The sequence below is a fragment of the Carya illinoinensis genome, chromosome 2 (genome assembly GCF_018687715.1).
Source record: "Carya illinoinensis cultivar Pawnee chromosome 2, C.illinoinensisPawnee_v1, whole genome shotgun sequence".
Taxonomy (NCBI): domain Eukaryota; kingdom Viridiplantae; phylum Streptophyta; class Magnoliopsida; order Fagales; family Juglandaceae; genus Carya; species Carya illinoinensis.
Window position 1 is genome coordinate 31248431 of NC_056753.1, and position 71030 is coordinate 31319460.

Here is a 71030-nt window from a genome sequence, read left to right on the forward strand (position 1 = left end):
TTTCTGTTTTCTACACATCGACAATTTTGATCCCTCTTCTCACTCGAGCAAAATCTATAAGATTCGAATATCAAATTGCTCAAAGAATTTTAGAAATAAAAATACCAGATATGAAACGTCTTGGAAAGTTCTATTTAATGTAATTATTCTTGTGCATTGCATAAATTTGCACTACTAAGATGATTTAATTAATGTTACCCCAGGATCTATATATAGACGTTTACTACGTACGCCTCTCTTTTTTGCACATAAATGTATTTCACCACCTCAGTTCCAGTTCTGATATAGCAAAGAGTACAAGAAGGGGCTGTTAAAAAAACACACCTAAAAAAGAAAGAAAGAAAAGTGATATGAACGAAACATAGAAGAGCTTGATCTCGGGTTAAGCAGCTCCACACTGATAGATGATGTTGCCATACTCACAATTAAGAAATTTTCTTCTGGAAATTTACAACTGCGGAAAGAATTGGAAAGAAGCGTATAATAAAGGACTAAAATATACAGATATACCTCGTCCACGATACCGCACAAAAGTTATATACAGAGAGAACCTGCAACATCACCAATTTTTTTGAAGTATAGACAACGAACGTGCCCTGTATATCATTGTAGCAGTTGTAGTTACCTTTTTGTTCAGAACAAAAAAGTATCGCCACAACTCGGAACCAAACGAATACATGAAGCTTGGGAATACTTTTTAACATTCATCTATAGTGAAAATGCTATCTGAAAACAAGGCTTCCATTCTGCTGCATCCTTAAGTTTTCAATGAGTGATTGGTAAAATGATTTCAATGCCTTGATATCACTACCCTGCGCAAGGAGCATTTCACATGGCAGAGCAAAAGTTAAGAGCATTATGCCGGACATTCAATCTTGGGTCATTCCTGTAAACAATATATCTATGTAAAATATGTTTGAGTTGAGAAAGCTTTTTAGAGATGTTTTATTGAGGTTTGAAACATAGTGGTGGAACCCATGGAAAATATGAAGGGAAGACAACTTTTCTGAGAGGTTCTTCTTCGAGTTTTGCAAGAGTTTGTTTGGTTTTTGTTTTGTTTCAGAAGTCAAGGTAAGATGTTATGATGATGAAGATTTTTTGGTGTAAGGATGTTTGGAGTGAGAGTGGGAAAAAGTTTCTGTGTAAAGAAAAAACACATTATGAACATGCAGGTATATTAAAAGCATAAGCATGGTCGTACAAGCTTTGAGCTACTTTTAATACCTGCAACTTCTGGCAATATTGCGCCACCAAATCTTGAGGGCAACGTGCAGCTGGAAAACCTTTTGATACAAAATGAATAAGAAACTCATCTCCAAATTTTTCATACATGACCTTCTGAGCAAGCACAATTTCTCCGAACAAAACAAGCTGTCAAGTATATTCAAAATAACAATTTCTATCAGTACAAATCACCAAGACATCAAATACATTCTTTAACAAGCACAAATAGAATCTCTCTCAACATTAAAACAATACATGACAACAAAATTCAAAACAAACATATCAAAACAAGGATATGCCAAAAGAATAAATAATGCAAGTTAGATCATTGTTTAATAAAATACTAATTATATGATAAAGTGGAACTCAAGAAGTAACCAGGTCATTTTTTTCACCACATATTATAAGGTAATATAGTTCACTATCTTAATAAAAATGTTATACTTCAAACCCATGTTGTTGAATTGCCCCTTAACCTTTAAGGACTCATTCACTAGGAGTGGGATGATTACTTACAAGGGCAAACAAGATACATTTTTTTTTTTTTTAATAAGTAAAACACGATACATTTTCTTCTACGAGCTAATACAACCCTGGTCTTCTTGCAAACCAATAAAAAAAGAAAAATGTACATATAAGTTGCTCAAACTATAGTGAATTGATTTTTTAATTATACCAAACAGCACCCATTTTGGACCAGCATTTCTCTAAGATAGTGACTTCTTTTAAACCTCCAGGCAAGTATCAATCTAGAACTTCTCCATGATCACCTCTCCACTTTGCCAATCACACTGCAGGCCTTCCAGCAATATTCTTTAGATGAAGAGTAACTATGGGTTCCTCAGTATGGATTATTTTCTGTTAGATTAATTTGCTGCTAACTAACTTCATCAAAACTGATATGAAGACAAGGAATATGCTACAGTGGAAAACCAAAAGTTCTCTAGGAAAAAATGAGGGATGGAGAAGAAGGGCATAGTCTGAGAACAACTGATAAAATTTTAATATGCCCAAATTAACTATAATCAAAAGCCAATTTAGCCAGATTGTTTATGGAAAAATTAGAAGTTCTACAGATCTAACCAATCATAAGGCAAATTCCTCAGACAGGTGCCCACATATCTTATTCCTGGATGACTACTCATAAATGAGTCAAAATTTGAAAAGAAATATGGATACATTTAAGTGACTCCTGTTGGTTTTTCTAATTATAACTTAAATATGGAGTCATTAATGTAAAAGACCGAATAAGCAGGGAACATTTCCATAAAAATAATGAGAATAGCATGAATAATAAACTTACAGTATTTGCATCATGAAACTCGAAGGATTTATCAAGCAAGCTATACAAACAACAATTTGTTGCAAAGACCTCAATCATAAATTTTTGGAAACCAGGCACCTGAAAACAATTCGCCATTCAAAATCATAAGAGGTTTTTACGAGGATGAAAAAAATTACCTCGACAAAACAATAGTCTGGGGGAACCTGGTAATTACCTTTTCTTCACCATGAGGCCTGGTACACCAGTCATTAATTAATATAATAAATATCTGAACACATGCCTGGGTACCAGAAAATAAAAAATTAGATTCAGATTATGACTTTTAATATGTTAGAAGTTTTAATGTGCTGGGAATCTATCTTAAGAAAATCAAAATGCTTTAAAAGTAAAATCTGCAAGTATCACAGACCTTTCTTACAAGATTATCCCTATGATTACAAGATGTGTACAATAGCAACTGCATGATTGAATCCAAGTAGCCCCTACTTTTGGGGGAAAGAAAAATGGAAGAAAGATTATGTGTAGCTATCACATGAAGAAATGTATATAATGTTCGTTGAAGCTCCTGCAATTCACGGATTTCCTACAAGAGAAAATAAGGAGTCATGGCATGCACATAGAGCAATAGAAATCCCCAAAGTACAGAGAACTGGTACAGGATGTTGAAAATTACTACATAAAATGCTTTAAGTAGATTTTCACTTTCATATACATTGCAACCACTCTTTAAGACATAGATCTGGAGTAATTTTCAAGGCTAGCAATATATCAAGGACAGAAAATCAACGCGCTTCACCACCTAAATTAGAAAGAACTCAATATGCTACCTGATGCAGCTTATAAAACTGGAACTTACAATCCATATAATTGAATCATGTAATAGAAAGCCAATTTTAAAGGAAGAAAACAATCATTTTGTAACCTTTTCACTAGACAATACAAACATGAATATTAGATTTCCCAACTCTTTATAACTGAATAAAAAAAATTTGTAATTTGTTCTCTCAATTTAATTTTTTTATAGGAAATCAAGAGGGCAAAGCCCAGATACACGGAGTGTTCTCTCTATTTTTTTAGGGAAGTAAGCAATCATTGTTTAAGAAAACATCCATAAAGTAGCTGCATTTTTTTTTTTTTTTTATCAACAAACAGAGAATTTTTTCTTGCTAAAAAACAATCAGACAGTAAGGCTTTTTCTATGTAAAAGAAATATGTCAAGAGCGGTGGCCGCAGAAGCATTCCTTTAATGAACAAACATCAGGAAAAGTTTTGCTGAACGGCTCTTCCCATACCTCAGTATTGGTTCCAGGTCCTGAAGGAAATGCATCTCTTGGGACAACATTAAATATCATCCCAGCAATAGCAGGAAATACTTCTTCCAATATGTCATGGAACAGTGTGTTGAACTTGCATATAAGTTGATTGAGTAACAAAAGAAAACTGACCATCTCCTTTGGCTGAAATAAAGCACCATCTAGAATCAAAACCTTCATGGCACTAAAGCAATTAATAAACTAATGCAGAAACCTATAATCATTCTCAATCATAATTTGCAAACCATTACAAATCAATAAAACATTCCTTCACAGCTTAACTGGAAATGAAAACAGAAGTTATTTCTTCAAACTGAGAAAAGGAGATGGGAACAAAGATATATGTTTTGCTAAGTTGGGAAAGAAGATATATGTTGAAAAAATAAATAAAGTGAATCAAAGCATGATGCAAATCATTTCATTGACTATAGGAAGAAAATTATTCTAGATATATTATTGGATCAACCAATGTGCGTTTCTATTTGCTTTCTTTTCTCTCTTCTATCGTATATGAAAAAAAAAAGTTGCATCCAGTCATTCAGACACAACAGTTGATTGAATAACTAGAAATACTACTTATAAAAAGGTACTAGAACTACACTCAATAGAGAAAACTACTCCCCTGTCAATACTGTGACAGGATGGAGCAACATGAAGCTCTCTCACTAAGCATATAAGTTAATTAATCACATTAGGCATTTTATAAGCATATGTTTAATTAAAGTAATCCTCTGCTAAACCCATCACAAAGCTCTGGCTGCATGGGGCACGTGAAGCTCCCCTGTGGTTAATTTAGTCATCTAACGTCCCTGTACCACCCATAGACTCATAAATTATATTATCATCTTCACTATAAATGTGCCTAAAAATTTATTTCTCAAACCTACTCCAATTGTTAGGTAAAGGCAGAGCAGGTTAGCCCTTGTTTCCATCTTTTATGGAAAACAGTCACTCTTTCAATGTATTCCAAATCATTGGCTCTTCATTTCAGTGTTTTTACCTCAGTTTCTGCAAGCAATTGCTCCAATGCCTTAGGGAGGTATGGAAATACAGATGCTCCTAAAGTTTCCACCATGCGGTGTATAAATGACATGACCTGAATACCACACACAAGCATCAGGTAACAGGAGCAGCTGATAAAATATAAAAACACAGTACTTCCATGGACCCATATCTAACTCTTACCTTATTCCGCAAAGGTTCTATCTTTGGAAATACAACAAGAACTTGGAGGAGAATATCCAGTGTCTGGATCATATAAAATATGAAAAAAAATTAGTGCATCACAATGCCCCTACAATGATTTCAGCGGCAAAACTAATATCATCCATTAACTGATTATCAACAAACTACAAAGAGCAAGGTAGGCACCACAGAAAGTGTCCAACTGAGCAAAGTTTTACTTCAAATTTTCATATCTCATCGAAGCAAGAAACTATTTTTTACATAAGTGAAGCAAGAAACTGATGTAGTTCTCTCTTGCTGATAAAGGTAATGAACAGACTGATGCTAAAAATCCATGACAATGATTCTCAAAATCCTGGATAGAAAACTCAACACAATAAAGTTGCAGACCTGCTTGAACATGAGACCAATTGCCGGGCGACTGGCAGTTACAAGGCGCTCGCTGAAGCCCTGGATTGTATACAGACATATTGAGGACAATTAGCATACAAACCAAGTCAGAACTCCAATCCAAACACCAAGAAGTTGGAATTTTTTTTTTTAATTTTTTTTATTGGCACCAAGTGTCCAGGAACAGCGTCCCGACTAATCCCGAGGGTACACAAGCAAGAAGTTAGAAAATTATTGTCATTATTACAAACCAACTCATATACTTGCATTAGCATTTAGTAAAACGTGAAAGGTTTTATAAAACCATTGCACATAAGACAAAATGAAAAAATCAACCAGCCAGGATGAAAGAAGTACCAAGTAACAAATCAGAAGATCAAGGGATGGAAAAGAACCTTGCTGAGAGAGTTTATTGCCATAATTATTTGCTGGATAATAGCAATTTTTTCAGGAGCCTCTTCAGGAGACAATAATTTTGCATTCTTGAGCAATTCATCAACCTGCATTGCAGGATGATCTTATCAAAAGGATATATATCAAATTTTGGCTGGTTCAAATATTGTGAATAAATAAAGAATTTTTTAGGGCGGGACAGAAGCTCCTAAGAAATTAAATATTTCATTCATAGATATGAATTACAACCTGTTGACAAAGAGGAGTGAGCAATGTGGTGAGATAATCGGATTGCTTTTCCAATGGTACATCTTCCATTCCAATCAATAAGCCAATTGCCTGTTAAGGGAGCATGTACAAATTAAAAAAAAAATAAATAAATCATCCACACCCTCTGGAATGAACGTTACTTCACCTGCACACACAACAAACTACAGAGGAACCACAATGATAAATCAATACCTCAAAAATGTGACTACCATCTTCAGATCCCAAAAGATCTTTTGATGCATAATCCATACTTGTAAATCGAGCAACTGTATCTTGGAGGCTCTGAAAATACATGGAAAAAATCAGGGAGATAGCAGGAGAGAGGGAATGAGAAATGGTCAAATCAATCAAACCTAATGGTGAGAGAAAGAAATAGAGGGTGGGACTATTTGTGACGAATATTGGCATTCGATAATCAATAAAATAAAACAAAAAGGTAGAGCATATAAATGAAGATCCAATTACCTGCAAAATTGTCTCTATAAAAGGCACAAGCTTCATTTTCAGCAATTTTACAACCCTCATGAACAGATAACTTGCCCGTAGACTCACATCGATCTTTGGATGGTGTATACCTCTTTCATCAAGATAGGCAGCCAAAACGATAGGAATGTATTTGGCATTCTCCTGAACAAACTTCATATATCGCGTTACTGCCTCAAGATACACGAGTGCTACTAGCCTATTAGAATGGCAAGGAAACCTTGTTGATATAATTGTTGGCACCAACTCACTCAAAAGTCCACTTCCAGTTCGAATAGATTCGTCACTTATTGACTCTCCTAGAGCATAAAAAAGATATAATGCAGCTTCCACCTCTTCAACATTCCTGTCAGGTGGCGAGGCAACAGCACTAACTATTGAGTTTCTGATAAATATCTGGGTGACATCAGGAGCCACACGACTCACGCTTCGAAGCAGCACGAGTATATCCCTCCTAAACTCCGCCATCCTATCTTCCTCCTCCTTTCCAATTTTATCTAATACATCAAGATTATTGCGGTACGTAGGATCATAACGAATATGGGTATGGATCACTTCTAATATCCGACCAACATTATGCAGCTGCTTCTCGCTCAAAGGAGAGAGGCTTTTCATTGTGCCAACATAAGCTGAAAGAAATTGCACTATGCTAAATGGTGCATCAACCTCACAGTTCTGCATTACATAGAAAACTGAGGGCAGGACTTCATTCAAAAGCTCCATTGAAATACCTTTTTCTTCTGCAGAATTTAACCGTTTGAAGCATTCTAGAACTTCTGCTGCATACCCACTAAGCAATCCAGATATGCTCGAAATGAAGTCAGAATCACCATCGTCAGCAATCAACCCAAAAACGCGACTTATTTGAAGACTCTGCAACAGCAAAAATTTTGATTGTGGTTCCATCCGCTTAGAAACCACTGCCAACAAACACGCAGCCGCAGCACCACGGAGATGTTCTGACACTAAAATTAAGTCAAACAATAGTGGGATAAATGCATCATTCACAATCAAACCAATATCGATCCAAGAAATATACCTCCTCATCGACTCTAATACACTAGTGCAGAGTTCCTGATCAGAATTCCTATACAATGACACAATGTCATACCACACTCTCACTATCTGTGGCACACACTGCTGCCTCATTGCATCCTTAATCCGCCCTGCAGCCACCATCTCTTCAGAACTTCGTGTATAGTCCAAACTAATCAATTCATCATCCAAAACATTCAAAATCCGACAAAACATATCGATTACCACAGCCCCTTTGCTCAGATGAGATAAAAAATCAAAAAACACGGAGGACCAAATTAACGGGTACTCAAAATAAATCAAAGTAACCAAAACCTGAGCAAACTTGTTCTTTATATATGCAGGACTCTCTAATAGCCTGGCAACATTCTTATCATCGATAGGCTCCGAACATGCTATAGAAAATACTGATTTCCTGATGAAAAACTTCTCATCTTGACTCACTGATGCATAGCGGATCCTAATAACGTCTTGAAGAGTCTGTAAACACCAAAATTGGACCTCAAGTAGGCTCGAAAAGCATAATTTTTTAATACAAATACTACAAATCGAAGGTTTTTCCTTGATGTCGTCACAATAATCCTTGGCCTTCTTTTTTAATTCATCATCAAGACTACCCGATACATCAAACAATATAAGTATAGCCTTCTCTAAATCATCCATGCTCGTTTAAAAAATAAAAAATCCAAAAAAGAGACTTTCCTCTACTTCCCAGCACTTTATCGGAGGAACAAAATTTTCCCAGAAAATCCACAACTTTCTGCTTCTGGGCTTTCTAGAAGATGTTTCCGGGGTTTAAAGATTTGGATGAAGTGATGAACAGCGAACAACCCCAAATGGATTTGAGAGAATCAGAGCTTCAGAGGTATGCGAGAGCTTACCTCAATTTGTGATCAGGTCAATTGGAAGACCATTAAAAAACTATAGTCCATATTGTGAATTGTGTAGTTAAAGCTAGGGTTTTTTCCTTCTTTTATTGTGCGTCGTTAATTTCTTGTGTGTCTGAGTGCATAGCCTAGGGTTTGGGATTGGTTGAGTTGGGATCTATATTTATAGTTTAGTTTTTCTCGAGGGATATTAAGAATACAGTAATAAAAAGACAACATAAGAGAAAAGCATAAAAATAAATTACTTAAAATTGAAAAGCTATGTATGTATCTTGGTTTGGCGGTGTAGGATGGACTTCGTCTGGCGAAAGCGAAAGTAAATAGAAGAGGTGCTCATTGGCTAGGATTTCTCGAACAACAGTAATGATGGGGACCGCATTTGCTGGGTTGGAAGCCAGTCAAACGAAGCAACGTCTTGAATTCATGAGCATTTGCTCTCGAAATGATTATGCACTTTTAAGGAATTCAAGTTCTCTTTACTCGAACTGGCAATTTTGAGATTTATATAAAAAAATTATTTTTTAAATAGTAGATTCTGCATTTATTTTTAAACGTATGATATTTATTTAATGTGAAACTCTATTTAATATTACTCTTATTCTAAATTATATTTGTCAAAATACATGTGATTAAAGAACTGAGCATTAAGTAAATTTTATAAACTATAAGATATATTTATATGTGTTAATTGTTAAGTTATTTAAGATAAAATTAAAGATTTGAAAGATTTGTAAAAAAAAAAAAATATTCGTGTATGTGTTCTCTAATATGAGAATTGTGAGAATCACCTGATATTTAAAAAAAATATATTAAGAAGATGATATTTTTATTAATTTTAAGAAAAGTTTTTAGAGAGCGATGCACGGGATTAAGATTTACTCTGCAAGAGTGGATCTAAATGATTTTGCCTTTGAGAGATTCTTGACATAAACAAAAAATTATATATATCATTTTTCAAGGGATGGGAATTGATCATATTTTATATTTATATTGTAGATATTTATATAGGCCCACACTCAAACAAATCAAAGAATTGTCTTAGTATAAGGAATCATTCTTTTCTCAATATTCGCGTTGTGGTAATTATTGAATAATGATATTTATAAATATTTATAAACTCATTGTATGATTAACCAATGTGACATTGTTACTTCATTATAAATATTATTTATTTAATTTAAATTTTAAAAGATGGTTGCTAGAGACACAAATCTTACAAATTGATATAGCACAATATTTGTGTCATTGCTAGTGTTTTTTTTTTTCCATTTTCTCCTCTCTAGTATCTACTGCGCCCCTCCCCTCTTCCCCCCTTCCCCACTTCCTTTCCCAAACTCTCCAAACCCTCATTCGTGTAGCTCAGCCATCTTCCTCTCTCTCCTCGCAAATGTCGTTACCCCTTGTCGATAGGTACGGGTCTCTCTCATATGAGTCATCTCTCTCTATGGGTTATGGGAATATGTGGCGGGAGGTAAACAGGGGCTGGAACTTGTACTGTTTGGCCACAAAGAATTTTTATTTTAAACACAAAATTTTTATCTTATTATTATAATTTTTTTAAATTCTCATATAAAATATAATAAACAATTTAACTTTTTTTCTACTTTTATAAATTCTAAAATAATAATAATATTAAAATATAATATTTTAATATTTAATCTTAAAATTCAAAATTTTCATTTGATAAATCTTAAGGACCAAGCAGAAGGGGAAAAAAAAAAAAAAAAAACACATTTGTAAGATGCCTTGTGTCTCTAGTATTTTTTATTTTAAAAATTTTACATGACCACCTTTAATTTAAAACGAGTGTTTTATATATAAATAAATTAAAATTATATTACATATTGTATTAAATTACATTAATTTATAATTTTTTTTTTTTTATAATTAGTTTTTTCGACCAAACATTCCTCAAAGCAAAGTGAGCGAGCAGGTAGTTATCGTTTAATTTGTTTCTGCAGTCGGATTCCTCCGTTTGGTTACCAAATCCTCTTTAACTCATTTCATTTCATCATTATATCTTTTTCAAATTTTCATATATTTTTTTAAATTTATATATAAAATATAATAAAAATTTAACTTTTTCAAATCCCCATACACCTTTTTCAAATTTCTATATAAAATATAATAAAAAATTTAACTTGTTCAAATCCCAACACACTCATAATATTTAAAAAAAAATCATAACAATATTTTATTCAACTCAACTCAACTTAATCCAACATCCAAATCCAACCGATCGAAATCTTTTAGACCGAGTCTGTGTCCGGAGTATACTTTATTATTATTATAATAATTTTGTGAATTTTTTAAAAAAATAAAAAAATAAATGAAAAAAAATATATATCATATTCGGTGACCTCTCGGGCTACGTCTCCTGCAGTGCTCAAAAATTTGATTTTCTATAAAATTAATAAAAAAAAAAATCATTCTAACGATGCGGAGAAAGCCGGGGCACATTGCCACGTCTTCTGCAAAACCATCTATTTTAAATTTGAAAAAGATTTTTACTATATATAAACACAGTCGCGTATTAATTTATGTATAAATATTAATTTATTCATACTTAAAATTTAAATTAATATTATTTTCAATAAAATTTACTTTTTGACTAATCACATCACATTGGTGCACAGATTAGTGTATAATTGTACTTGCAATTATATTTTTCCTTTGAAAAAATCTAGTTATAAGTATAATTACGTACTAATATGTGTATTAATATAATATAATTAGTCAAAAAGTAAATTTTATTAAAAGTAATATTAATTTAAATTTTGAATATGAATAAATCAATATTAGTACGTAGATTAGTACGCAATTTTATTTATACGTAGCAAAACTTAAATATAAAATACTTTTTAATTTTAGATTTTGAACTTTTTCATTTAACAATTTTACTTATTCATTATTCAAAAAAAAATCAATACAATTTTTACTAAATTCAAAACAAAAATAATATTAAAAAATTATATTCAAACATTTTTTTTACATTATCTATCTACTTTCACAAACTCTAATATAATACTTATTTTAAAATATATTTTTATTCAATTTTTTCTCATTCTTTTTCTAAAACCTAATAAAACATCTTTATTCGAAATATTTTATTACCATTCAAAATTTCCATAGCAATTAGCAACTTTTTGATTTGCTAAATGGCAATGCATGTTTAGACAGTTTTGTGTAGTAGTAGTACCTTGATTTATCCAACAACAATGGACAAAAGCTAGCTATTACCTGGGATCTGGTATGAAGTATGAACACGAACAAAAAGAAAGAGATATATACCTTACTTCCTAAGCCTTCCAATCTCAATTGCCCCCCTTTAATTACCATCTTTCTCGCCTTTCCACAGATTATGTTCATAGTTTAATTCCTTTTACCTTTTTTCTTTTTCACTTTTTGGACGGCTGTCCATCACTTTTGCCATCCGACAACAAGCTTTCCAACTGGATTCCTTCACCATTTCCATCTTCTTCCCTTTATATATCCAAGAATCCAGGTCAAGTTTATTTATCAAAGTTGGTTCTTCTCCAAGATCAGGAAGAACCAGCATTGTTTTTGTTTTCAGTAATATTGGCTAACTATGGCTCCTACGCATATTTACACAAGCCAATATTACTCATCCCAAAGGTCGGTAGCCATGGCGCTGGCTCTGGTTTCTGCAATAGTGCTATCCCCGCTGTACTTGAGGCCGAAAAACGACACGCGCCATTACGAAACAAAGTGGAGCTCAGGCTTTGTTCTACCAATGGTTCTTGCAGGGCTTATTATTGCAATCAGAACAACTTCATCGGCTTCTGCGCAGGGAGGAGCTAGAGCTTCAATAATTCCTTCTCCGGACCCTTCTTGGGTGTTTAGAATTGGAAGCTCGTCTTGGGGGCTTGCCGGCATTTTGGTGATGCTGATGCTTGTGCTTTCATGGCAAGCATCCGTCCAGGAATTTTTCTGGAGATAGATAGATATATGTATCGATTGAGAGAGATCAATTCCTACAGCTTCTTTCCTGACTCCTAATTCTACTGTATTTCGTTCTCTTTGTAGTAGTTTTATATGAAAATTGTGTAAGCTTGCTATAAATTGAATCTCTCTTTTTTTCTGCTTTATGAAACAAATTTCCGGAATACAAATGGGAATGCATGCCAAACGAAGCCTCGAGACGATATGATTAGTTCGCCATAAAACGTTTTACACGACTCACATTTCAAGCTAACAGAGATGACAATATTTGTCAGTTGGTTTGGATTGAGAAGTAATCTAAACTTATTTCATGATCGTTATAATTTTTTTAAATTCATAAATAAAATATAATAAATAATTTAACTTTTTCAAATATCTATTCAATTTTTTAAAATTTTAAAATAATAATAATAATATTTTAATTATTTTTTATTTTTTATTTTAAATCATCTAATCTCTCTGAATCCAAATAAGTTCTGGACTCAATTCTCCTTGTGCATACTCAATGAAATATATAATTTACTTTACATCACCTTCCAATTCCATTTAATCCTAGCGTCCTTTGCTTCTACATTAGGTTGATCAGAACAATTACGGTCGGTCCTTACATTATGACGAAGTTCTTTGTATTCCCGTTACAATTCAAGCACTCGAAATTATTTCAAAATAGAAAATGATACAATTGGAACAATTTTTATAATTTTTATATAATTATGTGTTAAATGAGGGATATTTTTATAAAATAATTTATAAAAATAATATTAATTTACATAAATACTCACAAGTAATTATATAAAGATTATAGAAAAATAGTTATAAACCTATCATTATTTTTTCATTCAAAATTACCTATAATTATCATATCTGTGATAATAAAAAAAAAAATAACTATCTTTCTTTTAAAAAAATAATTTTTTCATTGGGCTTTGGATAGAAACGAGAAGGAAGCGAAGCATGGCCCAAGACTTGTCCTGCACGGTTCTCTCCCTTCATTCTTCGTTTGTTTTTCAACGTTTCTTGTCCTTCATCGGTCTTTCCCTCCACTCTTCCCACCTAAACCCAACACCACGGTCCACACCTCCACCGCCTCTGGCCGACACCGGACCAACTCCCTTCAGCAAACCATTCCCTTCATACTCGGTAAATTTCGCAAATTCTCTCCATCTCAAGGTTGGATATAGTTGAATCAAAGGTATTCCTCCAAGTTTTTTTCTTTCTTGTTTAAAGTCCTGTAATTTGTAGAAACCCCATAAGCTCATAAAGTGTGAAATGCCCATTGAAAAAGCTGGAAGGTCCTGATTTATAGGGCAATTTGTTGGGTCCGAAATCCCGAACCCCAATTAGGGGATTGAGGATCTTGGTTCTTTTGAATTTTTATGCCCCCAGCTTCCCTTTGAAACATCATTTTGAGCATTGCTTTTTATTTAATTCCTTTGCTAGTGTCAGAGAGAGTGCTAGTATTGAAACCCGTTGTCAAAGTTAACAAGTTGATAAAAAGGTAAATTTGCATGTTTTCGTAGTTCTGAATCTCTGATCGCAATTTTTTCAATCCGAGTTGAACGTACTTATTTTGTTACTTTGATATTTTATCTTCTACGCTCAAGAACGAAGCATCTTCACTTAAACCTAAAGGTGTCGGCTCCAGTGACTATGCATTGACATATGGAAGCATGTAAACAGAACAGATTTGGTTATGTTTGCAATAGCGTGCTACATGTGCATAATGTCGCTAGTCTACCCAGGGGTTTAGGTTCCATGGGTGAGTCCTAAGGGCTCCGCCGTGGGTGGTTCCCAGTCATAGATAAAAAAAAAAAAAAAAAAAAAAAAAAAAAAAAAAAAAAAAAAAAAATAGCATGTGAATAATGTCTTAGCTGAAATATGTTCCTGCCTAATAACTGTTGTTCTACTCTGGAAGTTTATTCTCCCCTCTTTCTTAAGTTTTATTATGAGGTCTTTCAATGTCGGTATTACTTACTGGGCAATCACAACTCCCGTCTATTTCATAACTTAGATTGAGTTGTAATGAATTATGGATACTTCAAAAGTTGGTTGAAGAATGTGTTTTGCTAGTGAAGGTGATATCTATTCTTTGAAGCTTCTAGGAGGACCCTAATCTTTTTCCTGATATAGGTGAAAAAAGTAAAGGAAATGGCTGAGGGAGATGAGGATTTGCCAAGGGATGCAAAGATTGTGAAGTCACTGCTGAAATCAATGGGTGTCGAGGCCTATGAACCCCGTGTTATACACCGATTTTTAGAACTGTGGTATCGATATGTTGTCGATGTTTTAACTGATGCACAGGTGTACTCAGAGCATGCTGGTAAGGCTGCCATAGACACTGGTGATGTCAAGCTTGCTATACAGTCAAAAGTCAATTTTAGCTTCTCTCAACCACCACCAAGAGAGGTAACTTTGGCTTACAATCTGCGATTGTGTTCATAACCATTTAGGTTTTTGGTCTTAAACTAAATTTTGGACTCCATTGGATTTGCAATTCACTTTGCTTTAAGGTATTAAGAATATTCTCTGATGGTGCACTGTGGAATGGTGCTGTGAGGGTTCTTGAGGTCAATTGATGACAGTATCTTATGATTAAGTTTTCATTAACTTTAGCTCTTGGGGGCACAATTTTTTTGTTTTGTTTGATAAGTTGCAAGTCAAGAGTTGTTAGCTATACATAAGCACAATTTTGAAACAGATAAACAGATAAACAGATTAGTGAGGACTAAGGTTAGAAGTCCTTAAGCATACATGGCCGGTTAGGTCAATCGCTTCTGCCTACAATTGATGTGTTTTGCTTAAAAATGTTAGAACAATCAGATGTATTTATATTCAAATGACCACTTTTACTTTATGCTGAAAGATACCTGATATTTATATTCAATTAATAATCCATCAGGTCTTACTAGAGCTGGCTCGAAATCGGAACAAAATACCATTGCCGGGGACAATAGCTGGGGCTGGTATTCCTCTCCCACCTGAGCAGGATACGCTGATCAGCCCCAACTACCAACTTGCAATCCCAAAGAAGCAACCTTCCCCAACAGTTGAAGAAACCGAGGAGGATGAAGAGCTTGTTGATCCCAATCCCTCGCAAGAACAGAGGACAGATATGCCACAGCATACTCCTCAAAGGGTCTCCTTTCCCCTCATGAACCGCCCAAAATGAAAACTTTATGAACTATGTAGGTGCAATTAGATCGTCTGAAGATATTGGAACCAAAAAAAAAAACTATGCATCTTCTTTAATGCTGATTTGTCCGGGAGTGACTTCTCATTAGTGAGAAGGCTGGTAAACTGCAATCTTACAAGAGGTGGGAAACATTCAAATTGAGCAGATAACTGTATTCAAGCGCTGCGGAAAGAACCCATTTGTAAATGGATGCCTAAGACTTGTTTGCCAAGGGGCTATGAATGAATTACTTGCTTCCTTTTATAAATTATGTCAAGAGATGTATAAAAATGCGTACCCATGAATCGGAGGTAGTATGGAAAAGAAGAACGTGAGTTTCATTGAGTTTATTTTGTGTATACTTAATAAAGCTGATGACTTTCCTCATGGCAGATGACCCTTCAACGAAAATAACGAGGGAAAATGAAATTGCAACAAGTAGATGGTGGCCGACTCCAATAATGCTATGGAGCAGGTGTTGAGAGCTTGGAATTGTTGAAATGAGGAGTCACTTTCATACGATCATTCTAATTATTCATATTCATATGAGATGATCACACTCCAATAATAAAGTAATTAAGAAAGTCTTTTACTTCCATGTTCCCGAAGTGTTCAGAGTTCAGACTACGTAACGTTTCGCATATAAAAGTCTCACTTTCTCGGTGCTTGTCCGTACTTTGATCCGGGATAGTAAATCCTTGTAACTTTTTATTAATTGGAAATGGGCGTGCGTGACATCCTATTTCATCTATTCCCCTCTGTTTGGCCCAAGACAAGTTAATTCTAATAATCAACCACCACCAAAAAGAAGATATTTCATGGATCTTTCTTCCTTTAAAAAAAAAAATATTTTTCCCAACAACAAACAGAAGTGGAATGGGCCCGACTCTCTCTGTCTCTCTCTGTCTCTCTCTTAATGACCTTAGGTGTATAATATATGCGTGAGCCACATCCCAATACATGCCTATAGTTGGCTTGCACGTTTTGGGATCTGTCCTACACGCGAATCCAACTCGTTGTACTCGCTCATGGTCGGTCGAGCGCGAGCATAAACATTCATGAATGTTGGTATGTCGCCGCTACTGCCTATCTGCACTCTCGGCCAAACAGAAGATTCCCCCTCTCCACAATTTCATGCGTGTTGGACGTTTGAATTATTCTTTACTATCATCGGTGACGTGACATCTATTAATGTTCTCAAAAACCCTTATTGATTCTTCAGCCCTCGTATTTGGAAAAATTGTTGTAGGACGAATCTTAACGAATCTATGTATCCAGTGAAATGTCTACTGAAAGCAAAGTATCTTGACTCGATTATTGACTTTTTGTGCTTTTTGACCTCCGAGAGCCCATGCCTACCGTCCGATTCATAGAAAAAAGGCCTCGACATTCAGGAGCTAATTGGGCGGAGCTATGACCGAGTTGGCATCAAGACAACACGTGCGAAGACGAGGACATCCCGAGTATGACCGTGTCCGAATGAATGCTCACTTAATAGCTGCCAATGCGGACCACGTGTCTGCCGCTTTTTCTGACCGCGTGGCGGAGGTAGCTGCTGGTGGCTCGCCACTCTAGTACCAAAAGCGAAGAATCTAACAGAAAAATTCGTCACTCTTTTGTTTTTTTCCTTTTGTTTTTATTTGGAGAAACAAAGGTGGTCCTTATCATGGACTTCCCATGTCTTGTTCTAGAGCTTCCCCCGTGGAATTACCATTCACTGCGCAATCGAATTGTCCACTTTGCCCTTTCATTCACTCCCAACTTTTTTATGGCACCATTTTAAAGTTTAAAATAATTCTCATCCTCTAATCATTTTCCTCTCTTTCTATCTCTATCTTTTCCTCCTCCACTTTCCAGAGAAACAAACAATAATTTTCTGTCTCTGTCTTACCCAATTACATGTCCACAGTTGGATAGATTATTTCAGATAAAAACGTAAGGGCTTTTGTGAGATTCAATGGATTAATCAACCCCGCGTCACAAGGAATCTTGTAATGGGGGAATATAAGTATAGGGAGGTGGGGACAGATGTTTGTTTAATGATAGACAAGTGAGTTCCATCGTTATTATGATGAGTCCAATACAATGGAGTATGATATATAAAGTGTTAAGTTGATAAGTAGGGGTGTAAATTTTAATCAGTACTAGAAAACCGAACCAAATCAATGAGATGGGTCTAGTTTTGAACTAGTCTGGTCTGTAATCGATTTTTAAAATACTAAAATAGGTCGAAACAGGGCCAATTTCGATTCCAGTTCCATGATTTTTAGGATCAGACCGAACCGGTTTACTATAATATATATTTAAATTAATTTTTTTAAATATTATATATAATTTTTATATATAATAATATAAATTATAATTTTATATTATTATATATAAGAAAATGTTATTATAATTTATAACATAAAATTTTAATTTTTAACATGAAAATTTATTTGATCATATATAGTTTTTTTATAGCAAAATCTTTTTTATATAACAGATTTTTTTTTATAAAGTAGGTTTTTTATAGCAGAATTTTTTTACATTTTTTTTATATTATCATTATAACGAATGGTGAAACTAGGAATTTGTTTTAGGGAGGCCAATCAAAGCTAAAACTATAATGAAAAAATTTTTGTTCTATTTCTATACAATTTTTTTTGCGGTATAAAACAATTTGATAATAAGATCTAAAATAAAAATAAAATACATTTAGTATAACCTATATATTAAAAAAATATATGATATGTCAAGAACAATATATAATTGAAATATCATAAAAATACTCGTACAAATATATCAAATAAAAGAAACACAAAATGTCTAAAATTATAACTTGTGTTCTTTTAAAAAAATAAAATTATCAAGTATTGAATTTAAATAAAAAAAATCTTAATTAAGATTTTTCTTTTGAAGAATGAGTCGATAGTTTATAATTTAGAATTCATAATTCATAAACCTAAATTTAAAATAAAATTAAAACATATATAATAAAATTAGATATATATAATTTCAATTACTCATGAAATACTGTGTCAATAGATTCAATACAATTATATAGATAAAAGAAAAAGAAAATCCAAAAAAATGGAACAAAAAAAATAGAGAAAAGTCAAACCGTGTATGCAGTGGCGGAACTATGTAGGTAGGCAGCTAGGCTATTACAATGTTACTGTTACCGTAGCTTGTAGAAGACTGCACCAAAAATTTGCTTCAAGACAACACGTAATTCTGCCATTGATCAAAAGCTTCCATTTTTGGGCGTTTGGCAGATGGTAAAGACGAGAGAATTTTCTTTTAAGCTTTAGCAGTAGAAAGTTATAAACTACAGAATTGGAGGCGGCAACATGTAGAGGAGAAGAAAACCATCCGACTTCCCTTTTTTTATTTTTATTGATAGTAAATACGTGTCATCATTTTATTTGATCATTTTATTTTATGTGAGATGTATTTTATTTATTTTATTTTTAAATAAGATTAATTTTATTTTTTAAATTAGACTTATAAATAATTAATCTATAAGATTAAAATAATTTTATAGAAGGGAGCCAAGATGATTTTTTAGAGGGAGCCAACATAAGTTGAGATTAATATTATCATATTAAATAAAAAAGTTAATATATATTACATAGGCTTATTGCATTGTTTGTTAATAACATCTCAAGAAGAGTAGGATGAATTTTCAGACCTTTTTTTTTTAACTTTCAGTTATTGTAATATATAAATACAAAATATTTATATGTAAGTGTAAATATGTTTATGGAAGTTTTATGTTGTAATTATGAATATTTTACAGAAAATACGTATAATATTTATTGTGAACAAAAAAAATGTTAAAATATAGATAAAATTCTAACCGTTTATAGTTAAAGTTGAAAATTTTAAAAATTCTAGAATGTAAAAAAAATATTAACTAGACACACGTGCATCGCATGTGCTACTTTTACTAATGTATATATATAGGAAAATGATAAAAGAGAGAGAATTAGTAAGACTTCCTCGTCCCTCATTTACACCCTGTAAGAGAGGGCTAGACAAACCCACCTTTTATTAGGTTGAAAAGAGCTAAATTTAGATTTTTATTCACGAGAAAAAGTCCTTTATCCATCCCAAGGCCAATTGCGTAATTTCCTATTTCCTTTCCATGGCTTGCTTCAAATTAAAACAACATAAAACATAAAGAAAAGCTGGATTCTCACGAAAGAACGTGAAGAAATCTTCCTCTACCCCTCTCTTTCTGTCTCTTTCTGTTTGACTCTTTTTCCTTGAAAATTATAGGGTTAGGTCTTTTCGTAAATCCCTCCTCAATTTTATGGCTTTTCTATTTGCTTCAACTCCGATTGGCATTCGATTTCTATAAATTTGACATACTGTAGCTAACTTACTTTCCTCTTAAACAACTCCAAAATCGCTCATATCTTACGTAATTTTAATTAATTTACTCTTAAAAAAAACTACTTTTTGATTCCAGAACATTTGTGGGCTACTCGGAGAATTATCGCGTGGCAAACTATTGGGTTCTTGCGAGAAAAAACAACACTGATTTTCTATTGGGGAAATGTCGATTTGCATTTTTCTTGGGTTTGAATGTAAATCAATTGGGTTTCTCGAAAAAATTTACTTTTTGTTTGAGAAAATCCAATTTGTATAGTACTGTTTCTTGATCTGAGCCCCTGCTGAGGCAGTTTGATCCGAGACCAGTTTTACGGAAGCCAAAGCGAAAAAAAAAAGGCCATGGCGGTACCAACCATAGCTCTATACGCAAGCCCACCGAGCACCGTGTGCTCAGCACCGCACCCATGCCAGATCAACGCCCACGCGTCGTGCGATTTCGAATTGAGCTCTCGGCCTTCCTCTTCGGCATCATCTTCACCGTCCACTCCGCAAAAGCCCGGAATCGGCGGCCTCTCGTGCCTCTTTTCCTCGCCCTCGGTGCGACCTTCGTCGAGTTTTTCGGTTGGTGGCTGCGGTGAAGAATTTAGCTCTTTGTGGCACGACAGAGGCGAAGAATTGAAGGAACTGAGCAGCTCTTATTACCATTTGCCGAGTAAGTTCGTTGGGTCTTGTCTAAAGAAGGATTTGAGCCCAGTTTCGGTGTTTCAGGGCCCGGTTTCATGTAGTAGTAACGTCGCTGGATCCGTTAGAAGCCCCACGATGAGTTTCCAAAGTGGGTTGTTCAATGGCTTCGAGAGGAATGCTTTGGGTTCGTGCGTAGATTACGATTCACCCAGTCTCGAGCTTTGTAGCGATGGATATAACGTGGGTCTTGCGGAAGAATTGACTTTCAATATAGAGGTGGAGGGGAATTCTGAGCCGTATGTAAAGGAATTGTTATTGGGTGCCCAATCAAGGCACAAGATCTTTTATGAGAATTTTGTGATCAAGGCTTTCTACGAAGCTGAGAAAGCACACAGGGGTCAGGTGCAAAATATTGCTTTTTTTTTTTTTTTTTTTTTTCCGTTCACATTACAATTCTGATTGTAAACTTACGTTGTTTGTATGGGGAGTACTTTTGGTGGTTTGGGTTGATAGGTTTACGTGTTGATTTGTTGTAGATGCGTGCCAGCGGTGATCCGTACTTGCAGCATTGCGTAGAGACGGCGGTGCTGCTCGCGCTGATTGGCGCTAATTCAACGGTGGTTGCTGCAGGGCTTTTGCATGACACACTTGATGACTCTTTTATGAGCTATGACTATATTTTTGGGATGTTTGGAGCTGGGGTCGCAGATTTGGTCCGAGGGGTAAGAGACTGAATTTTCGTAACTTCCATCTGGCATTGAATTGAGTAGCAAAACAGAAACGCGCTGTTTAATGCTTGAGAAAGACTTATATTTGCATATGCAAGAGGAGTTGTGGTTTCTTCCTTGAATTATTCAAAATTGGCATGTAGGGTGAACTCTTTTATTTATTTTTCATATAATACAAATTTAAGAGGCTAACTTGGAAATCTGCGAGCCATGATTTTGTAGATTGCTTATAGTTTTTCAAAATCTACCTCAGACCATGCGCTGGAAGTGTCATGGTTGCCGTATTCAGTAGCAGATATAATTTGCATTAGTTCAAGAAGAATAATTGATGTGACGCTTTGGCTTAGTTTCTCTTGCAAGAGAACATGTATGTGCATAAATGGCATGTTATGGTTTTTATTGTTTGTTATTGAATTGTATGTAAGTGAAACATAATTGTTGAAGTCGGCTGATCAGTTTTATGGATGATGAATATCAGAGATTCCATAATCATCTGTGATAGCAGCAAGTAAAAGATAGGCTTTTAGGATTGATAATCTCAAACTTTGTTGGTCTGAAGAAGAGTGATGGAACTGTGACATTGAAGCCTGCAGGAATAGTTTTTAATGGGGTTTTGATATATTGAGTATATCTGTTCTTTTCTTTGGGTTATCACAAATGTTGGAGATCTGGTATATCTTTTCCCTCATAATTCCTTTTTATTTTTTGAAAATGCAGTGCATTTCACATTGGTTTGGTTGTGATTCCTATCTTATTTTTTCTTCAAAATTTAGAGGTGCCTTGGCCTATAGTTGGAACTTGAGTGACTAAGATTTCTTTATGTAAATTATGAGGAGCTTAGTTTTTCCCACAGCATCTGTATGGTTGGTTAAATTTGAAATTTGAATTTCATTCAATTTTTTTGAACTAAAATTTATGTGGTAAGAATTCTTGTTTATTAGTTGACTTAGATGCAGTCTATTGGGATTTTGATCTTACAACCGCCCCCCCCCCCCCCCCCCCCCCCCCCTCTCTTCTTTTCTCTTCTCTCTCTTTCTCTGTTGTTTAATCTAACACACTTATGATATACTTCTTTATGACATATGTTTAGGTCTCCAAGCTAAGTCACTTGAGTAAGCTTGCGCGTGACAACAATACAGCAAGTAAAACAGTTGAGGCCGATCGCTTGCATACCATGTTCCTTGCCATGGCTGATGCCAGGGCTGTCCTCATTAAATTAGCAGATCGGTTGCATAATATGGTGACACTAGATGCATTGCCTCTAGCCAAACAACAGAGATTCGCAAAGGAGACGTTGGAGATTTTTGCACCCTTGGCAAACCGTTTAGGAATCTCTACATGGAAGGAGCGTTTAGAAAACCTATGTTTTAAACACCTTAACCCTGACCAACATCAAGAACTATCTTCTAAGCTTGTCGACACGTTTGATGAGGCCATGGTCACTTCTGCTATCGAGAAATTAAAACGAGCTCTTAGGGGTAAAGCTATTTCTTACCATGATGTATCTGGACGGCATAAGAGCTTGTATAGCATTTACCGCAAAATGTTGAAGTATGATCTGTCTCTCTCTCTCTCTCTCTCTCTCTCTCTCTCTCTCTCACACACACACACACACACACACACACACTTATATACAAACACCCACAGATAGAGATATACCCGGATAATCTACTTTTAATTCTGGACAAGGCTTTCCTAGCATTTTTGCAGGACATCTTGATTGAGTGAGGATAATTAATAGAATAGGGCATCATGAGGTGTTAGCTTTATTTATTCCAATACCTAACTAAAACTTCATCAGTCGTTTATAGATCAGCATGCAAACAGACTGGCATGGACTCATATTCAATTGCTTCTGCTGCAATGATCCCTATAAATGTCAAATTTTCATGATATGAGAACTTCTAAAGCAGTTTGAATTACAGCAATTTGTAGTTGTGTCCATTGGGTGAAGCTGGGGCTTCATTTCTTTTAGATATTTTCATGATAACTGAAGGGAATCGCAGGCTTTGTATTACTTAAAATATTACCTAGTCTAACTGTGTTGTGGAATGTGCTTGAGAAAATTATTAGTCATATGGTCATTCCACTAGTTATACATTTTTTTAATTATTTAAAAGTCAGCTTCACATTACTTATATTAGGCTCTTTACTTTGCAGAAAGAAGCTAGTCATGGATGAGATTCATGACATTCATGGGTTACGGTTGATTGTTGACAATGTGGAAGACTGCTATAAAGCATTGAGAGTTGTTCACCAGTTATGGACTGAAGTACCTGGAAAGTTTAAGGACTACATAAATCATCCCAAGATTAATGGGTATGTAATAGTTTAGAGGCGTTTGAGTGCTCTAGAGGTGGTTTTCGTGCTCTAGTTTACCTCAATTGTTTCTTAAGTTTGCTTTCATAACTTATAGGTATCAGTCTCTGCACACGGTGGTGATGGGTGAAGGCCTGGTTCCACTTGAAGTTCAGATTCGGACGATGGAGATGCATTTGCAGGCTGAATTTGGCTTTGCGGCTCATTGGAGATACAAGGAAGGTGACTGCAAATATTCTTCATTTGTGCTTCAGATGGTTGAGTGGGCTCGATGGGTTGTCACTTGGCAGTGTGAGACAATGAGTAAAGACCGGTCATCCATTGCCTATGCTGAATCAATAAGGCTGCCCTGCACATTCCCTTCTCATTCTGATGATTGCCCGTATTCATACAAGCCACACTGTGGCCAGAATGGGCCTGTGTTTGTGATCATGATTGAGAATGATAAGGTGTGTGTGTTTGTCTGAATTTTCACTTCTCAGCACCCGCACGCTGGTTTTCCTTTTCTGCTTTTATACATGGTATGAACCTAGGATAACCAAAATAATAATAATCAAAATCAAAATAATTGTATGACTAGTTAGGTCTTTATATGAACGGGCAAATGTTTAAATGGGGTTTTGGCCCTATTCATAGTCTTATTCAACTTTGCCCAAATTGGATCTAGTGGCTTGTTAGCCTTGATTTTTTTTTTTTTTTTTTTTCAGGTCTCTCTGTATACATATTGATCCTTCTGCTATTGGTGCTTATTAACTGCTTTATCCGACCTTTGTAATGTTTGTCTTGTAAACAAAGAAACAACTAGAAGAGCATCATGCGCGGGTTGATGTCGCCGTGACATGCTTTTGTTTGAATATTGCAGATGTCCGTACATGAGTTTCCTGCAAACTCGACGATAATGGATTTGCTGGAAAGAGCTGGACGAGGAGGCTTGAGATGGACACCGTATGGTTTCCCCCAGAAGGAAGAATTGAGGCCAAGGCTGAACAATGAGTCAGTGAGTGATCCGACATGCAAGTTGGAGATGGGGGATATGGTGGAGTTAGCTCCAGCCATCCCCAACAAGTCTTTGACAGAGTACAGGGAAGAGATTCAGCGAATGTATGATGGTCGGCTGACTGTGTCCAGCACTGGGCTTGCTCCTAGCAGTAGGGTTGGATCGAGAAGTTGACCAACTTGACCCCCATTTTGTTCTCCCTTTTTATATTTATACCATATACGATTCTAGTGACAACTATTCTTGTATATATATATATATACTAGTAGAACGTAAACGTCGAAGGGACGTTTGCCTAGTGGAGGCAAAATTTATATAGTAATTGTACACACACACACTAAGGGCAATATGTGCTTAAAGATACAGTGAAAAGTTTATATAAATTTAAAAGTGAAGAAATAAACATCAACTTTATATACTAGTCGTGTCCTATTTAAAGATATAATAATAAAAATGAAAAGTTAAGCAAAAAGAGATTTAGAGTGTTTATGATGTATCTTAATTTATAGATTTGGCGAAGAGCACGTTAAGCTTATCTTGGCATAATTGTCCATTTAATTTATTTTTGCGTGCAAGTGTGTAATTTATTATTATTAAATTGAAATTTTTTTATAAACATTATTATTAAATTTGCAATAATTATTATTGTATAAATTAAAACAAATAAAATTTTACAACATTTTAAATTTAATTTTTTTATATTTTAAATTCTTAATACAATTTTATATGTAATTTTTCATTTCATTCATTTCTACGCGCAAGTGTATAATTCATTATTATTAAATTGAAATTTTTTTATAAACATTATTATTAAATTTGTAATAATTATTAATGTATAAATTAAAACAAATAAAATTTTATAATATTTTAAATTTAATTTTTTTTATATTTTGAATTCTTAATACAATTTTATGTAAAATTCATATATTAAGTGAAAAAATTTAAACGACCTATATGCTAATAACTAAGTAAACAAACATATAATAATATGTTTTTTTCTCATTTGAAATTAAAAAAAAAAAAAAAAGGCCCAATTCATCTAGGCCCAAAGTCAGCCATCAAGCCCAATAACCCAAAAACCAAAACGCCACCGTTTTAGGTACAAACAAGCCTAGACCGCCCCCTCCCAAACTCAAAACGGCGTTGTTTTAATCACTAAAATCCCTAATCTACTGCTCCACTATAAAGCATCCTTAAAGCATTGGTATTGGTTTAGCCAAGTACCAGTGCCCTTTATATTTTAGAGAATCTTCACTAAATTAAATCTACATTGAATTAGTTAAATCGTTTTTATCTTAAATATTAGTTACAGTAAATTTATCATACATTCTATATATGAAAAGTACTATAGTTACTTCGTACCGGTATTTTATTATTTTCTGTCTCATTGTCGTTTTCCTTTTCCTTCCCGCTAGTCTATCTCACGCCTATTTTCCTTTTCCTTCATGCGGCCATCTCCTTCTTCGCACGACTCCTTCTCCTTCTTTCTTGCACATTCCTTTCCCTGCAGATATCCTTCTTCACACGGCCATCTTCTTCTTCTTATTCTTTTCCTTTTCTTTTCCTATTCCTTTTCCTTTTCCTGCACATATATTTTTTCACACAACCATCTCCTTAGCTCAGAGTTTCTCTCTAAATCACATACCAATAACATGGTAAGATCTGAAATACTAGCCTTGATTTTTCTCATTTATTTTGCTCAAGTTGTTTGGAATCAGCTAAATGGGACAAGAGGGAGGAAGGTTCTTACTCTATTTCCAACTGGGGATGATTGAGTTTTGGTAATTGTTAATGTCGTCTTTAACGTCGAAGTTATCATTTGATTCCATTTCTGGGTTTTGATTTTATGTTAGCTTTCAAATTTTTTTGTAAACTAGATCGATAAATTTTGGATGGAAAGGATGTAGAACGTTTGCTGTAAGCTAGATCGACAAACCCATTTGATGGTAGATTGAGATAATTAGACGAGTCTTGAAAAAATTTGCTATGAACCATTGGGATTTTTTCATTTTTCTCAAAATTCCTATACTGTTTTCAACGAGTCTTGAGAACCCTTGAGATAATTAGATGAGTCTTAATTTTTCATTTGTATAAGATTTTGGCAAAAATATTGCTAGTTTTTGTTTATTGTGATATTAGTTTTTTTTTTCCTTTTCTTGATTGGTTAATTGGCTGTCAAAATTTTGCTTTATTCTCCACTGAATCACGAGCCTATTTGTTTTAATCTTTATTTTATTTCATTGAGTTTCTGGTTTCTCCTTCCTTGCAAGAATCTTTTAGATTCTTAGTCTTTCGATCTTTTGATGAATATGTAATGGGGTTATCATGGATTTTGGTAATGAAAAAGATGTTATGCCTAAAGTAGCAATGAAAAAGATTGGATTTTGGTAGTGGTTTCTATTTGTTATGCTCTTTGCAGTATTGTTTATGTTACTACCGGCATATGGAATCTAACGGCCAGAAATGACAAGTTCAATCAAATGAGTTGGCTGGTTTACTTCGCTAAAGGACTGGTTTGGATATCTTTTATAGCATCTTTGCTTGTTCAATGGTCAAAATCCATTAGAGTTCTAAATTCTATTTGGTGGGTGCTATCCTTTGCATTGGTTTAAACTCTGAATATCGAAGTTCTGCTAAGATCATGTAGCTTTGAGGTTTTGGACATGGTGCATTGGCCTAATAACTTTTTGTTTTTCCTTCGAGCACTTAGAAATCTCTATCACTTTGTCACTTTACACTTAAAAAAATATGTACATAGGATTTTATGCATTTCTTAGAACAATTTATGTAGTTTGTGCACCTTTACTACTCTTTGCTTTTGTAAGTTAATCAAATCGCAATGAGAGGAATCTAGATGAAGGTCTATCTATTGTGGGATGTCTAATTCTTTTCACGGTGTTTGAGTCTTTGTCTCAAAGGCACTAATTCTTTGATTCGAGGAGGTCAGGAATGAGTGAATTATATTTCAATTGACGCCTATTGAATGGATGAATTTCCATGGTGGTTGCATTCAACATGGAGCCTTAGATTGCAGCTTTTCCTAGCTGTTGCTATTCTTTTTGGGGTTGTGGGACTTGGTGCTCTTCCTGGTTTAGTTCCTCTTATCATTTGTGGACTTATCTATATGCTTTAAGCATAAATTATGAAGTTTGGTGAAAAAATTATGAAGTTCCTCTTCTCTTGGTGCTCTTCTTGGTTTAGTTCCTTTTCTCATACAAGTTTGTTTATGCAAACATGAGGTTATAAAGAGCGTTGATATATTTTGTTGGAGGTTATTGGAAATTATAAAAATAAAAATAAATAAGTATTTAAAAAAATAAAAAATAAAAAAATAAATATAAATAATAAAAATAATAAAATTTTATTATTATAGAGAGTGTGATAGCTAGTCTAATGTAAATTTCAAGTTTTAAGTGATTAGTTAAAAGTAAAAAAGTTACATATTAGTCAAATTTTGAAGAATGAGATAGCTAATTCAATGCCAATACTCTTATGCCTTCTTCTTCCCATTTTGCCCCCTTCTTCATCTCTGTCTCTCTCTCTCTTTGTCTCTCTGTCTCTCTCTCATGCTTACGGCTTCATCTCCTCATTCTGGCTCCTTCCACATTCTCTCTTTGTGTGTGCGTTTTAATCTATTTATTATTGTGTTCATCAAAGTGCCGAAAGATCCATCTTAATAACATTCACAAGGTTTTGCTTGGTCACTGAACTTTCTTAGATGAGAATTTTGAATTTTAATATTAAATATTAAAATATTATATTTTAATATTATTATTATTTTAAAATTTGAAAAAGTAAGAAAAAATTTGAATTATTTATTATATTTTATGTAGGAATTTGAAAAAATTATAATGATGAGATAAGAATTTTATATTTAAAATGAGAATTTTTAATAGCCAAATAGTATCTTTTCCTAAAAAAGGGGAAATGGCAAAAGTACGTTAAAAGACGCATTTTCTTCCCGAGCAATGCTACATACAATCGTGGAATTGCAAACACCGCACAATCACTTTGAAAAAGAGTAGGGTCCACGATTAAAAAGTTAGTTTTTTTTTTTTTTTCATGTGGGTCCTATATTAATTATTTTTTTTTAAAACGACTGCACAACCACGATCACAAATATCATTTCTCTTTCTTCCCTAAACAGATGCAGGGGTTGGACAATAGTAGCAGCAGAGGACTAAGATGAATATAAGTGATTTTCAAACTCTCTCCCTCTTGGAAAATTATTAGATATTTTAGACTACGAACGAGCTTGAATTTCTCATTCCATTACAATATATTTTGCTCAGTCCTCAGTCGTCCTCATTCCCCAGTCGTCCTCATTCCTCCCTTCGGAAAGCCCGCCTTGGTTTAAGCCCGCCAAGGTTTTGTTCTCCCTTTAAGTATTTAGTATCCTGTCTTGAAAAAACAGAGAGAGAGAGAGAGAGAGAGAGAGCGAAACAAAAGATCTATTATATCTAACGATGTTGTTGGATTCAAAAGAATTTCCCTGTTTAAGAGATCTCAGTTTCTCTACATTAGCGGTGTAGCAAGTAAAACCGAAAGCAGTTCCATTTCTTGAATGCCGAGAAGCAACATCGACGGCGAGGGTAGCGTGGCAATGGGGTCTCTCAGCATCAGAGGAGGAGACGAGAGATGTTCCAGACGAAGGCAATCTGCATTCATTCCTTGGCCCACCTGGCGTGTTGCCAAAGCTGTGCCATCTCAGTTGAGCAGTAACAGTGATACACATCCTGTTAAGAATATCATTTCAGTTCCAACTCTCAACAATATCTCAACAGAAGAACATATTTCAAAGGATGACAGCTATCGATAGAGTTCTGTTACAGATTTAATAATGTTTGAATATTTGCATTTCTTTTGAATTCATAGCTATCTTATCTTATCTTTCTGTTGTAACTATCAATACTTATCATATTGTAAACATTCTATCTATAAATATCAAGCATACCAGGCAGGATTATTATCCTTGCCAATTCAACCATTTAGACTTTCTTTCTTGGTAATCAGAGCCTCTCGGTTTACACCATTTTCATGGCTTCCTCCAATCCCACTTCCACTCCATTTTCACTACCAAATATGTCTCATCCTATTTATACCAAACTTGATGACACAAATTACCTTACATGGGTGTGTCAATTTACTCCCATCTTGAGGACAAATGGGCTTCTGGGCATTGTTGATGGCTTAGAACCTGCTCCTCCTAAAATTATTGCTGATCCGAGTCAACCAGACAAAATGAATCCCAATCCTGCTTATGAGATTTGGGAGAAGAAAGACCAATTTATTTTAAGTTGGTTCATAGCTGCATTGTCAGACAAAATTGTTCCAACAGTGTATGGTTTAAACACCTCTAGGCAGCTGTGGACAGCATTATCAACTAGGTATGCTTCACCCTCGAGATCCCGAGTCAATCATTTAAGGAGGCAGCTTCAAACCACCAGGCAGGACTCACGTACCTGTAGTGATTTCATTCACTACTCTAAGAGTATATCTGATCAACTTGCCCTTGTAGGCAAACCAGTAAGTGATGAAGAACTAATCTCTTATATTGTGGGTGGTCTCAACCCTCAATATAATCCTTTTGTCACTTCTTATTCCTTTGCTACAAAGGATACTACTATGACATTTGAGGAGTTTCAATCTGAGCTACTCAGTTATGAACAATTGCTGGCAGCACAAGCACCAACTACCGAGTCAAATGCTTTTGCTCTATATTCTACCAAAGGACCTGGACAAAACATGAAACCCAATTATGGGTCCTCTTCTAAGCCCAAGTTTGGAAAAAATCTTGCACACAAGAGATCATTTCCTTCAGCCAGCAATGCATCTCAAGGTAAACCATCATTCACTCAGTTTGCTACTAATAAGCCTCCTTGTCAGATCTGTGGCAAGACCAACCACCAAGCCTTGGATTGTTTCCATAGGATGGACTATGCATACCAAGGAAGACACCCACCTAAAGAACTTGCAAAAATGGTGGCTCAGTCCAATCTTCTTCATGAGGATGAAACATGGTTGGCAGACAGTGGGGCTACAAATCATATCACAGCAGACTTGGAAAACCTAACATTGCAGCAACCATATCAGGGTACAGAGACTGTGGCTGTAGGGAATGGTAATGGTTTAAACATTGCACATACTGGTTCCACTACCTATCATCTTCCTAACTTTGATTTACATCTAAATGATATTTTGCATTGTCCCAATATTTCTACTAATCTGTTGTCTATCCAAAAATTCTGTCAAGACAACAACTGCTACTTCAAACTAACTGATTCCTATTTCTTGGTGAAGGACAACTTGACAGGGGCAATCCTCCTATAGGGACCCAGTGAAGGTAGCTTATATCCTGTGCATCTCAATAAGTTTGTCACAAATAAAAGGGCATCTATAGCACTGAATGTGATCAAGGCATCAACATATTTATGGCACAAAAGATTAGGTCACCCTAATTCTCAAATTCTACATCGAGTTCTTAAAGACTACCAGCTGCCTTTGTCATCCAATAAATCTCACTCAGATTTATGTATGCCCTGTTAATTAGGAAAGAGCAAACAACTACCTTTTAATAAATCTGACCGTGTGTCTTTTACGCCTTTAGAATTGACTCACAGTGATGTATGGACCTCACCAGTTTTATCAATAAATGGATTCAAGTATTATATTCTTTTTATTGATGATTTTTCAAGATATTCTTGGTTATTTCCTCTAAAGTTCAAATATGATCTGTTTGATTGTTTTGTAAAGTTTAAATGCATTATTGAGAACCAACTCTCTTGCAAAATTAAACAATTCCAAACAGATGGTGGAGGTGAATATACTTCAAATTTATTTACTAAATTTTTGAATGATAGTGGGATTTATCATCGATTTACCTGTCCTCATACATCCCAACAAAATGGGATTGTTGAGAGGAAACACAGGCATGTATGTGAACCTGGTCTAACTCTTTTAGCACAATCTCATCTTCCATCCAAATATTGGGTAGAAGCATTTCATACAGCAGTTTATTCAATTAATAGACTTCCTTCATCTGTGCTGCAGTATGAGATACCTCTTACCAAGTTATTTAACAAAGAACCATATTTCTCCCTTCTAAAAACTTTTGGTTGTGCATGCTATCCTCATCTCAGACCATACACCAAACACAAACTGGAATTTAGAAGCAAAAAATGTGTCTTCTTAGGTTATGGTTCCAACCAAAAAGGCTATAAATGTCTAGATCTGCAAACCAATAAAATTTACATGTCAAGACATGTAGTCTTTGATGAGAACTTATTCCCTGCACAGGGGAAAGGCTCCACTCACTACCCTGCTCGAGGACAATCCTCTCCATCAGGTACTGTTCTTCTACCATTTCACTTTTATTCATTGAATTCTCCTATTATTCCTATACACTCATCTCAGAATATGCTCACAAGTAATCACATTCCCTCAGATCAATTCAGAGTTGAGACTAATTCTATCACCAATTCCATCCCAAATACTGAAACCACATGAGCATTCAATCCAGTTGACTCTAAGGCAGCCCCTACATCTTCTCAAACCTTAGATCTTTTACCTGCCTTTTCTCCTGCACAGATTCTTACTCATGACTCAGAGATAGCCTCCACTCCCACTCCAACCTCTACTTCTTTACCTTCCTTCCCTCCTACGCAGATCATCACTAGATCCATGACAGGAAATTCCAAACCCAAACAATTTCCTGATTATCATATATATCTTTCCAACAAATCCACTAATCATCCTATTAAAGCTTTACATACCAGTTTCTTGCCATGTGAACCCAAATCATTTTCTAAAGCTGTGTCTAATTCTGATTGGTTTGCTGCAATGCAAAGTGAATACCAAGCTTTGCTGGATAACCAGACATGGAGCCTTTGCCCAAGACCCAAAGACAGAAATGTTATCTATAATAAATGAGTGTACAAGTTAAAGCAAAAACCAGATGGTACCATTGATAGATATAAGGCTAGATTAGTTGCCAAAGGGTTCGAACAGAGAGATGGCATTTACTATACAGAAACATTTAGTCCAGTAATAAAACCAGCCACAATTCGATTACTTTTGGCTATTGCACTACATTTTGACTGGCCTATCAAACAACTGGATGTATCCAATGCTTTTCTTCATGGCTTTCTCAATGAGGAAGTTTTTATGGAACAACCTCAAGGTTTTGTGGATAGAACATTTCCTAATCATGTATGCAGGTTGCATAAGGCTATTATGGCCTTAAGCAAGCTCCAAGGGCATGGTATACTCGACTTACTCAAGCCTTACAAGGTCTTGGCTTTATAGGTTCTCTATTGGACACTTCTCTCTTTATGCATCACAATGGTTCAGTACATATTTATGTACTTATATATGTTGATGATATACTAGTAACTGGTTCTCACAGCTCTAGTATTATGGGGCTAATTCAAAGTTTGCAAAAAGTATTCAAGATGAAGGATTTGGGTGACTTGAGTTACTTTCTTGGCATTCATGTACACAGAATCTCTACAGGGTTGCATCTCAATCAAGCTAAATATATCTATAATCTGCTAGATCGTACCAATATGCTTGGTGCCAAGCCTTATTCAGCTCCTTGTGTTTCTGGACAGAAATTAAGCAAACTTGAGGGTGATCCTTTACCTGATCCCACCATTTACAGGCATATTGTTGGTGCCCTACAATACTACACCCTTACAAGGCCTGATATCTCATACTCTGTCAATCAACTATGTCAGTTTTTACATTGTCCTACAACTATTCATTTTACAGCAGCAAAAAGGGTACTAAGATATCTAAAAGGCACAATTGATCATGGCTTATTTTTCCAGCCAAGACCACTGCAATTGGCAGCATATTGTGATAGTGATTGGGCTGGAGATCCTCTAGATAGAAGATCAACTAGTGGCTATGGAGTGTTTCTAGGCAACTGTTTGATCTCATGGCAAGCAAAGAAACAACCAGTTGTATCTAAATCCAGCATAGAAGCAGAGTATAGAGCTATGGCTTTTGCAACAGTTGAGTTATATTGGTTAAGAATGCTTTTCAAAGACTTGCAGTGTTCAATTAAGTCTACTCCACAGTTGTGGTGTGATAATATGGGAGCATTAGCACTAGCTTCCAATCCTATTTTTCATGCTAGAACTAAACATGTGGAGGTGGATTATCATTTTATTAGAGAAAAAGTGCTTAACAAAGATATCATACCTCGATACATATCCACTGCAGATCAGATAGCAGATGTCTTTACAAAGGGACTCACTTCTTCAATATTCTTGTTGCTCAAAGACAAACTAATGGTCATTGAATCTCCCATTAGTTTGACACGGGATGTTAAGAATATCATTTCAGTTCCAACTCTCAACAATATCTCAACAGAAGAACATATTTCAAAGGATGACAGCTATCGATAGAGTTCTGTTATAGATTTAATAATGTTTGAATATTTGCATTTCTTTTGAATTCATAGCTATCTTATCTTATCTTTCTGTTGTAACTATCAATACTTATCATATTGTAAACATTCTATCTATAAATATCAAGCATACCAGGCAGGATTATTATACTTGCCAATTCAACCATTTAGACTTTCTTTCTCATCCAAGTCTCCTTTCTTCCAAGTGACATGTTGATCTCACTACTTAAGGGGTACCAATTTTAAAGGAGGTATACTATGATTTTTGCCATTGACAACAAGCTTATAAGTTATAGGGGCATGAATCTCCAAAGTGATGCGTGTAAAGAAATAAGAATTCTGTAACAGATTGGGAGTTATAAATTTGATCACGTGTTGACAACTTGACTACAAACCTAAATAATATTGAAAGAGTTTTGGATCTAAAGAACATGGAATGGGTTTTGGATTCTTTTTGTGTGATTGGGTCACTGATTTGATTGAAGAAACAGCACTTTTGATGAAATCCTGCCCAACACATCAGTACAGCTAAAACGGTTGGTTATTCTCTTTCCTATATTCCATGTAAAACGTAAGAATAAGAGTAATGCTAACTGTTTTAACTGTCCTTAGTTTTCTTATCCAACTTCCACAAAGAACTAAAAGAAACAGGCTGTTCTTTCCACCATAATCCCACACAGCCATCTTTCTCTCCTCTCTCATCTCCCAATTACCATCACACTTACTCAACAGAGCTCGAGCCCCATTAATTACATCCTCTCCAAACGGCTTTCCTACGAACCCCACTCCTGTCATTCTCTCACACCACTTTTCTTTCCCTTCGTTCATCTCTCGCCTGTTAGTCAAAGCTTTCGCAGCCTCTCCTTCCATCAGTCTCTTCTCTTCACTATCCCGCCCCTTGAAAGCCGAGCTTGTTGAGTCCAAAAACTTCCACAGGTAATCCACTCGCCGAGAGAACTCAGTTGCGAAACTCTCACAATTTTTGCACCTACATTCCATGCTGTTTTCGCTTAAAATCACTCCCTTTGGTTCCATGCCTCTCAGTACTCTCAATAACTCAGTTCTTTCGTCCGGGGAGTTGTGATTCAGATGGTGAAGCCGGAATTGCGCGCGAACTATTAAGGTTTCGTCAGGAGAGTGTTAATGGCTTGCGCACTGACTTTGCTAGGGATGATTATTGAGCCGGTTGATCTGCAAATTAACGTTCATGGACTCGGCGAAACAGAGAAGCCGAGAGGAAAGGTTGTCTCCGGGAGGTCCAACGGAAAATGGGGTCTCTTTGTTTTGATCATTTTTAACGGTGTCGGCGATGACGGTGATGCGGACCAGTGAAGGCGGCCCTCCCGGTCTGCGAGTAAAGGCCTCAAGCAGCGTTGGCCATTGCACACCATGAGACACCCCAATATCTAGAATATGTAGATTTCGCAAGCTGCCAGGCTCTTCTGCAAGAATTTGAAGAATCGACGCGTTTACTATGTTGTTGGGGAAGGAAAACTAGGGACTAACCTCGTAGAGTTTGAGCGGTGATATTTGGAAGAATCGTAAATCCGTGGAAGCAAAGGTATACCCTGCTGAGGAGGAGGAGCAGATCGAGGTGGGGGATATGTGTTGTGCCAGTGCTCGGAGGCCGTGAAAGGCAGGATGGCGGTTGGAATCGCCCGTGTGGGAGGCGAGCTCTTGGAGGACGCAGAGAAGGTGTTGTAAGCGTGACATATTGCCCTCGGTGATGGCGGCCGCGCAAGGGTTGAGCAGCTGCTTGGCCCATCTTCCCTCCTTGTCTTTACCGTTATTACAGTTATGTCCTGTGGCTTTGCTAGTACTTTTCTTGTTTTCAACGGACTTCTTGACTGCCAAAACTTCCTCAACCTCTGCAAACCCAACGTCGGCGTTCGTGATCCGCTGACTCTGATTCTTCTGGGGACTGAGGTAGTTTAGGGATTGTTTGGAAAGGATGTTGTCTGAAGCTTTTCTTTTCTTGGATGAATTTGCCGGTGATGGGTGATTAAAAACGGTGGGGTTTGTAGGTACTGTGCAGGTGGCAGCCGCAATGGCACTATAGTCAAACAGATCTTGGCCAACATCTGGACTTTCATCCCACCATTGATAGCAGTTGATATCACCGGAGTTGTATGGATCATCCAGGAAAGAAGGAAAGAACGAAGCTGAATCTTCGGTCCGGTCCAGGATGTGATCTGAGGTGGGGTTCGGTTCTGGTTCTTCCATGGTCATTTTAATCGACAGAGAGGGTGTTCAAGAGGATGAGACTAGGAGATGGTTCTATTTTTCCTCCCGGGGGTTGGGGAAGAAGGGATACGGCTTGATCATTGACCAAACAAGGGGGTAGACTTTAAGGTTTCGGACTTTCTTAAAGTATATAGAGTAATGCAGGTTTTTTTTCCTTTTAGAGCATTAGAATAATGCAGTTGGCAGTGACGCTTTTAGAAGGGGACAATAAAGGGCATTTCTTGAATTGTTGGCGTGCTGTTCGCTTGGAAGATATGGTGGCTTTTTTGTGTTTATTTTAAGCTGGCTATGAGAGTAGAAAATGGTACATTCGAGTTGCCAAGATACAACAAACTCTGCTTCCCTAATATATTACACGCCCTTGTCTGGTGCAGCTTTGTGACGTTGGAGTCTCCAAATATGTTAAGATTCTCCCAGGAACCAATGACTTTTGAATTACTATTCTCTTTATTTTTTCTGTTTATTTAGACATATAATTATTGCATTTGTGCAGGATTCGATTCGTGACCAGACTGCATTGCTTTATTCTCTGTTTCTAACGTTTTAAAACCATTAGCACATGCTTGATGCGCCTCCCCAAATTCCTGACTTACCATGTAAACTCACCCTCTTGCACCCTATTTCATTGGTAAACACCCTCTCTGGCTTAGCCCTGAAAGGCTATCACTATTTCTTCTTTTCTTTTCTTTTAAGACCAATACGATTGATAGAAACCTCCCCTGCTTTTCTAGTGAACAAGTAACTCTCAAAGTGCTTTATTTCATCGTGAAGATTCTGATTCTTCTTTCTTATAATTTTTCTTGTTCTCATCTCAATCTTTTTATTAAATTGCCACTGTAAGTCATCAAGCCAAAATATGTTGGAAGTGATAATAATTCTTGTCCTTCAAATGGCAGCCATGGAAGTGATGCTGGGATTGCAGAAATGCCCCTAGTACTAAGATTTCTTGCACAGCATGCTCTATGAATCAAACTGTCAGAAGAATGTCTTGCTAATTTTTCTTGGAAGTTTTCCGGTTCCTTTGGACCAATAGAAATGTTTGATTTACAAAAAAATCTTACAAAAATAAAGAGTTCACGAACTGATTTACTGTGAGACATTAGATTATAAAATTATTTTTACCTATCTTGCATATTATTCACCAAAACAACTTGTAAGCTTTACTTCTCACCCTCTGTGTACACCGATGCGAATGTATGTAAAAGGGATCCAAACCTGCCAAAGGCCGAAATATAAAGCCCAAAAAAAAAAAAAAAAAAAAAAGACTCAGCAACCAGCCCATTAGAATCACTATCTCCGTAGCCAATGCTGTAATCAATGTCGCGTCCAGCAGTATGGGTGTTTCTTGGATTTGCCCACAGTTAAAGCGGTGCATGGTAAAAGCATCATTAGCCATTGTTAAAAGCATTTGTCCGCAGCCCGCTTATGTCTTCTGGGTCAGGGCAATACTCGAAATGGACAAATTTCAGACCGATCACCAGAGCTAGTACATAAAAAGTTTCTTAAGCAATCCACGTTAATTAATGTGATAATTGGTGAAACGTTTTGTGTTGCAGTAGTTTTGCTGCAGAACTCCTTTTAAAAGACTGGCGATTAGATTGTTAACAGATTTTTAGAGAAATTACAATCTCCCTTTGGTACTTCGCGCTTGGAAAGTAGGTAAGAATACAAGATACCTGAAGTATAAGTCGTTTCCTCCCCTTTTTTCCTAATCTCTTGGCGTGAAAACTGGAAATTTACACGAAAATCACAACAGAATCACCTCCTTTTAATCCCATGAAGCTCAACTTTTGATTGGAAAAACCGAGACATAAAGGTAAGGACTTAGAGATATACAAGTGTTGAACTTGTTGAGTTTTGAAGCGTACTTTTCTGCAAAATCGATACTTTAATTATAATTTATCCAGGGGCACTCAAGTTTCTTTTCATTTTTCTGCACGAATCATTCATATTAGACATTCATGTATCTGTCAAGAAGTTGTACGCATGCATATATTCAGACATAACGTATCTCTCTGTAAGTCTCCATCATGCTTATAAATAGCCCAATTTATGTTCAGTCTCTGCGTATTCACAAGTGTAAGCTGAAAACCATCATTTGATATTGCAGTGGTCTTGAATTCAACTGTCAACTTGTCCTTTATTCATGGGAGCTGTATTTTTTTCTGCTTCTTCACGACCCATTTATGGTACTGGGTGTGAAATTTTTAAAGGAAAAGTCTAATTACAAGTATATTTGTGGACTAATATGTGCACCAATTTATTGTGATCGGTCAAAAAGTAGATTTTATTGAAAACAATATTAATTTAACTTTTAAGTATGAAATAATCAATATTGGTACGCAAATTAGTATACGATTTTGCTTGTATGTAATAAAACTCATTTTTAAATCGATTGAATTACAAGATTCGGAGGATGTGTATCTTTTCAATATGTAATTTTGGAAGTATTACATTAGCATACTGCACCGTCCATGTATTCTGGTTTTTGTTTATTTGTTGTAGAATTTAATACTTCAAATGTAATATATTAGATTTTAGGTACGAACATGATGCACCAACCCAATGAATAGATTTATAACTATTAACGGAAAGTTATTTATTAGATTATAACAACAAAGTATTTTTCGGTAAAATAATGTTTGAAATGAAAAAAGCTATAAAAGAAACTCCTGCAACTCCTGCAACTTGCAAGCAAATTGAACAGAAGAAGCATGAAGATGTCAATTTGTCTGAGATACAAGAAGTAAAATCCTATACACAATAAGGTAGAAGAGTATAAACTCTTAGGTATTACAGCACATACTATGTTGCAGTCTTCTATTTTAGCAAAACCCACACTTTTCAACATCTTACTTTATCTCTCTCTCTCTCTCTCTTACTTTATCTCTCTCTCTCTCTCTGCCTGAAGAAGATCCAAACCAGAAACCCCACACCCTTGAGGTCACACAAGTATATGTCTCTGACCCAGGAGTACTGTTGCAGTCAACCCTCTTTCTCAGCCAGCTTTCTCAGGTGGTGAGCTTTTTAGACCTGCAGTGTAAAACTGCACCCACTCTGCCAACAAGTGCTTCACAAGGAAAGATGACCTGGACTAATATGGAAAGGGATGCGCTCAAAGGAAAGATACTTGAGAGGAAGTTTTTGGGTTAATGAATGAGAGAGTCTTGTTAGTTGGAGCACAATAAAGTAGTGGCAGGGGCATGTGTTTTGGGGGCAGAGTTTACAGAATGGGAACAGTCCTCACCTCAGAGTGCAGTAGTTCCCTGACGCTTCCTGCAGACTTTCAAGAAAGGAAGAAAGTTGATTTCAATTGCTAACAGACAAACCCGAACCTCCCTCTAACCAACAGTCTCTTGCTTGCGCTCTCTGTGTCATATATAATCGGTGAACTCAGGAGAAAAGAAAAGAATAAAGTTACCTTCCAATCCAATGTTCTTGCGATGGTAAAATCTCAGAAGAATAATATAAAGTGAAAAAAAGATTCTGTTAAATGATTATATTAAGTGTTTTAACCACTATGTTAAAATCTGAAGGTGAAAGTTGGCCATTAAATTCTCCAGAAAAAAGAGTTATACACCGAGAAACTTGATAGGGCTCTTGTCAGACCGGGTTGTTTTCTTCCTTCTAACAGCACTTTTAAGCTCCATATTATGGATCTCAAAACCTACAAAAGAAAAACATATGAAAGATACCATAATCGCATTACAAAACATAAATCGAAGTTAACTTTTTTGGGATGGGTTTTGGACACATGTTAATCTGCCAGATCCTCTTTGCTTCTCATCAGAGATTATGCAAGTGAGCGGGTTGAGGGAAAGTAGAAGATAAAGTGCCCATCGAAACTACTAGGCAGGCTAAGATAATCACCGCCCTGTGTATTTTTCAACTTGATCATTGCAAATTAAGTTTTTGTCGGCAAAAGAGAATGAAATATACATCCTTCTCTTACTCCAAATTACAGTAACAATAGCTCAGAAAATATAAGGTAAAATGAAAAAAAAAAAAAAAAAACGTTTTTACAGAAGACATTGCAAAATCCACTACAAATGTTGCAGCTTCACGTAATCTCATGGCACGCTTTTCCAGGACCGTGATTTGGAGACGGCAAAAACGAAGGTGCATCGACTTCTATATTTGAATTTAATTTCATCTTCCTTTGCACAGTTGTTTATAGAATTCTGTGAAGGTGCCAGAGACAATAGCAGCAACGAAGGTAGCCGCAGTGCAGAATCAGAAGCAGAAGCAACAGAGGTCCTGTAGTAATAAGAACAGACTCACTCAGCGAAGAGAGAGAGAGAGAGAGAGAGAGAGAGAGAGGTAGCAGCAGTGTCGTCAGAGGCTCAGAGCCATTAGTTTTACCCATGTAGAGAAAGATTCTGCAGCCAGTGGACTCTGCAAAAATACCCTTTAGAACTATCAGCCCAACAAATACAAAACCTCTTTCCCTGTTTCTCTGAAATCTCCCAAGTTTCTTCCGCCTTGTTCTTGTTCTGCATCTTGGTCATTGTTTTTGTTTCTATTTCCAAAATGATGAATGCAAATGCAAGAAATAGGTCTCCTTTCACAGCAACACAGTGGCAAGAACTTGAACTCCAAGCTCTTATATTCAAATACATGGTTGCAGGGATCCCTATCCCATCCGATCTCCTCTATAGTGTCAAAAGAAGCTTGGACTCTTCAATTTCCTCAAGGCTCTTCCTTCACCACCCCAGTAAGCATGCAAATCATATTCTCATAGCTATATGCGTTAAGACCGGTTTCTCATTAAATACGATTATAAACGTATATATAAAATTATTTTTTGTGGGGGCAAATTAAAATTTTTTGTGTTTGGGTGCGAGTCTGTGGCTGCAGTTTCCTGGGAATGTTTTGATGTGGGATTTGGCAGAAAAGTAGACCCAGAGCCAGGGAGGTGCAGGAGAACAGATGGGAAGAAATGGAGGTGCTCGAAGGAAGCATACCCAGATTCCAAGTACTGCGAGAGACACATGAACAGAGGCAGAAACCGTTCAAGAAAGCCTGTGGAAGTTAGCTCAACTGCAACAACCACAACAAATGTTTCACCAACCGTCTCATCAATCAACAGAAACCTTACAATAAACACCACAACTACTCCCACAACCTCTACTTTCTCTGTCTCTCCACTTTCTTCTTCTGTGAGCTCTGAAACCCATCCCAATCAGCATCCTTACCATGAGGCCACTCTTTATCCCTTCCTTTATTCACATTCCTCCTCCTCCTCTAGACCTCCCGTTTCTGGTCTGTTACCTCAAAGTAACATTACCCATCAACTATTTTTGGACTCTAGATCTTATTCTCAGGCTGATAAAGATTACAGGTTTGTGTAATAGGAAAAAAAAAATTAGAAAAGTTGACTACTTTTTTTGAGCTTTTATATTGACTGTTCGTGCAAATAGTTTTTTTCATGGAGCAAAGGAGGGTGTGGATGAGAAAGCTTTCTTCCCGGAAGCTTCAGGGACTTCCAGAAGCCTACCTGATTCATATCAGAGATCATTAACCACAGATTCCTATAAAGGTTACTCCTATACACAGTTTCAAAGCCTTACTGATAGTGCAAAGCAGCAGCAAGAGCAACATTGCTTTGTTCTGGGTACCGACTTCAGGTCACCAGGACTAGTTAAAACTGAGAATAATGTAGAAGTCCAGAAGCCGCTGCACCAATTTTTTGGAGAGTGGCCACCAAAGAACACAGATTCATGGCTTGATCTAGCATCTAATTCTAAACTCCCTACTGGTATGTTCATCTCACAATTATTTTCCCCTTATTTCTTTATATTTTGCCTCGTACCAATATTTTACAACCATCACTTCTACAATTTATTTAAAAAAAAAAAAAAAAAAAAATTCCTTGGTGCAGATGATTGAAAGTCTCAATACTGGATATTTTGATTGTGGCCAAAATAGTCCTTGTTGGTGGGTCAATACCAGCTTCTTGCGAGTATAGGGAGCTTTATTTCGCGAAAGGTACTGTTGGTGAATAAGGTAGGGTCACAGAAGGATTTGTCTTCTGCGTTCTTGATAAATATTTCCTTCTCTCTAAAGAACATGTTTGAGAAGATCATTTGTAGACTTGCTTGTTTGAATGGAGGCATGCATTTTGACTTGCTTTTGGGTTCCTTAACTTCTTATATATATGCATAATGGGAAGTAATCATGCAACTTTACATATATATATCTGTATGTAAAATTTTATAAACTATAGTATCATCTTACTTGTATCCCATTAAGTAAGATGTAACACATTTACTATTATTGAATGATAATTTATTACATGCTTCTTTATTATCAAATAATGATAAATACGCCAAATCATATATAGTAAGATGAAAGTAGAATGATAGTATGATGTATAACATTACTCAAAAAAATTTTATGCACTATATATATTGTCATATCACTTGCATCCTATTAAGTAAGATGTGATATAGTTATCACCATAAATAATTATTTATTGTATATTTTTTTATCATTAAATAGTGATAAATGCATTCTATCATATATAGTATAATGTAAGTGAAATGATAATATGATATATATCATTACTCTAACTTCCAAACAATAGATCATCAGATTTTGATGTCGAGATTCTCTTGCTTATATATATAGGAAAGACAAGCTCCATTAATAAGTTAACGAAGGACCCATTCTTTTGTTGAGTTACACTACACAACCACCCACTGTTCACTCAACCTCCGCATTCCAGCCTACGTGGCTTTTTTTTTTAATTAAAACGCTAGTTTTGATCAGAACATTTCAATTTCTCCCCCCCTCCCCCGGTTCGTCTTCACTTTCTTCAGAACTCTTCCCCACGTTCTCTCCTCGCCCCCAGCTCGTGTCCTTTGCCGGCCTGACCCCCTCCCCACCCCGGCATCACTAGGGAACTATGTGGGTTCATCACTCCGTCACGGTGGAACAAAAGTTTCCCTCTGGGTGCACCATTTCTGTACAGGTTCTCCAGCCTCACGGTTTCGGCACGATTTCAGTCCCCGCCCCGGCATCACTACTAAATTTATGCCATTCTCGGATGAGAATATACCCAAACTCAGCAACCATTAAAAGACAAAACATAGATCTAACAAACACAAAACTAAGGAAGGAAAGAGACATTTTGGAAGGTAGAGATTAAAAAGAAAAAGAAAAATAAAGTGCCTTCGGGGATGACGAGAAGAGGCTGAAGGAAGTGAGTCAGATGGGTGGGTCTTGGAATCCGTCGAGGATGATTTCTTCTAGGGTTCGGAATTGAAGGGGGTGAGAGAAATGGGCCTTCGTTCAAGGGAGAGAGACGTGAAGGGCGATGGGTGAGAGAGAAGAGTCTCACAATAATGATAGAGGGTAGCTGCATTTAGGGGAGATGAAGAAGGAGAAGAGTCTGAGGTATGGGCGTCGGATTGAGGGGTGACAGAGAAGAGAGAGTGCGTAGGGAGCAGAGTAAAGGGCAACCCGATTTATTTTGATAATAAACCGTGATGTGGAAGGAGTATGGCGTGCGTTAGGCAAACCGGAGGCTGAGTAGCTTTTTTCTCTTTTGTTTACATGCATTAACGTCGTTGAAATGTTCGATATTTCCGAAAAACATCGGTAAAGAAAATTGTTATAGCTGTGTACGTACGTACGTACGTGGCTGCATTTAAGATCTCCAAGCGAAGCTAAATTCATGCACGCATGAAAATTAACACGTAAGCTGGATTGAAGTCTTGATCATAAATCTGATGATCAGCATGTCTCACTAATTACTAGTCGAAGTCTTTAGTCGTTACAATAATAAAAACGGATTTTTACTATTAAAATTTTATAATTAAAATAATTATTTTGAATAAAAATAAATACGTTTTTGTCAGAAATAATCTTTTTAGTTATAAAATTTTAATAGTAAAAGCCTATTTATCTTATAATGATTTCAGTACTTTTCATTATATAGTTTGTATTAGTATATATTTTCGGAAGCACGATCATGATCAGTACTAACCAAATCTGATATACCTTCAAGTACTACAATTTACTGGTCTATTTTATGAAGGTTAATGATGAATCCTTTTAATTAATTCGAAGGTGTTAAATCTTTCTGTTCACAATTTCTGTTAATTCTTCATTATTTTAAAATAAATTACGAGTGAATGTACAAACATTTCTTTCCATTTCCTGTTCATATTAATGTTTAGATTTCTTTCAAGATGCTGATGTAGAATCGATTAAGATGGATAAAGTTTAGGAAGGAATTACGACGATAGATCAAACTACATCACTACTATTTACTATTATTAATTATTTTTTTATTACTGTTTACAGATTAATTGAGACCGCTAATCATCCAAATGTAGACTTCATCACTCTCTAGCTAGCATCTGGAAAGCTTACATACGGATACTTTCAACCGCTCAGTAGCTATACGTAAGAAAATAAATAAACAAGTGAGAGTGCTATGTGTATATGCAGTGAGTTGAATCAACAAGGTGCAAAAACTAGGCCCGCTACCTGAAATATACGGGCCGGCAGCAGCCCTTCCTGTAAACCGTCCCCGCCTAGGCGGGGTAGTGATACGCCCCCCCCCCCCCCCCCCAATGATCCCCTTGTTTGGACTATATTATCTGTCTACGTTGACCGGGCGGACAGAATTTTTGTCCCCTCCACCCGTAGAACCGGCCAAGATCAACATCAAAATAAAGATTTGATCAAAATCTACCTAAATATATATATATATATATATATATAACTCAAACTATAAAACATAGATCTAACTTGAAAATACAGCTCTAAGATGAGAACGCAAAAAATAAAATAAAAAAAACAAATGGAAAATATAGATCTAGCTCGAGTGACTCACAGCCATGGCTATGGGCTTTGCCCAAACAAAGAGAAAAAGATGAATGAGGAGGAAGATGAGAATATGAAGAAGAACAGGAGCAGTACAAAAAGACAATAAAGAGAAGAAGACAAGCGTGGGAAAAATTAAGATTGTTGGAAAAAGAGAAAAAATGAGTGAAAAGAACATACAATGGATTTAAAGGCGCTAGGAGAAGAGAAGGTGATGGAGAGAGTCACTTTAATCATTTTCGCTGCTTAAAAAGTAGACATACAAGCAGACAAGGTAAAAATCAGGAGGGTGGGTACCTTACTCAAAATCCGCCCACTTAAAATGATAAGCGTAAGCTACCTGCCCGCACCCTTGCATGGGGCAGGTCGGTTGCCCGCCTATCCCCTGGCGGGACAGGCAGATCGCCCGAGTGGGATGGATGTGGATGATCTGCCCCCCACCTCTAGCAAAAACCCGGCAATGATCACCATCATATCTTAGTTGCCACCTCTCTCAATATAATTCTAGAATATTTGCACTTCTCAACTACTTGTCCTAAACATTTAAGTCGATTAAAAGATGTAGTTTTTATTATTATTTTTATATCTATAACACTTATCAATATTTCATCATGTATTAATATCGTGTAGCATAGGAATTAGTTTTGTTGTGTTGCATTCTCTCTCTAATTAACCATGCCAAGAAAAGAAAAAGAACTTACTCTCTCTAATAATGTTCTTATGTTGATTGCTCTTGATTAGGATGATTAATGATTTGGACCGTACCGCATTACACACATATATGTGTGTATTGTAATGAAGATAATATATAATCCCATGATTAGTTCGCACAGCACTCTACAAAAGAAATGGAAGAAGACTGACAGCTTGCGGTTCAGTGGTGATCACTAGGCCAAGAGCGTGCATGCACATTGCACAATCAAAGGGTCACCGATCACTTTGGAGAGTGATTTTTACAATCCCAGAAAAACTTGATCGTAGAGCTCCCTTAGATCGTCGAGAATACTAGTCTTTATTGGTCATTAAATCGAGAGTCTATAATGATTTAAGGAAGGTTCAAGTCACATTTGAGTTTATAATTAATTGATGTTAAATTAAAGCATTATTGAAGGAAAGTATTACATACTATGCACCTTCACCCTCATCTCATGTTGCGGACGTGTTTCATAGCTTCACACATGTGATTGCCTGCAACTAAAAAGCAATGAGGCATGAGGGTTTAAGGGAACGCTTCTGACACTTAAATCAATAAAGATCATGGATATCTCTCTAGCAATTAATTCAGATATGACTTGTTGTCAATACCTTGGTGGTATAAATAGAACCCATAATGGATGATAACTATTCATCCATTATTTGAAATTTAAGCCACAGGATATTAGGGCTTAGCTTATTTTAGATAAGTTTTAATAGCCTTTCTCCCAAGTCTCTTGGGCTGTTATTCTTTCAGTGTTAATCCCTTATATGCTTTAAATGGGCCAGGTCCCTGATTTAAGGGTTATCAGGCTGAGCTAAAGTCCAGGCCCATTATACGACCTGACATGCCTCTGGAAGAGGATTAAACCCCTTTCAATTACCCCGCGGAGTCTTATTACCCCCAGAAAAGTTGGAGAGGGCTCACCAGCTCTCGTAGAGGAGATGCTAAAAGGCGAGGAATGGATTGACACCCTACTTCCACTCATGGGGGAAAGAGTAGGAAAAATGAAAGGCATCTAAGGGGTGATCCCACCCAAGAGAGTCGAGGCAACTGGTGAGCTAGACACAACAACAGTGGCCCCTGTCACTGGGCCTCCGAAATCTTCGACCTGAAAAGACTCCCCAAAGGTATCAAAAGAGGAAGGGAAGCTGCTTGACATAGGAGGTGGAGCACTAAGGAATCTAGGTTCAAAGTGGCAATGACTTCACCCTCATCCAAATTAACGTCATCTTCTGGAGCTATTGGGTAACGAGAAGCCCATGGAGTAGCCTTCGAAGGAACATTAGGTGATAGGGCAGACCCAAACTCTATCACCAACTCCAGGTCAGCCTGAGCCTAAGCCATAATTTCATCATGGGAGTTGGCCGTGGACACATGGGGGTGACCTAGGGCCTCCCCACCACTCATTGGGGGTGGAGATAAGGGTCTACCTTGTGTGGAATTGGATTTTTCCAAAGGCTTCACTCCCAAACAAGCATTCTTCTTCTTCTTCTTCTTGCCTTCTGCCTCTGGCAGTGGACCTCTTTTCAAACCACTCGTCAGTAATAGGGCACCTAGGAAGTCGCAATTGAAAACATGCCCTACTAGGCACCATAAAAATCTATCGATGTTAGAGGGAGTTAGAATAACATATGACCAGGTGGAGTTATTGTTCTGATCTATCCAAGCTTGTACTTACTGGATGTGAGGCCCAAGCATTCTTCTTCTTCTTCTTCTTCTTCTTCTTGCCTTCTGCCTCTGGTGGTGGGCCTCTTTTCAAACCACCCGTCAGTAACAGGGCACCTAGGAATTCGCAACTGAAAACATGACCTACTAGGCACCATAAAAATCTATCGATGTTAGAGGGAGTTAGAATAACATATGACTAGGTGGAGTTACTGTTCTGATCTATCCAAGCTTGTACTTACTGGATGTGAGGCCCCTCACGATCAAATAGGATGATCTCAAAACCATGCTCATCAGGAACTGGATTCCATGAAGCCCTAATGGAAAACTCCTGATTCACTACCTCATTAGTTGGAAACTCCTAACTATCACCAAATATGAAGAAAAATATCATATGCAAATCCTTAGCGCGGGAATATTTGCCCTCAAGTTGAACCAATTTCTTATGAGCCCTAAAACTACAAAGATTTACTTCCAAGCATCTAAAACCCTGCAGAGAAAGGAATTTACGAGCCGTGAGGTCAAGATACTCATCACTGGTGGGCTCCAACACTCACCGCTAGAGAACATAATAGGTCATCAGAATCCGCCAGGCATTGAGCACAAGTTGGGTTGGAACAAGACCCAAGACATCTAGCACATTGTGAACATGTAGTACAAAGGGTAAACAGAGCCCCATTGCAAACATGACCAAGTATAAAGTAACAGAAACAACCATACCTCTCATATTGATAGCTCCACGATGGTGATCAGGTAGACCCAGAGCCATCAAGTCTGGAATGTTGAAACTATCCCTCATGGAGTCCAACTTGTGACCAAAAATGGTTAAGGACTATTGATGGCCTTCAAAAATCGAGTGAGGAGCAGGTACCTCCTCAAAAGTAGGGTTAACGACTACCTCCTCAGAGTAAGAAGAGAGGTTGCAGGGTCACGAAAACCTAGCTTCACTGGAGGTGGATGAGAGGTTACCTTTAGAGGAAGCCATGGATTCGCAAGGGAGATTGGGAGGAAATGTAGCGAAACAAAGAATATAAAGAGGAAAGAATAGTACCAAAAGAGAAGAAGTGGGAAAAATGAATGTCTAAAAACAATAAATAATCGAAATGATAAGTAGGATATGTGAAAGGGTGCGAAGGCGAAACAACATCCTGATGAATGGTTATGAAATGACAAAAAACCCAAATAACGAAGAAATGCCATAATTACAAGTCTCATCACGTTCACAGGGTAATTGTAAGGGGTTTAAATCTCTTCCGGGGGCCTGCCGGGTAGTACCATGGGCCTAGAATTTAGCTCAACTCAATAACTCTTGAATCAGGGATCTAGCTCATTTAAAGCATATAAGGGGTTAATACTAAAAGAATAACCACCTAAGATCTTCGGGAAAAAGGCTATCAGCTTATCTGAAATAAGCTAAGCCCTAATATCCTGTGACTTGAATTTCAAATAATGGATGAAATAGTTTTTACATGAAACAAAAAGCATCATGGGTTTTATTTATTCCACCCATGTATGACAACAAACCCTATCTGAATCAACTATTACAGAAATTTACATTATCTTTATCAACTTAAGTTTTAGAGGCGTTCCCATAAACCTCCAAGCCTCATTGCTTTTTTGTTGTAAGTGATCGCATGTATAGAGCTGTGAAACACGACCACAACATTATACTACGATGGATTGATATTATTTATAACTTAAGAATTTTTCTTTCAAATATTAAGAGATGAATCAAAGATGAAAAAACGGAGAAACAAAAAAGTACTATATACCGCGGTCAGGACTCAGATGACTTCCTCCCCCAATATTTTTCGAAAAAATAACTCTCATGAGTGATGCGTTGGCCGCTCAAGGCAGAGTCGTTGCTGATAACTATTGGACCTCCTGGAAGAAATAAAAATCTTCACGTACGTACTGCCTTCAATCCTTCTTGCATATCAATGGGAAGAGTCCTAGATATTCTTTTCATCTTCTTTCATTTAATCTCAATACGTCACTTTGAGACTCTATATAGCCACGTCCCATAATGGCCAATTGGCCATGTATATTGTTTGATGTATATTCGGTTGACCTAGTACTTCGATTATAATACTACTCCGATCGAAGATGAGCCTGCACGCCGACCAGACGTATAACAATATTGTATCATACCAAACGCGTACATAAGCTAACCTATTTTACCTCTTCAAATCTTTAGAACTAACCAATATTTTATTAACGACTTTCAATAGTTATATATAAGTCTTAGGTCTCGTTTGGATAAAAAAAAATGAGATAAAATAATTTATAAATAGTAGTTAAATGATTTGTGAATAATAATAAAATAATTTAAGTTAAGATATTTTATGAAGTTTTGAGAAATAAGAGAGAAAATTTTGAATAAAAATATTATAAAATTAAAATTTAATATAATTTTTATTTTGAAATTTGAAAAAATAGAATTGTTTTTAATATTTTGTTTAAAAGTTTGAAAAAATTATAATGATTAGATGAAAAAGTTGAAGAATTAAAATTAAAAATTGTTCGTATTTATTGTGTTGGATGTTGAAATGAGATGTGATGAGATATTATATGATTAGAAACTCTTGCTATCCAGACCAGGTCTTAAGCTATCGTCCCTTATAGATAAATTTTATTTTTTCTGTTTAAAAATTATTAAAAACAATCTGTGACATCATTGTCATACTAAGATCTGATTGACAATATATAATTTTATATAAGCATGGAGTTATATTATTTTTTCGTGTAGCATACAAAACTTGGTTTTGTATAGAAATACGATAATTTAGTCAATAGCCAATAGTTACAACCTACCTATTTTTTTTCAATATTTCACTCAAAACTATGTTCGGGCTGCCTTAAAGAAAAGTTATGGTTTTGTCACTAGCCAAGAAAAGTTATGATCATTTCGACACCAGTTACAAAGCCATGACTATAATTTTGTGGAGGTCAGACCTTTCGGGATTGAACAAATTGTTGGGTTTAAATTTTTCTGATCAACAACCTTATAGTAATTTGCAGAAAAGACAGGACTCACAGAGCCTCAAACCTAGAAAATTCTAAAGCCTTTCACCCAAGTGAAAAGAACCGAACATTACATCCCCAAGCAAGAATGTTCATCCGGATCCAGACCCGGATGCAAATAGATTATAGATATTCGTTTACTGCATCTGCCTCTATCCCGCGCGGATATCCAACATATTCTGTATATATAAGAGCAAATATCTGTATAACCAGATATCCGGCCAGATCTTTTAAGATCGATATCACTGGTGCCAAACATCATGTTCTGAACTTTCCCCCGGCTACAAATTTTGGAATACCTTGGTAAACATAAATACAGGTGCCAAGACAATCGACCATAAACTAACAAAGACATTGTTCCTGATGTGTCAACGTAATTTTATAACTCCAAACAAGATGTATATAATGAATCACAGTCACAGGGATGATTCAACCCTTTACATGCGAAAGACAATGATCCATTTACCACAAAGGAAGATGAACCTTTCACGTGTATGTGGCAAGAGTACAATAAAACATCACTGAGTTGTGTTTCGGAAGACTGCACGTCGAATGACAATGAGTGGACTATTGTTAGAACAACAGAGAGTTCAAAGTTCAACTTAAGAATTAGCTCAAAACTTGAAATACAAAAGGACTTGGCGGGTATTTTATAGGAGGGATTCTAACAGAGGTTGTAATAGAATGTAAACTGCATAACAAAACAGAACAGTGGAATAAAGCATCTTTCCTCAAGGACGCAATCAACTAAAGAGTAGAGAACAGCTTCGGCCAACAAAAATAAAGGGTGTACAATCTAATAGTTTTATGCCAGAGATGTACAAGAATCTTGGGTCATCGTAATTGAATATTTTACTTTAATTGAATTCTAGATCCGTTGCCCTTTCTGATCCTCGTTTCATTTGGATTCTCATGATACCTCACAGGAAGATTAGTTCTCCTAGAAGTGCGTGAACCATTAATGAACAGGCAGTATTTGCAAAATCAATTGGATGGTGAACTCACAAAGCCACAGAAATCCATACCCACAGATATAAACTGTTTCAATGAACAGATGTCAAGAACACCATTTTCTCTAATAAAATGCAACATAAACTGATATCGAACAGATTTACTTCTTGATAAGTCATGGTTGGCTTAGGAAAGAAGGAACACTACACGTTGTCATGATAATTCTTCCATGATGTCTAACATGTTAAACATTCACATATGTCAGTAGCAGAAAGAAAAAATTTTAAGGAAGCCATGCAACATTGGCAAAAGGGGTTTCCTCTGCTATCAGTGATAAGCCCTGTATTTTAGACATAAGACAAGGTAATCAACAGGAATTCAGAAAGAACAAGATGAAAGAATATCCCAATCAACATTTACCACATTGACAAATGCCCGATGCTCCAATCAAGCAGCAATTCATATTTTTTCATCATCCACCAAAGAATGTAAATTCAAAAAAACCCGTTAACAACATATGCCGCCTCCGTAAAGACTTCCAAACTCGATCTCGAAAAAACCATCCGCGCCGCCGAAATAGAAGAATCGATGCGAAGACCGACATAACCGAAAATTTCAATTCAAGAACAGCTCCCGTATCTGTCCTAGAGCTTCAGAAGCTGCCTTCTCTTGAAAACCAAGAACCCCACCACGCCAATTTGAAGGATCGCAGCGATACCCAAAAACAAAAGCCCAATCGTCTTCCCTGCATTGGTGATTTGCTCCCGAGGCGGTGGCGACAGGTTTCTTGGGCTATGATTGGACCCGTTATCGGCCTCTGTCTGCAATGGTGGCGGTCTTGAATTATATGATGGAGGTGGTGGTGGAGGTGGTGGTGGAGGTGTCGATTGAAGTTGTAGTGGTGGAGGAGGCGGTGCCGACTGAGGCGCAGGCGGAGGCGGTGGAGGAGATAGTAGAGGTGGTGGAGGCGGAGGCGGAGGCGGAGGCGGGGGTGGGGGTGGAGGCGGAGGGGGAGGGGAAGGAGGAGGAGGAGGAGGAGGAGGAGGAGGCGGAGGCGGACGTGTTGCGGGAATGTTTACGCCATGTTCTGATTGGGACTGAGCAAGGAGAGGAAGAATGCTAATGGCAAAGCCAAAGATTAGGAACACCAAGGCTAGCGATGGTTGTCCCATGGAACAAGTGACGACTACAACAAAACAAAAGCTACACAGACACACAACAGTTTTCTTTTTCTTAATTGCGGTTTGGATTGCGGATTACAGAGCTTTCTTCCATCTGGGTCCAAACCCAAATGATTAGATTCCTCTTCTACAGCTCTGGATTCAAGAGACTTGCCTGCCAAAGAGCTAGAATTTGACCTTCGGAATAGTTTCTGAATCTGGGCATCTATGATTTCTTATAACCATGAAAAATCAACCAAATGGGTCGAATGAGTTTGGTCCCCTAACGGTTGATTCCTTGATCTTTAGCTTTGATTCAGAAACCTCCCACAAACATTCGGTACTGGAGGAGAGGTCTAGGGCTCAGGGATAAGCTCGATTTCTTCGAATCTGGGTATTAGGGATTCCATACTTTTGGAGGATTTAGAAACAATGGATCAAGAAATCAATACCGGGTTTGAATCTGGGTGTTTGAGATTTTTCTTCTCTCAATAGTTCTGAAGAATTGGAAGAAAAGGTCCAGCGGGTGAACGACAAAGGCATTGATGAATTGGAACGTTTAAAGAGGAGGTCGTGAGCATTGAGGAGGTTTCTTCTGCAACCTTCTAAGAAATGTAGAGATAGAGAGTCTCTGCGGGCTTCAACGGTTGGGGGATAAGTTGGGGAGATTGATTACCTGGAACCTGGAAAAAGGACGTTTTTACAAGCTGTTTTTAGGAGGGGAGAGAGAGAGAGAGAGAGAGAGAGAGAGAAGAAACTGCATGCACAACAATGCAAAGCGGAGAGGGAGAAAGTGGTTTTCCCCATTTATGTGATCCGACTTCGTTAAGTCTTCTTTGTTTTTCCGAAAAGGGCGAAGGGGCACTGCGTTTGGATCATGTGGGCCCAACGGAGTGGGCATCATGGTTTTGGTCCTTCGTCGTAGAATGATGTTGAAGTGGACCGTTGGGCCTATCATACGACATAGATCCTTTGATCAAACCCCCTCAATTTTAGTGACATTCGACTTGCAGCATAATGTACCTCGAGTAAGGTTAGATATAATAATTTTGTATATATTTAAAAAAAAAATAGAATTTATTACTAAAAAATAATTTTTTATACAGATTTTAAGTTTATTCATTTTCTTAAAAATAGTATATAAAACTTGTACACTTTAAGATTATAAATATTATGTGTTGGTAATTCTATGAAATAACAAAACTTTTTTCTTCCATTTTTGTCTTTTAACAAAAATTTTATAGGCAGTCACTTTTGATATTTTTTATATATTCTACTAATATGATTGGTTGTATATTAAAAAAAATTGATATAGTAAATCACATCAGTAGAGTGTACAAAAAATATGTAAAAGTGATTGTATATAGAATTACTTATTTTTTAATCCATAATCTTGATGAAGACCATAAGAATTTGGGTATAGAAATTCCTGCCAGTTCTATTTTATGGCCATAATATTAGAAAATTTAAGATGCAATTCAAGTTTTTTTGTAATAAAAAATGATATTTGTAGTCATAGAATGCATAAACACAGCATAATTCTTTTTAAAAAATTAAGTAAATACAGGACCCACATGAAAAAAAAATTAATTTTTTAATAATGAATCTCACTCTTTTTTAAAATAATTATACGGGATTTACGTATTTTATAACTATTTATAATATTATTCATTTTCAATAATAGGCAAAAAAGGTAGGAGTAGACAACTCGAGTTTAAGTACTAACTTAGACTGATTCCACCATAACTAGTTGAATTCATATGCGAATAAAAATCCTGGATCTAGTACATGTCAAATTACATGGGAGTAGCACAAAAACTATCGAGTCACCATTTTTAATGGTGATAGCAATTTGGATTTTGAATAAGCAATTATTATCTAAATCGTCGTCAGATCAATGTCTCAAAAAATATGATGATTGGAAAATTGGAAAATCCAAAACTTAATACAAAATTTCTCTACTTGCCAAACACCTCTGAGCTCCGGATCATTATGGAAGGAAAGCCAGAAGAAAATTCAGCCAAGCATTAGAACTAGCATATTTATTTTGAAATCATTCTAATGAAAAAACGCTTTTAAGTTTTTAACATTCTCGTTCATAGATTTATCAACCAAAAAAACGTTATGAAAAGGGGTTCTTACTTTTGGAGTCGTTTAGACGTGCTAACTTTAGTGTGGGCTGGCAGCATATACCGCCGATTGGTGTTGGAAAGAAGGAACCTGGAGTGGGCTGCAACTTGATTTGCTATGAGCCCACTCAGTTCGAGAATGGACTATGGTCCACACCTCTAGTCATCAACCCGGACCCAACACGGAACCTCTGGCAATGGTACACTGGTTGTGTATGCAGATAGAGGTACAGACTTCAGTTTGTTTAATAAATAAATAAATAGGGATTTTTTTGAAAAAAAAAAAATTAATAAAAATTTGAAAATTAATTATACGATTTGATCACTTGTACAGTTGTTTATTTGTTGAATAACACGATATATATATATTTCAGTTCTAGTAGTCTATGATGTACAGTACAAAATATGTGTTAATTATAAGATAAAAAGTGTAATTTTATTGTTCTTCAAAATTAAAAACATCCTAACCACACGGGTATGACATATTTCCCCAAGCTTTAAAAAAATGTAAAGGAGCTGTTAGTACAATAATAAAGAGATTGTATAAAAATAAATATATAAATTGATATGTATTTATATGATGTATTATATATATTTTATAATAAAAATAATTTTATAATTTAACGTTTTACATCAAGACACGTGGTGTAACATCGTGGATTTCTCCTGTATTTTTTTTTTCTCTTGATTGTATCAGAACTCTAAAAAATCTCACTAAACATACTAAAACCTGGCCTATCTGGTGGTGATCATCTAATCAAATTAGACATCCAATATTAAAAATTGAAATCCCCAGAAATTGGTAATTTGCTAGCTCTTGACCCATCAAACATGCACAAACACAAAAACACCCTCCCACCCTCGCTCGCAAAAAATCACAATATAGTGATGTTGAGGACGGCATGACGGTATATACTTCTGACCCGAGTTGATTGCAGAGAGTTTGTGGTGGGAGGGGGGCGGGGAACAAGGAGATGTTGGCATTCCAGAGACACAGAAAAGGAATAAATAGGAGGGATGGGCGAAAAGAGATGGCATGCATAACAGATGATTTTTCTTAATGTCCCCGTCTGTTGGTGAAAGACTTGCCCAGCAACAGGTTAGTACAGGACAGGGACATCCACAGTAACATTTATAAGGAAGGGTTGACTTGTCCTAGACTAGACTAGTACTGCATGCATCATGCATGAGAATGACTCCTAGCTATTTAAGAATTACTCAGAGAGAAGGATTATGATTTTCTACCATTCAAGATATACATATATACATATATGGTATTTTAGGTTTCATTAATATATATAATTAAATTAATTAATCGCTGATACTAATGATATAGATAAGTCATAAAACTCTGAAAACTTTCTTGCCGTACGTGATATTATGATTTTTTGTTAATATTTTTAAAAAATGTGTATATACATATGCTTTTATTCATAACAGTATTTCCTGATCTATTCTCTTTATTTTAAGAAATTTAAATATTCTCATTATAAATGTAGATATAGTAATGATCTAAAAAATAATAAATATGAAACTATTCGAGTTAACTTATACAAACTTGTCAAAGTCAAATTAAGTTTTATACAAGCTACATTATTTAATAATCGGTCATAATTTTGTATTTACGAATAATTCATTTAATAAACAAATGAAATATAATTCAAGTTTGACAAAGTCGATCTTGATTCGAGTGGTAATATTAATTTACAACCCTAGCTAGAGGATTGTAGTAGTTAGATGATGGGTGGAAAAATGCTCAAGCAGATTTGTAGTTTTGGACAAATATAAATTATTAAATATTATGTTTTAGGTAAAACATGCAAACTTTGATCAAGGCGCAGTCCACGCTCGATCTGATGATCTATTTGATTTCGACATCATGACACAGCATTTTAAAAAACAAAAAAAACAAAAAAACATTATTTCTGTAATGATAAGATATAAATATTAAAAAAAATTGAATAAATATGAAATATATATTAAAATATAATTTTTTAATAATAAATTTTACTTTTTTTTAAATGGCGGTACGATATTTATAGATTATATTATTATATGTAGTATTACTTAAAAGTTAAACGCTACTTTGCTATATCATATGGTGCTAGGCTTCTTCCTGTAATAATACTTTCTCATTAAGGACAATGATCATTTTGGTTCAAACCAATCGTCTCCATTGACGACGCAATATTTGAGTAGAAAGCTCACAGCACTACCGGAAAGTTATGATTGCGATTTTTCATTTGAGTTTCCTGTCACCCAGACGGAGACAGCTTGTTGAAAAGTATATAAGCATTTTAAAACCACCATCATAAGGCTTAAAGAATAAGTTTGGGCCCACAAAACATATCCAATGCAAGGCTGTCATGTGATAGGGCTTGGGTATTAGGCAAACTGAACTCATGAAACTAGGGCCCATTTAAATATCAACAGTATTTTTGTTTTGTTTTGGGATATAAATAACTTTTTACGTTATTTTAAATTGAAAAATTCCATACATTACATTAATATCTTATTTTTATCACATTAAATAAAATGTGATATATTTATTATTATTAAATAAAATTAAGATAAGAATCTATTATATAATATCACTCGTAAGATAAAAGAAATAGACATGACTCCGTTTGATTACACAGATGAGATGAGATGTTTTAAATAGTAATTAATAAAATATTGTTATAATATAATTTTTGAATATTAATTTTGTATTGGGATTTAAAAATGTTAGATTGTTTATTATATTTTATATTAGAATTTGAAAAAGTTGTAATGATGAATTAAGATGAGATGAGATGAGATTTTTTGTTTTGGTTAAACAAACGAGGCTGCATATCATGATATAATATTTTTATTATTATTCCCATAAAGATTTCAAGTAATATTAAATTAATAATAAAAACCGTATGATATGTATATCTGTCTCTCACTTGTATCTCCCAGATTCTAATAAGAAATCAAATGATATTGTTTTCCAGAAAAGAGGGTCTCTAGTGCTATCAAAGGTGTTCACTTCGCGAGATCGAAGAGGTACGAGGGTTTAGCAATCATCCCGAAAGAGCAGGTTTACGTGTGCTACTCGTATATGTTCGTTTAGGTTACAAGAGAAGGATGGGTTGTGAAAACGAGATGAGAGCATGTTGTCAATGAACTTGACCTTAGGCAAAGAATCCGTGTCTTTTTAATTAATGTCGTATCGTAGAGAACCGAATAAGGACACACGATTTTCTTCTCTCAACTCTATGCTTTTCTGATCCTACTCTTGACATTATTCAAACACAGAGCTGTCACAGAATTTTGTCTTCTAATCATTTCGGTTTTGCAAATCAATCCACGTTAGCTGCCTATTTCCCATTTTCAGCATACACTGGATGTGATCTCTCTCTCTCTCTCTCTCTCTCTGAGTCAGTAAATTTGGTACCCACTTTCTGGAAGTAGCTCGATCGAACAGTCTGAAAAGGCAGTTTTTTATTTTGTAAGTTTTTCATATAGAAAGGGAACTGATGAAGTTTTCTAGCTATAAATGGTTTCTGGTCCAAGATTTTAGTCACCTAACCCTTGAATTAAAGTAAACTTCAAACCTGGTATCCACTTTTGGCTGGCCTTTCTGTCTTTACGTAGCAAATCAATAATTTATTAGAATAATGCAAACAGCATTCTTTGGCAAACGTAGTAGCTTACACACTCCACAGTCATCTCGGCCGCCACTCCATACAGTAGCTGGTGTGCTTGAAGGACTCGATGAACTATTAACTAATGCTGCATCCATGATTGAATTAATTAAGGACCATCTCAAATTAATTAAGCCCCACATATTAGCCAAACATCTTCAACTACTACCAATTTACAATATGGGGGGATTGATTTAATGATGTTTTCCATGTTTTTAGAGTATAACGTGTTGCACACGCGCGTGATGCGCAGTTGATTATTGAGTAATGCAATTTCTCAAATAATTTAAGTACATGTTTAGGATTGCAATAAAAAATATAGCTTATAGTTTTATGGTTTATAACTTATAACTTAATTAATAAGTTCTACTATTAAAAAGTTATTTACTGTTTAATAACCATATGTTTAAAATACTTTTAAATATGTTATGTTTATCTGAAAATAAATTAAAAAGGTGCTTTATGAGGTAGAAATGACGTTTATTTAAATTTTTAAAGATTATGAGTATATTTTTTAAAGTTTGAAAGTTGTAATTACCTTAAAACTATATGAGTATTTTCCTCAATTGATATTTTTTTAAAATTCAAACAATGTTTCATATTATTCAGGAAAATATTTTTGCTGAAAAGCATCAAAATAATATTTTGTCCCTCAAACCTATAACATCCAAACAAGTTAATTTTTTTATTAAAGAGTTTTTAAAACTATATAAACAATTTTTAAGACACTTATCACAATCTCAAAAGGCTTAAGAAGAAGTAGGATAAAGTTATATTGTAAATAGGTGCTAGTGTCTCTGACCTTCAAAATTCGAAGTTGTAGAACCTTTAAAATGACCTTTCAAATTACTTCGAACTTAAATTACCAAATTTTATAGGCATTAAACATAGCAAAGTTACCAATTTGAAAATTATGCTATCAAATCGGCCAGATACTTCAACTTCAAGGCCTTAACTGCAACAGATTAGAAGCCCAACCAATCATGTGATTTTGAGTTTTTCATGCACTCAGTATGAGGTTCTCCCCCCTCGGCTCTCTGTGGCTCTGAAAAGTCGCGTTTTTCAGCCTAAAAGTGCTACCTGCAGCTAAACCCTTAGCATATTTCCTTTTTGACACAAACCTTTTAGAACCAATCTGCATAGCCTTTGTTATATCATATATCTTGCACATGCAAAAAGGAAATTTTACAGATTGAAATCACCTTTTTTTTTTTTTTTTTACCTACGATAGCTACTACATGACAAAGCCATCCTACTCTACTCTGGGTATCTAATGATTTTACCATATCCATCTGACCTGTTCATCTTTACCCATTAATTATGATGCTGACCTTTTATTATGTCACAAAAAGCATGTATATGTGCATCGAAGAGTGTAAAAAATTTACTGCACTCTTTTTGCTCAATTATCAGGCCCATGATCAGAGGGATTTTTTATTTAAGCACTTCCAAATTTCATATCCCATTTACAGACACATGACACACAGATAAAAGCGGCAGCTGAGGCTCTTCTCCTCCACCATGAAAGGTAGATAATAGGAAGAACCAGAGCAAGCTTCCCAATCTTCTCAAAATCTCTCTCTCTCTCTCTCTGTCCCCCCAACTTCAGAGACATCTACCAAGGTAAGATAATGGCTTCCTCGACTGACAAGTCAATCAAAAAAGAAGTTTCCAGATTGGAAGCCAAGAACAAGAACTACACTAAGAAGGAAGTCAGCAAGGGAGCTTGGACGGCAGAGGAAGATCGGAAACTGGCAGAGGTCATTGAAATCCATGGTGCAAAAAGGTGGAAGAAAATTGCAGATAAAGCAGGTCTTTGTTCATTCCTCCAGTCGAAATCTTAACTATTAAATAAGTTCACTGTATTCTCTAAGAAAGAAGAAGAAAGCTTCCTAAATTTGATCATTAAGGCTTAACAGGTCTGTGATTGTTGAAGGTCTGGATCGGTGCGGTAAGAGTTGTAGACTGAGATGGCTGAATTACCTGAGACCCAACATCAAGAGAGGGAATATATCTGCCCAAGAAGAGGATTTGATTCTGAGGCTCCATAAACTACTGGGAAACAGGTACAGTTCACATGTGAAAAACAGAACTAACTTTACATACGATCAAGTCTGCATATCTTTATTTTTCTGTTCTGCGTATATTTCTTTTAGATGGTCTCTGATTGCTGGAAGATTACCCGGCCGAACAGATAATGAGATAAAGAACTACTGGAATTCTCATTTGAGCAAGAAAATAAAACAGGAGAAACAGAGAGCAACTGCTACAGGAGAAGGCTGCAATGCTCAGGAAAATAAAATGGAAGAGAAAGTCAATGTAGAATTGAGAGAGGAGGAAAATTCAGCCGGAGGAGTTGCAGACTCAGATAAAATCAAATTTGATGCAGATGAGTTCTTTGATTTCTCTAATGAAAGTGCGTTGAATTTAGAGTGGATTAGCAAATTCCTCGAACTGGATCAAGACTTCAATGGTATTATATAAATTCTATATATAAGCTATTTGTTCTCTAACCCAGTGAAGTTCATGCTAATCAGAGATGTATGGAATTTTCTTAATTTATCTACTCTTTTTTTCCCTGTTGCTACCCTCATTTTGAAGTTTCTCGTTTGTCATTTATCCTACAGTAATACAGGATAACAACATGGCTAGCTAAATATTTTAGAAAAAAGAGAGAAGAAAATTCGCAACCTAAGGCAATATAAGTATGATCAACAGGAGCACTAAACTGCAGACTCTGGTATTTAATCCTCGTTCGGTGGTGACAGATATTATCTCTCTCTCTTGGAAAAGTTGTCGAGTACAGAGCCACTCATGATATGCAAACTCATTTCGAGGAGAAAGTAGCGGAAAGCATTGTATCGTTCTTTGCATAATCAATAGCATTTGTACAAAGTCATAATATTTTGAAGGGACCAACAAAACACTCTCACAGTCTCACTAACACAGGATTACTGCATTATTTATACCTTCCTTAGGAAAATATGTTATATTGGGTCAAGCTTTTGAATTTATAATATTTTCCTTTTTTTCTTTATTTTTCACAAAAAGTGCTGGGACTTTCCAGAATACTTTTGCCAACCCAATGAGGGCCTCTCTCTCGTTGGACGCATTTCATTGGACTATCGTAGCTTGAACCTACCAATATCTGCCTCTGTTTTGATCTATTACTGTATGAAAAATGATAGTAGGATTACTATTATTTATTATTTATTTTATATTTAATTTTTTATTTTACTTAATGGTTAAAAAAGTAACTATTAATAAAATTATATATTTTTGAAATTTTTTCTTAATTGCTAAGAATGTTAAAAAAATACTTACAAGAAATTGATAAAAAAATAAAAAATTTCTAATACCTAATAAGTTTGAACCATGCATGGCATTTTTGTTGGATAAAATACTGAATGGCTACCATTGTTTTCTATATATATATATATATATATATATTCTATTATAATAAGTAACTATCTAATTGTGAATAGTAATTTTTCTTATTTTTCCATTAAGTCCTATTTAACCGAAAAACCCTTAAAACGCTTAATCATTTGACGTGTAACTCTATTGTAGAATTTAATAAAATATTATTTTGCTATTATTACATATATAGCCCTAAGTGTTTAAGACATGGCTGAATTGTTTCTAGATTAATGGTTTACGTGAGCTTGATTTCTTCGATGAGCTTAAGTTTTTACAAAATTAATAAGTTATTTTATATTAGAATCGGACTCACTTGAGCTTTATTTTAATCGGCCTTGTTTTAAGTAAGTTTTATTCCATTGTAGGTCTTGTCCTAAGCCTCAATATTTGTATTTGCATAAATAATAGTTTTATTTAAGTTATATTATTAACTATTATTCTATTACAACTAAATTTAGTAATAATGATAATAAGAAATTAATTTTTTTTTGAATGGATTAGTCTATTTTGTTAAAAGAAATCTTTAATGTATACTTTAATGAAATTTGATATAATTATTTACTATGTTAATTAAAAATAAAGATATATTATTATTTTTAAAAATAATCATTTTACGTAATTAGACAAACGTGCTTTAGTCATATTCTAGTGTGTGTGTGTATATATATATATTGAGGAGCAGTTAAATAGACAATTCATTAATTAGGTTTCAATCTTTCAATCCAAAAGAGGTTTCTCGAAAAGGACCTAATTTAAGCATTAATGTCTGTTCACATATGAGTGCCATCATTTTCGTGGATTACTTGAAGATATTTTCAAGTTTACACTTTGACAATTCAGCGTGCGATTGTCTGCCACAGACATTGAGAAGTTGACAATTCAACTTAATTTCTATTGTTCCTTGCACACCCGGAAAAGAAAAATCATAATATAAATATATATATATATAAACGTTGGATTAGCAATGAATGTGAAAAACTCCTGTAATAGCGAAACTAAACAGTTTTGGGATCTTCTAAAGCTCTGTTTGTATGGTAGACATAGCCCAACAACCTTAAAATTATTGTCTACTCATGATCTTCTCATTCTCTCGTTATTATCTCTCTTTTAATTTTTTCATGATTAACAAACAGGTTCACAGTCTGCAAATATTGTATCCATCGTCTCATAAAAGCTCAACCTACCCGACCAACTTCGATACTCGCTAGTGTACCTAAATCAATTAACGATGGGATGGTCATATTCACAAAAAGAGTTCTTTTGCTATCCATAACTAGGCTGTACGTGTGGTTTTGTTGTCTTCTTCCTTCCAATTATTAAGATTGAAGATCTGCAGAATGCAAATGGCTTGAGTAGAGTGAAAGCCGGGTCGTGCATGATGTTACATATGGCACTAGCTTTCCGTGATCAGTACGGCATGCATATCCTTTCACTTTATTAGTTTCCCAGGTCAGTTTAGGGTTACTATATTAACAGCGTTTGGCAAATAAACAATATTGCTGTAGAGGCTGTAGCTTAGACAAACAATACGCATGCACGGTTTTTCTCTTAAAATCATAGTTCAACTGACTATCAAAGCAGATAGAGAAGCAGATAGAGAAGAGTTTATGAAATGTCGTACAGTAATTTTGTCTATACAAACACACTATATTTTATTTTTAAATTTTAAAAATATCTATTTAAATAAACAATAAATACTGATAAGTGCGTAAACATTAATAAATATTGAAATTTAACAGTAAACAGTGTATCAACAATATATAAATAGTATATAAACAGTATACAATTCGACTAAAAATTAAAATAATAAAATTTATATTTTTTTCAAATTTTAAAAATTAAAAATTATCTTATCTTATTTTTATATTTAAATATATTTTTTTATAAATTATTTGATGTTATCTTAATTTAAAATTTTAATTATTATTTAAAATATCTAATCATATCTGCCATTAGAGGCCCGACTCCTTCCTGACAGATTCCGACGTAGGCTGAATAATTGACGAAGTTGACATGATGAACTCATGTCAAACATGTACCGGATCGGTCCTTCCTGACAGATTCCTGGTTGGATGCACACTTGTATGTACGATGGGCATTCTATTGAAATCCCCCCCGCTGTCATTTTGTCCATTCATTCGTAGAATGATAGTACAAATAAAGTGGAATCTATGTAAAAAGATAGGGACAATTATTTTCTTACAATTGCAGAAAACAATATTGTAGGTTGCTTAAAATTTAATTCTTCTATAAATTAAATCAAATCAAACCAAGTCCTTTTCATTAGCGCAACAAATGACTGACTTCTGGCAAAAGAAAAAGTTAAAAAAAATGATGAGTTTTAAGTTCTTTGGCGGCCAAGATTAATCGTGTGAATCTAAAATTCTTACATTGGATTGCAAGAGCCAGCAAATCATAGTCTAAAAGCTTTGAGATCCCCTGCCCGAGTAATATTTCAAAGGTACAAACACCACGCCATGTAAGACAAAAGTTTCATGGATAAGTAATCAAGCCATAAATGTTTCCGAATGATGATTAAATTGAATCCTTTTTCTGGCAAATGTACTACCGCTGGATTAATTTTCATTACCCTGAGTATAAACATGAGTTTTATTGAAGTATATAAACAGTTATTGTAAATAGTTAGTTTTACAAAATTTTTAATTGTAAATTTATTTTATTGCACTACTGTCCATGTATTTTATTCATTGTATATATAGTTGAACTATTCTATACATTGCTTAGTTACACATTTTACTTTCACAAAAGATTAATTTTTCTCTTCTCCATCTGTATTTTTGAACTTTTTTTGAGTTTTTTGAGTAATCGGATGATTTTAGATTGATTCTCCTAAATGGTATCAGAAGAATATTTCTCTTGATTTTTGATTATTTTTTCAATGGTGGAGTTCTCTGTTTCTCCTCCGAGTGTTAACCTCACGAACAATTCTATTAGTCCCTATTTTCTTCATCATGGTGACAATCCAGGTCTTATCCTTGTTTCACAATTGCTCACTGGTGATAATTACAATTCTTGAAGCAGATCCAAGTGGATTGCTCCCAGGACAAAGAACAAATTAGGCTTTATTGACAATAGCTTGAATTTGGCTCCGAATTTGCCTAACCCTACACGTGATGCTTGGCTCCGCTGCAATGATATGGTGTTTTCTTGAATTTTGAATCCTGTTTCCAAGAATATTGTAGCAAATTGTATCTACATTGATACTGTTGCTACACTATGGGCTGATCTCAAAGAACGGTTCTCACAGTCAAATGGACTACGGATCTTTCAATTTCAAAAAGAAATTTCCTCCTTGCTTTAAGAGGACATGTTTGTATGTGGCTATTACACCCAGTTGAAACCTTTATGGGATGAATTGTCAAATTTTAGACCATTGTTGAATTGTGATTGTGGTCCTACTTGCAATTGTGGTATATTGAAAGTAGTATTAGACTACCAACAACAAGAATATGTGATATGCAGTTTTTAATGGGGCTTAATGATACATATTCTAATGCTAGAGCCCAAATTCTATTGCTTGATCCTTTCCCACTCATAAACAAAGTTTTCTCTTTAGTCTTACAAGAGGAGTGTCATTGTAGTCTTCATGTTTCAAAATCTTCTAATTTGGACTCCACTGTTTTGGCTTCTACTACACACGAATCTCAGAAATTTGGTACAAGATTCAAGTCTTTCTAAAACTCGAAGCCCATTTGTAGTCATTGTGGACTGACAAGACACACAAAAGAAAGGTGTTACAAATTATATGGATATCCTCCTGGCTACAAGAACAATGAACCTAGAATCAATTCTGTTGATGGTAATGTGTCTGGTAATATTTCACAGGACATACAAGTTAGTGAAGTACCTTCCTTACCATTTACTCAAGAACAATGTCAACAGTTACTTTCTTTGCTTGAAATGCATAATTCAGTTGACAAATCTGCTTCAGTTCATTTAGTAGATACCACATCTCTACAAAATCCTCAGACCTTTTTCAATGAATCACGTAAATCACTTTCCAATATGACTTTCAATCCTTGCTTTTTTTTTTTGCTAAGAAGTATCATTCATATCTTGATATTCCATAGATTATTGACACTGGAGCTACTAACCATATGGTTAGCTCAGTGTCACTTCTTTCCTCTTATACAATTGTTCAATCAGCTTTTGTTACATTGCCAAATGGTTACAAAGCACCAATTGCACACACATGAGTTGTTAAAATTTCAGATTCTTTAGTTCTTAACAATGTCCTGTGTGTTTCTTCATTTTCCTTTAATCTCCTCTCAGCTAGTAAACTTACCCACTCTTTTAATTGTTGTCTAATATTTTTAAACAAATTTTGATTCATTCAGGAGATGTATGCATGGAAAACAATTGGTCTAGGTGAAGAAAGAAGTGGTCTTTACTATTTGCTGCACAATAAAGTATTTATATATGATGCACCTGATTCTAGTAAATCTTTTGTTTCAACTTCAGGTTGTAATTATGATTCTATTGGTTTGGACCTATGGCATTATCATCTAGGTCATCTTTCCTTTCTGAAACAAAGTCTGATACATAGATCTTTTTCTGATGTAACTCCTTCTAGACATACAAATTGTGATGTATGTCATTATTCAAAATAATCAAGATTGGTTTTTCCACATGGTGAATCTCGTACTTCTTGTCCCTTTGAAATAATCTATTGTGATACATGGGGCTCATTCTCTACTCCTACTCTAGATGGCTTTCAATATTTTTTTTACTATTGTTAATGATTTTATAAGATCTACTTGGGTATATCTAATAAAAACCAAATTTGAAACTACAACCAAACTCTTACATTGCCCTTGTAGAAACACAATTTAGTTCTAAGGTTAAAATTCTTGGAAGTGATAATGGTTTAAAGTTTGATATGTCTTCATATTTTTATGCTAAATGGATCATTCATCAAAAGAGTTGTGCAGCCACTCCTCAATAGAATAGGGTAGTAGAAAAAAAACATAGGCATTTACTAGAAGTTGCACATGCCCTAAGGTTTCAAGCCTATTTACCACTTTTTCTGGGTTGAATGTGTTCTAACAGCAGCTTTCATAATAAATAGGTTACCAACTCCTATTCTGTCTAATAAATCTCCCTATGAGCTCATTTTTTTTCTCAAAAGTTCAATTATTCCAGTTTAAAAATGTTTGGTTGTTTATGCTATGCTAGCACTCTTGTTTCTCTAAGATCAAAATTTGATTCTAGAGCTAAGAAATGTATTTTTCTGGGCTATTCTTTTAGTGTCAAAGGTTATAAATTATATGATTTACACTCCAAATCTATTTTTCTATCTAGGGATGTCATATTCTATGAACATCTCTTTCCATATAAAAACATAAACACTCTCTCTTTAGATCCTAAGTCAGTTTCTTTAGATTCTCCTGTAATACCTATCCCTCCATCTAATACACTTATTTTTGCTATCCCATTAATGATCTAGCAAATTCTAACATATCTATTGTTTCTAACTGACTTGCTGTGACTAATATGCCTACTGCTTCACATCAAAATTTAGATTCTGTATCCATTGATCAGTTTCAAAAAATTTCAGATTCTCATCCTTCTACCAATAATCCATCTATTCGAAGGTCTACTAGAATTAAACATCCACCACAATATTTGCAACAATATCATTGTGATTTCATCACTTCTTCACATCAAACTTTGATTCTTCCATTGCAGCAGCTTCTCTCAAGGTAAGTACTCATCATTCTTTGTCTACTTATCTTTCTTATAACAAATTTTCTTCTATACATCGTGCTTTCATCATTAATATCTCATCTCAATTAGAACCTAAATTCTATCATCAAGCAATTAAAATTCCTCGTTGGCAAGAGGCCATGAAAGCAGAATTATTTGCTCTTGAGAAAAATAATACATGGGTACTTATTGACTTGCCTCTTGATAAGCATCCCATTGGCTATAAATGGGTGTACAAAATTAAATATAAATCATATGAGACCATTGAACGTTATAAAGCTAGGCTTGTAGCTAAGGGGTACACTCAACAAGATGAGTTGGATTTTATTGATACTTTTTCTCATGTGGCCAAGCTTACAAGTGTACGCTGTTTACTAGCTGTTGCTTCTTCTCAGAATTGGTATTTACATCAGTTGGATGTAAATAATACATTTTCGCATGGAGATTTGAATGAGGAGGTGTATATGACCCTACCTCAAGGATATGGAAATAAGGGGGAGACCCGAGTCTGCAAGTTAACTAAGTCATTATATGGCTTAAAATAGGCATCAAGGTAATGGTATTGCAAGCTCACTAATTGCCTTTTACAGCATGGATTTAAATAGTCTAAATGTAACTATTCATTATTCACTAAAGTTTCTAGCTCAATTTTTCTTGCACTCTTGATATATGTTGATAATGTGATTGTGGCTAGCAATGATCTTAAAGTTGTCCAAGACATAAAACTCATTCTTCATAGTGCTTTTCAGATTAAAGATCTTGGAGATCTTAAATTTTTCCTTGGTTTAGAAGTGGCCAGAACTTCTAAAGGAATCTCACTTTGTCAAAGGCATTATGCCTTAGAAGAAATATAGGCTGATTCTAGTTTTCTTGGCTGTAAACCAGCCAAAGTTCCAATGGGTTCTAACCTATGCTTGACAAAAACTAATTCATCATTCTTGGAAGATCCCTCAGTTTATAGAAGATTGGTGGGGAGGTTGCTCTACTTGGCAATAATAAGACCTAATTTGGCTTATGCTATACAAACTTTATGGCAATTCATGGACAAACCTACTCAAACACACTTGGATGTGGCACATCATGTTTTACGGTATCTCAAAGGTACACTTGGTTAGGGAATTTTTCTACCATCTTCTTCTTCGCTACAACTGAAGACTTTTTCAGATTTTGACTGGGCAACTTGTCCAGACACTAGAAAATCAGTGACTGAATTTTGTGTGTTTTTGGGTGATTCTTGAATTTCTTGGAAGCAAAATACTATTTCCAGATTTTTAGCTGAAGTTGAATATAGAGCCTTGGCTTCCACTGCTTGTAAACTTACTTGGCTAACTGCTTTACTTCAAGATTTTGGGATTACTCATGATTTTCCAGCCTTGTTATTTTGTGATAGTAAAGCTACAATTCACATAGCAGCAAACCCTGTTTTTCATGAGAGAACTAAGGACATAGAAATTGACTGCCACTTACAATCTGATGTGCTTAGAACTCTACATATGAGCTCTCAACATCAACTAGCAGATGCATTCACTAAAGCCTTGCCTCGAAATTAGTTTCTATATCTTCTTTCTAAGATGGGTGTTCTTAATATTCACATCTTGAGGGAGAGTATTGAAGTATATAAACAGTTATTGTAAATAGTTAGTTTTGCAAAACCTTTAATTGTAAATTTACTTTATTGCACGTGCGCTGCACATGTATTTCATTCCTTGTATATATCGTTGAACTACTCTGTACATTGCTTAGTTACACATTTTACTTTCACAGAAGATTAGTTTTTCTCTCTATATGTGTTCTTGAACTTTTCTTGAGTGTTGAACCCAAGGTTTCAAGTTTCATGTGATTATAAATCTACACATGAATTTTGATGATAACAAATGAATTCAAAGAATAAAGGAGTTTCAAACTCAAGTTGTTCACACAATGGAATCAAGCACATCAAAGAACCAAGCATGAGCAAGAAGGAAACAAGTTCACATTAAAATCATAGAGTAATGTTGTAAATCTCTTAAAATTCGAAATTAGGACTAATGCTCAAAATTAATATTTTATCATAAAGCATTAAAATACATTTTCCACATGTGTATGAATATTTTTGAAAATTTTGAAAGATGATTAATTGTCATCTTTGCATGTGCATGCCTTGATTAAAGGGTTGAACTTTGAAAATATTAAAGATGATTGATTGTCATCTTTCACATGTGCATGTTTTATTTGAATATTTTCAAAAGTGATTGATACTTTTTTAGACTTATACAAAAGGTAGATGATTTTGTTTGGATTTTTTAAAAAGTAAAGTGTGCTCCTTTTGTCATATACAAAAAGTAAAAGATTATGTTTGATTTTTTTGAAAAGAAAGAGTGCTCCTTTTGTCATTTGCAAAAATTAAAAGATTATGTTTGAATTTTTTGAAAATGAAAGTGTGCTCATTTTGTCATATGCCAAAAGTAAAAGATTAGGTTTGATTTTTTTGAAAAAGTGAATGATGTTGTCTTTGACATGTGAATCTTTTTAAATTTGAATATGAAGTCTCATATGCCGATAAATAGATCATTTGAGAGCTTCACATTCACAACATCCAGAGCATACAACATTCATTCAAAGTTTTCATTCTCTCTTCTCTAAACATTGAGCCTTAATTCTTATTCATTTTGAGAGATTTAGTTTGCGCTGTATTGTTCTTATTTCACTCATTGAGAAGTGTTTTCTGATAACCTACCCACTATCAGTTTTTGTATCAGAAAAAGTGTGTGTATAACCCTTGTGCATGTAGAAAATATTCTATACGGGGAATAGTTGAATCACCACTTGTAAGGTGATTGCAAGTGTAGAGGGTGTTCTACACGGATCCTTTGTAGTGGTGTTGTTCAAAGGTGTAATAGGTTTCTATCTCCACCTGAAGGAGGTTGAATAGTGAATTTGAGAATCCTCAATGGGTAGCTTGAGGCGAGGACGTAGGCAATAGAGCCGAACCTCGTTAACATACTGTGTTTGCTTCTCTCTTACCCTTACTCTTTATATTTATTGTTATTTCATATTTTGTTTATATTTTATATTATATATTTGATTTATAATTGTTATTTTTTTTAATACAACTCAATTCACCTCCCCTCTTGTGTTAGTCATCTAGGCAACATTGAGTTTCTTGAACTTCTTGAGTAATCGGATGATTTTAGATTGATTCTCCTACAAGTTTCCCTTGCCAATTTCATTTCCTCCAACAGAGGGGCCTTGTACCCATTTTTTTTGTTTTATATTCAATATCAATTTAGTTTCCAGCCTAATCAAAGCATCAACTTCACCAATTGACAATCAAATCTTTCGAGCCACTTATGATCTGCAATTTCCATCATAATGATTTCTTCAGGAACACAAATCTTAATGAAAGAACCATGAGATGTTCTTCTGAATGATGACAAACATATCAACACACTTAACACACAAAATAAC

The 71030-nt window shown here is 35.3% G+C and overlaps 7 protein-coding genes and 1 pseudogene across 13 annotated transcripts; 5 read left to right on the forward strand and 3 right to left on the reverse strand.

Moving 5' to 3' along the window:
- Positions 1-351: 351 nt before the first annotated feature.
- LOC122300909 (exportin-T-like) lies at positions 352-8879 on the reverse strand. 6 transcript variants are annotated; one of them, XM_043111883.1, is made up of 13 exons: positions 6526-8871; positions 6253-6342; positions 6040-6129; positions 5793-5897; positions 5398-5457; positions 5008-5070; positions 4823-4918; positions 3802-3966; positions 2919-3092; positions 2724-2789; positions 2528-2626; positions 1225-1371; positions 352-812 (listed from the first exon to the last, which is right to left on the reverse strand). In XM_043111883.1, exons 1-13 carry the CDS (start codon positions 8239-8241, stop codon positions 723-725), a joined length of 2961 nt encoding a protein of 986 aa, XP_042967817.1. In that variant the 5' UTR covers positions 8242-8871; the 3' UTR covers positions 352-722. The 6 variants fall into 6 exon arrangements, 5 of the variants coding, with proteins under 5 accessions (XP_042967817.1, XP_042967820.1, XP_042967818.1 ...); XM_043111884.1 differs by having other exon boundaries at positions 749-886; positions 6526-8874; XM_043111886.1 differs by lacking the exon at positions 2528-2626 and having other exon boundaries at positions 2686-2789; positions 6526-8876.
- A 4489-nt stretch (positions 8880-13368) lies between these two features.
- LOC122300910 (transcription initiation factor TFIID subunit 9-like) lies at positions 13369-15864 on the forward strand. Of its 2 annotated transcripts, none has more exons than XM_043111888.1 (3): positions 13369-13568; positions 14559-14834; positions 15328-15864. In XM_043111888.1, the coding sequence occupies exons 1-3, from the start codon at positions 13383-13385 to the stop codon at positions 15595-15597; spliced, it is 732 nt and encodes a 243-aa protein (XP_042967822.1). In that variant the 5' UTR covers positions 13369-13382; the 3' UTR covers positions 15598-15864. The 2 variants fall into 2 exon arrangements, with proteins under 2 accessions (XP_042967822.1, XP_042967823.1); XM_043111889.1 differs by having other exon boundaries at positions 13425-13620.
- A 3946-nt stretch (positions 15865-19810) lies between these two features.
- On the forward strand, positions 19811-25069 carry LOC122300911 (probable GTP diphosphokinase RSH2, chloroplastic). The gene is made up of 6 exons (XM_043111890.1): positions 19811-21006; positions 21141-21326; positions 22423-22883; positions 23493-23651; positions 23749-24100; positions 24514-25069. Exons 1-6 carry the CDS (start codon positions 20320-20322, stop codon positions 24820-24822), a joined length of 2154 nt encoding a protein of 717 aa, XP_042967824.1. The 5' UTR covers positions 19811-20319; the 3' UTR covers positions 24823-25069.
- A 7993-nt stretch (positions 25070-33062) lies between these two features.
- LOC122301890 (uncharacterized mitochondrial protein AtMg00810-like) lies at positions 33063-34058 on the forward strand. Its single transcript, XM_043113249.1, has one exon. The coding sequence runs from the start codon at positions 33063-33065 to the stop codon at positions 34056-34058; it is 996 nt and encodes a 331-aa protein (XP_042969183.1).
- LOC122300912 lies at positions 33805-36731 on the reverse strand (annotated as a pseudogene).
- Positions 36732-40368: 3637 nt separating this feature from the next.
- LOC122300913 (growth-regulating factor 5-like) lies at positions 40369-42444 on the forward strand. The gene is made up of 4 exons (XM_043111891.1): positions 40369-41018; positions 41162-41645; positions 41725-42062; positions 42186-42444. The coding sequence occupies exons 1-4, from the start codon at positions 40835-40837 to the stop codon at positions 42191-42193; spliced, it is 1014 nt and encodes a 337-aa protein (XP_042967825.1). The 5' UTR covers positions 40369-40834; the 3' UTR covers positions 42194-42444.
- Positions 42445-51686: 9242 nt separating this feature from the next.
- Positions 51687-53453, reverse strand: LOC122300914 (leucine-rich repeat extensin-like protein 3). Its single transcript, XM_043111892.1, has one exon. The coding sequence runs from the start codon at positions 52646-52648 to the stop codon at positions 52121-52123; it is 528 nt and encodes a 175-aa protein (XP_042967826.1). The 5' UTR covers positions 52649-53453; the 3' UTR covers positions 51687-52120.
- Positions 53454-59848: 6395 nt separating this feature from the next.
- LOC122300915 (transcription factor WER-like) lies at positions 59849-61380 on the forward strand. The gene is made up of 4 exons (XM_043111893.1): positions 59849-60248; positions 60373-60502; positions 60593-60909; positions 61064-61380. Exons 1-4 carry the CDS (start codon positions 60068-60070, stop codon positions 61090-61092), a joined length of 657 nt encoding a protein of 218 aa, XP_042967827.1. The 5' UTR covers positions 59849-60067; the 3' UTR covers positions 61093-61380.
- Positions 61381-71030: the final 9650 nt, after the last annotated feature.

Coding starts and splice junctions, on each gene's coding strand:
- LOC122300909 (XM_043111883.1), bottom strand. CDS start 8,241: ATGGATGATTTAGAGAAGGCTATACTTATATTGTTTGATGTATCGGGT. Junction 4,919..5,007: donor TAGAACCTTTGCGGAATAAG/GTAAGAGTTAGA, acceptor TGTGGTATTCAG/GTCATGTCATTTATACACCG. Junction 3,967..4,822: donor AATTGCTTGCAGAAACTGAG/GTAAAAACACTG, acceptor GCTTTATTTCAG/CCAAAGGAGATGGTCAGTTT.
- LOC122300910 (XM_043111888.1), top strand. CDS start 13,383: ATGGCCCAAGACTTGTCCTGCACGGTTCTCTCCCTTCATTCTTCGTTT. Junction 13,569..14,558: donor AACCATTCCCTTCATACTCG/GTAAATTTCGCA, acceptor TTCCTGATATAG/GTGAAAAAAGTAAAGGAAAT. Junction 14,835..15,327: donor CTCAACCACCACCAAGAGAG/GTAACTTTGGCT, acceptor ATAATCCATCAG/GTCTTACTAGAGCTGGCTCG.
- LOC122300911 (XM_043111890.1), top strand. CDS start 20,320: ATGGCGGTACCAACCATAGCTCTATACGCAAGCCCACCGAGCACCGTG. Junction 21,007..21,140: donor AGAAAGCACACAGGGGTCAG/GTGCAAAATATT, acceptor GATTTGTTGTAG/ATGCGTGCCAGCGGTGATCC. Junction 21,327..22,422: donor TCGCAGATTTGGTCCGAGGG/GTAAGAGACTGA, acceptor ACATATGTTTAG/GTCTCCAAGCTAAGTCACTT.
- LOC122301890 (XM_043113249.1), top strand. CDS start 33,063: ATGGGGCTAATTCAAAGTTTGCAAAAAGTATTCAAGATGAAGGATTTG.
- LOC122300913 (XM_043111891.1), top strand. CDS start 40,835: ATGATGAATGCAAATGCAAGAAATAGGTCTCCTTTCACAGCAACACAG. Junction 41,019..41,161: donor GCTCTTCCTTCACCACCCCA/GTAAGCATGCAA, acceptor CTGTGGCTGCAG/TTTCCTGGGAATGTTTTGAT. Junction 41,646..41,724: donor CAGGCTGATAAAGATTACAG/GTTTGTGTAATA, acceptor TCGTGCAAATAG/TTTTTTTCATGGAGCAAAGG.
- LOC122300914 (XM_043111892.1), bottom strand. CDS start 52,648: ATGGGACAACCATCGCTAGCCTTGGTGTTCCTAATCTTTGGCTTTGCC.
- LOC122300915 (XM_043111893.1), top strand. CDS start 60,068: ATGGCTTCCTCGACTGACAAGTCAATCAAAAAAGAAGTTTCCAGATTG. Junction 60,249..60,372: donor GAAAATTGCAGATAAAGCAG/GTCTTTGTTCAT, acceptor TGATTGTTGAAG/GTCTGGATCGGTGCGGTAAG. Junction 60,910..61,063: donor ACTGGATCAAGACTTCAATG/GTATTATATAAA, acceptor TTTATCCTACAG/TAATACAGGATAACAACATG.